A 72,089-nucleotide genomic window follows, 5' to 3' on the forward strand; every position below is an offset into this window, starting at 1 on the left:
GCAAATACCAGGGGCGGATTTAAGGTCAAGCCTAAGTACCTGACTGTTCCCACGCGCAAGGACAGGGCCGCCGGTCCCAGGACCTGAAGCTGGACGGGCTGGTCAAAAGCCCCCTGCACCTTTTAGCCCCTTTTGGGAGGAGGGGTTTGGGACCGGGATTCTCAGGTCCGGGATGGGTCCCCTGGGCTGGGAGCAGGGGCGGGGCCTGCAGCGCCCGCCGCCTGCGCGGGGCGGGGCCGTCGAGAGCGGTCCGGGAGGAGGCCTACCGCACGGTCGCCCCGCGGGAACCCGGCGGCGGCCCCGCCTGCGCGCTTTACCCGTCGCCCTCCCGGGCCCGTCGCGCGCGCGTCCCTTTCGCTTTTAGCCCCAGCTGCGCTGACTGCTAGCGATTACTCAGAATCGTCCCTCCGGTTGGCAGAGTGACAAAAATCGGCAGTGGCTGTCCGAGGACACCTGTTTACAAACAGGACCCCCGCCCCCAGCCGAAAGCACCCCAGGCCGAGAGCCCGGAAATCTCGGTTCTCCTCCCACTCGGCCTCTCGCTCTCAGTGGGACTGGTTTCGGGCCTCAGTTTGCCTGTTTATGTACTTGATGTCAAGAATGTGTGTGCAATCGAACGAAAGGTGTGCGAGGTGGAAACAGCCTGACATTTCTTTTAAGTCTTCTGTTTTCAGCTATCATTATTTTGAAAATTATATTCTTCTCCATCGTAATCTATTTTAATAAATATATTTTTAATTAAAAAAAAAGTATGATTGGTCACCCAGGAAAAGTAGTTTGTTACTTATCCTGTGGTTCGAGTCCACTTGTTTGAAATACCAGCAGCTCTGGAAGGCCCTTTCAATTCCTTACGATCTGTTAATCTGATTCGTGTGGTTATTTTTTTTTTTATTCTTCTCCTTTAAGACCTTTACAGTCTCACTGGTGACCGGCGGGATGGGAGAAGACTGGATTTTGCAGCCAGATATATTCGGTTAGAAGTTCTTGGTTTGCCACTTTTTTCGCCTATGGGACCTCGGTCAAGCCCCTTACACTTGGTAAGCCTCAGTCTCTCGTCTATAAAATGGGGAGGATACTCCCAGGATCGCGGGGAGAATTCAGGACGATATTTGTCAAGGGCCTGCCACGCGCGGGGTGACCCACGGAAGAGGGTGCAGGTGGGTGGGGACTTTCTCGTGCTGGGTTTCTCGGCTCGGCTCATCCTGGGGGGCCCGGAGTACCGCCCCCGCGCGACGGCTGAGCGTGGCGGACTCTCGGCCTCTCCCGGCGCGGCTGAGGCGGTCGTACCGGTTCCGAACCCTTCCCCCACCGGCCGGCTTCTGGCGGCAACCTGCAGGCAGAAGGCCAGGCTTTATTTACACAAAAGCAGCGGGTGGAAGCTGGCCTTGTAAGGACGAAAGAAACGTTGGCGGGCCGGGAACGTCGCCGGGGGAGGCAGTAAAAGCGGTTCTGATAGGAATCTGTGAATAAATAAATAACGTGAATCAAAGAATGCATTGAAATGCCCTCCTAGGATCACAGAAACCCGACCCTAAGGCAGCCTTCGGAATCCTCCCACACGTCCCACCCTATCTGATAACTTGTCAGAGGCCCAAATTGATTCTGGAGTTATTATCAAACCAGGACGCCTGCCACCCAGATCCTACGGTCCTAGGGTGGCCTCTGGGGCGCACCTTCCGGGCTGGGAGTGAGACCTGGGTCTGAAACAAAGGGAAAGGGAACCCCGTTTTATGAGCACCTACTCATGTGCTAGGCATTGTTCCTATGCGGTTTCACGACTCCTCACACCACGCTTTGAGCAGGATTCCGTACTCTGGTAGGCAGGGGAAGTTGCCTGCTCCAGAACACAAAAGCCGATAGATGGGACTGAATTCCAATACAGTTCTGTCCCTGGTTCCTTCCACCCAACCTTGCTGCCCCGGGCAGGGGGCAAGGATAAAGCGCAAAAGGCGCGTTTGCAACTACATTGGTGCGATGACCTAGCTGTTTCTGGGCGCCGCCCCTTCCCTCCTTTTTCTTTACCTACCTACAGGATGTCCAAAGCCTCTTGTAGTTCTACCTATCAGCTGATCGCTGCTGCCGCGCCCGCTCGCCTAATTTAGCAGCCGGAAGTCGCAAGTCCGGCGACAGCTGACCTAGAGCCCTTAGTCTTATCATTGTCAAAGCCAGTGTTGGCCCAGAGGACACACAGGTGCGCCCAGGGCACGTATTTCTCCAGCCTCCGCCCTAGTCACGGGGCTGCATCCGGTCCAGGAGCCAAGGAAACTGGTCCAGCTGCTCCTTTCCCGGCAGGGCCCCGCCCACGCCCACCCCAGCGGAGGCCCAGAACAGGTTTCTTCACTTTCCCTGGCCCAGCTCCCGCCTCGGGCGACAAAGGGAAGCCGGTTGCTCAATGTGCCTGAGGATCGTTCTGGTTCGCAGGCAACTCGTGGACGAGCCATCAGTCGGGTGGCCCCAACTCAAGCCACCAGGCACTGTACACCAGCTTGTGCACCGAGGTCTACCCAGCAAACCCTTAGGGTTCCTCAGGTGACACCTGGGCCCCTTGCTCTGTGCAGGGCCAGCCAGCATCAGGTCCCAAGGGGAAGGTGAGCAGAATGGGATGAGTTACCCGGCCGCCTGGGTCCACCCAGCAATGGGGGGTGTGGGAGTCCAGTGTCAGGCTTGACCTGGGGGCGGCACACTGTCACTGGCCACTGGCCCTCCATCCTCATGTGCCCAGGGTTCTTGGGGACTTTCTCAGAAGCCTGGCTCCTCTGTTTTAGACCTCTTGGCCAAGAGGAAAGCTTGGGCAAAAAACCCTTCAGATAGAATTTACTCACACATATTTACTGAGTGCCAGGCACTGTGCTAGGCCCTGGGGAGATCACCATGACCCAGACACAGAACCTGCTCTCAGCAGTTCTAGCTTAGTGAGTCAGCCAGGTAACAAATAGATCATTTTAATACGGGGCAAAGAACTATTTCCTGGCGCTTGTCTGGGAGAAGACCCTGAGTTGGTTAGAGGTGGGGTCAGGAAGCTTTAGGAAAAACTTTCTCAGGCTTCAAACACTGCTCTTTTCCTTCTTCCTTTCATCTCTCAGCACTCATTTCTGGAGTACCTGCACCATGCTGAGAGCTCAAGGAGCAGTTGATGATATTAGGGTGTCGTGTTTAAAACATCAGGTCTCTGGCTTCAGCCACTTACTTTGTGCCACTGGATGATTTGCATAATTTCTGGAGTGCATAACTCCACTTTCTTTATCTGTAAAATAGGGATAAAGATAATACCAGCTTCATAGAACAAGGTCTGGCCCATGGTAGCTATTAATGAGTGGAATCTATTGTATTACTTTGTCGTTTGTGGTTCACATACTTCTTCTAGTCTGCATGAAAACCACCAACCCTCCACCCCCACTGTGGTTTGTGCTCAGGTAACTTCATACCCATTTTACAGATGAGGAAGCTGACTTGGACAAATTAACAGGATGGCTCATGTCTGGTAAGTTTTCAAAGCCAGCATCCTGGGGAGGAGAAGCCTCCTGAAATAGGGGAGATATTCTGACCTTCATCTGCCCTCCCTGAAACCCCAGATGACTGGTTAAGACTGAACTGTCTGGGGAACTTCCTTTGACCTAGATCCTGTGGGCTCTACCAGAACACCAGCCAAAAAATGCAAGCAGCCACACCCTCAGCCTTCTTGCCCCAACCTGCACTTCATGCTGGGGATTGTGCTTTCAGGGACTGTTCTCTCCAAGGGGGGATTATAACTGGACAGCTACTGTGTGCCAGACCCTACACCAGGCATGCTCATGAGGGCTATTTCATCTTCTGTGAGCCATCGTCTGTGGTCAGGGAAAGGAGGAGGAAAGAATCAGCTTATCCCAATAATAATTATGTGTCCACAATAAACCTTGACACATGTGCATTCAACCCCGAGTGCTCTTTCTAAAGTGCAAATATGACTATGTTATTACAACTCTCTTGTTTAAAATCTCTCAGTGGTCTCCCACTGCCTTTTTAGAGTCCACACTGAGGAAAGGCAGACTCAGCTAGTCACATTATCACATCTGCTGTTTCCACTGATCTCCTGGCCTTTGCATATGCAATTCCTTCTTCCTGGAATGCCCTTCCCAGCTCCTTACTTCCTTTCCTACTTTTATATGGTTAAATACTATTTATCCTTCAGCTCTCAGCTAGATGTCAGCTCCTCCAGGAAGCCCTCCTTGTCCACTCAAACAGGGCTAAACCTGACTACACTCTCTTCTAAGTATCTATTTAACAGTCTCTCCCACTAGATGGTGAGCTCCTTGGTCAGGGATGGTGTTCTCAGCACCAAGAATTGTATGACTCATAACAGGCATTCAATAAAAATTTAATGGATGGATGAGAAAATTTTGAGCATGAAGATCATCTCCATTTAACAGAGGAGAAAACCAAGTCTCAAAGAAGGCGAAAATACCTATCTTAGGTCAGATAGCTGGTTAGTGGGTGAATTGAGCTAGAGATAAATTCTTCCAAGTCCCATCTTGTTTCACTATTTTACTTATATTGAAGATAATACAACCTCCTTCTAAGTTGTCTTATTGAAGTTGTTCTTAGCACTGCCTCTCCACATTTTACAGAAACAGATAATGGGTCCCGATAGTGGAATATTTATGAATACCAATCATCAAGCCTATAGTTAGTCACCGGGACTGATTTTAGGTGCCTGAGACAGCTTATATCTCATGACACCTTAGAGAGGACATTATGATGTCTGCTTAACACATGAGGAAGCTTGTTCAGAGAGGTTAAGTGATTTGCTCAAAGTTCCACAGCCTTCAAACCCAAGTTAATCTCCAGCTCCTAAGCCCAGGTTTTTTCCATCTCCCCAGACAGCTTCCTGACCATGGCTCTGGATCCAGCTCTCATGTAGCTTTAGGCACCAACTGGACCCAGGTTCTCTCTGAAAAGGGATATAGACGAAACTCCATAACTTCCAGGGATCTTTTGGACTTGACCCAAATGTCATCCTAACGCTGCCTTTTTTCTCTGGCCACTCCTCTCTTTTCCCTTGGGTTGCAGCATCTGCACTGGCTCCACCTCTGGGGAAAAGTCAGGGCATGGGAAGCTGTCCTCGTTCCTTGTTCCCAGTAAATGGCCCCCTTGGGAACCAGGCAGGTAGGAGCAGATCCTCCTGTTCTCAGGTGTCTCAACAAACAAACTATTTAGCAATTACACATGCCTTTGGATGGAGCACCCACAGCCTTTCCTGACTCCGAGGAGCTGCTCCTCGACTCCACCCCAAGAGCTTCACTAAGGTGCTTGCATTGATTTATTGATTGACTATCTGCCTGTCTCCTACCTCTATTATGCTGCTCTTTCAGCTAACAGTGTTCCCCTTGGAGCCCTGGCACTTCTTCAACTGAGATGAGGAAGCTCCCCCAACTATCTCATACTAGACAAGAAGGCAGGGGCTATATCTGTTTTGTTTCTCACTCTATACCCATCACCTGGTGGCTCAGATGGGAAAGAGTCTGCCTGCAATGCAGGAAACCCTAGTTCGATAGCTGGGTTGTGAAGATCCGCTGGAGAAGGGAATGGCAACCCACTTCAGTATTCTTGCCTGGAAAATCCCATGGACACAGGAGCCTGGCCGGCTACAGTCCTTGGGGTTGCAAAGAGTCAGACATGACTGAGCAACTAACACACACAAACTCATCACCTAGCACTATCCCTGACATATGGTTGGCCTTTAATGAAATGATTGTTGAACAGCTGAATACTAAAGCGCCATTCATCTCTTAAAAGTTAATCCTCCACTTAGAGATAGGAATCATGGCATGTTAGATCAAAGGGGAACCCAGAGGAAATAAAATTTACTCTAAATCCTTCATTCTACAGAAACGGAGACCCAGAAAAAGGAGATACAAAGTCTAGGGAAGATCTACAGGATAGCTCAGGCCTCCTGACTTTTGTCTCAGCGCCCTCTCCATATTAGGACCCTACCCCCAAACCATAAACATGCTGTGCTGTGCTTAGTTGCTCAGTCATGTCCAACTCTTTGCAACCCTATGGACTACAGTCTGCCAGGTTCCTCTGTCCATGGGGATTCTCCAGGCTAGAATACTGGAGTGGGCTGCTATGCCCGCCTCCAGGAACATATTCTTTTCTAATTCTCACAGCAGGCACCTGGAGCTGGGAGCGGGGAAGGGAGGGCATTGCCATTGCCAAATGGCAGAAAAGAAAAGTGGGGCTCAGAGAGGTGAGTGGAGTGTACCCAATGTCACACAGCTGGAATCCCGGGCTTTTCCTGTCACAGCCTGTGTTCAGAGCTCCTTCTACCCCATTCTCTCTCCCCACGGCTCTCTGCTTTTATGAGCCTGAAAGAGATTTGAAAAGACAGGCTCTAGGATTTCAAGGACTTTTGTCTTTATTATTCATCTTGCTTCTGGAAGATCTGGTTAATCTGTGTGCCCAGTGCAAAATATGAAGACCATTAAGGTATTAATCAATATCGTTCAGGTATTCAAAATTGTCATCTACTCTAAAAGGGGGCTGGTGGCCCAAATGCTTATCTTAAATGTTCAAATATGACACTGAGGATATCTAATTTCTATGAGGGGCACTGCTGAGTGGGGCCAGGGGGCTTTGGAAGACTACTAGAACCCATCACAAATCTCAAAGGTCCCTTTAGGACCCTGGCCACACCAGCTCTCTCTGACCACAGGATCATCCAGGCCTCAGGTCCTGGTCATGGCTAATGCTGCCTCAGCAACCACATAACTATGGTGATGGTAGGGGACAGTCTTAAAAGGAGGCCAGTGCCTTAGGGGAAAAAAAGACAAAGAGAGAATAGGGTCAAATGAGCAAGGGTGGCCATTGTTGTACCTCCAGACATCACACTTAAGTGACCTGGGGTGAAGATTTATATCTCTAGGACAAAATAGTCCATTTACTCAAGAATGAAAAGATAAAGCACTTCTTTCTCTAAAAGAGCAGGGGCAGAGTCAGCATGCCAGCATCCTGGTTCATGAATTAGAGATCATTTATAACTTTATTGAAGAATAAAATGTGCCACTGATAACCTTAAAATGTCACTGTAACTGTTGTTTGGACAGCACTGGGCAGGAGCCCCTGCTTTGCTCCACACCAACTGAATGATCTTGGGGAGATGGCCCCAACTTCCTGAATCTGTCTCCTGGGCCACACAGGGCACCAATGGAGGCCCCTGGCAGGGTTTGTGGGAGTCCAATGATATCACAGATGTAAAGTGCCCAGTACCATGCCTAGCCCATAAATGTTAAGTGTTAGTTGCTCAGTCATGTCCACCTCTTTGCAACCCCATTGACTGTGGCCCTCCAGGCTCCTCTGTCCATGGAATTCTCCAGGCAAGAATACTGGAGTGGGTAGCCATTTCCTTCTCCAGGGGATCTTCCCAACCTAGGTCTCCTGCATTGCAGGAAGATTCTTTACCGTCTGAGCCTCCAGGGATGCCCACCTGGCCCATAATGAGTGCCAAACAAATAATAGCTCCTTTAAAAAAAAAAAAGAATGGGAAATGAATTGTGCTCTGGAAATAGAATAGTCATGGAACAACTCAGCTTCCCACCCACCCCAACTGCACCCCCCGACCGCAGCAAAGTAAAGTTCCGCTGGGGCCCCCAGAGCCACTTCCCACTGGCTTGTTCAAGGACTAGCCTCACCATGTGTCTGGCCTCCCACACGGTGGGCTTGTGTGCTCCCTTTCCTGTTTTCCTTGAGGCAGGTTTTGCCAGCAAAAAATGCAGTTAGCACTCAAAATGCAATCATTACAACTCACCTAGCAGGCACGTCAACATGCCTGTTGACATGTGCTCACAAATACTAAAAATGCATGCAATGCGATGCAGCCAGATAAAATGCGTGGCACCCTTCCACATACATTCAGTGAAATAGTAGAGCAGAATGGAAAGAGCAGACGCTTTGGAGCTGGGTGAATGTGGGTTCCGACTTGTTTCTGTCTTTTAATAGTGGTATGATCTTGAGCACGTCTCTAGGCGTCTCAGTCCCCCTCATCTGAAACACTATATTCACAATTCTTAGCTTTTGGTCTTGTTTTGAGGATTGTATAAGACAATGTATGTAAAAGAATGGTCTGATATGCAACAGATGCTTAAAGGTATTTGTTGCAGAAATGCCAAGAATCTGAAAAGGGAGGAGAGAGGGAGAGTCCAGTGCTGGACTCACCTTCTTTATGGTGTTTTACCTTTTTTCTGTTTCTCAGCTCCTTAGGAGCTTTTTGCCTCTTGACAGTAAGATCTTGACCTTAATTGATTTTACTGTTATGGACCTGTTTCCATTTTACCTCATCAAATGAGCCAGGAGACGATCTGAGTGTGAATGCTATTTCCCTTCCACATCTCCCCACCTCCCACCCACGATCCCAAATGCCCAGCAGAGCTAGAGACAGCAGGTCCTCAGTGAAGGCTGAGAAACGAGCATTGGGTTTATCTTTATCCTCAAACTTCTTGCCATGGTCCTAATCCCCTCCTTCTTCCCTCTGCCTCTTTGAGCCTAGTTGGGTGAGAGGGACTATAGTCAGCAAGAAGGGTGAAGATAAAGAAGGGCACAGGATTTACAGTCCAGATCTGGAATACATATTTTGGAATGGGAAACAAACAAACAAACAAAAAACGTGCTCCAAAAAGAGTAACTCTCCCCCTATCCCCCTCCTCATTTATCTGAAACATTGTCAGGAGGAGAAGGAAGACAATAAAGAGAAGAAATCCAGCTCTGAGACATATTCAAATTTGAGAATCATATTTTGCATAACATAGAGAACTTTCCTCAACTTTGTGCTGTTTCACCTTCACACCATCTTGGTGAGGCAGACACTGTTAGCCCATTCCACAGATGGTAAAACCAAGGATAAGAGAAGTATAGCCACTTGCCTGAGGTCACACAACAGGGGAATACCAGATATGGTGCTCAAAATGGAGTCTTCCTCATCCAGATCCCTGCTTCTTCCTGTTATGGGGGTCATTTCTCCATAGGACAAGGAAGAGGAATTCTGAGTCATTGACCCATCTTGAATGCTTCTCTATTCTGCCTCTTCTCTGACAATCCAACAACCCAGGTGGTGTACACACAGGGCTATACACTTATTCATCAGGCTACATTCTTACCACTTGTGCACTTTTCTGCATATATGTTATACTTCTTAAACAAAAACACAACATGATAAATATAATTTTTAAATCTACTACAAAGTCACTTTCCATTACAGGCTTTCTCTAATTTTTATTTTTAATAGACAGATACGTCTATCTCTCCACTACTCTCTGGATGGCTTATAGCACCGTGTCCAATCTGACCCCTTGCCTGCCTCTTCAGCTCACACCCCCTACTTTGTGGATTCCTTTTCTTCTACCTAGAACTCCTCCCTCTTTGGGCATGGCTGCTTCCTACTACCTCATCCTTCAGGTCTCCTGTGAGATACTACCCCTCCTCCTCCAAGAAGACTTCTCTGACCACCATGCCTCCAGAGCTCTCCAGATCTCCAGACTTTCTGCTAAGCCCCCACAGCTTCAGGGTCCACCTCCTCCAAGCCCTACCATGCTGAGTTGGAAACACCTGTTACTCTCTACCTGTTACCCATCGCCCACACACCCCCTCTCACCACTACCACCACCCTCTCCACCAGTTGGTAGTCACCTTATCATTTCTACTTCCTTGCACCCAGCTCAGCAGGGGTTCAGCAGTGTTACTGGATCAAAGAATGAATGAATCAAACCCCTACCCATCTTCCAGAAGGGTTTGTTTTACTCTTTACTTGAAACTCTGGTTGCTCAGCTGTGTGTATTCTGTCCCTTTGCTTAATCTGAAATTCTCAAAGAAATTGTATTAGATCAAACTGTGTCCCCCCTGCCCCCAAAAGATATGTCCAACCCCCAGTGTTTGGGAATATGACCCGATTAGAAATAGAGGTTTTGTGGGTAAAACTAAATTAAGGCTTTCATTGTGGATTTAGGGTCAGCCCTAAATCCAGTGACTAGTGACTTAGAAAAGAGAGGGCGACGTGAGACACAGAAATACCTAGAGGGGATGGGTGGGAGGCAGGCAGGGATGGAAGCAGAGATTAGAGAGATGCTGCCCCAAGCCAAGTGTTATCAGGAGTCACAGGAAGCTGGCAGCAGCAAAGAAGGGATCTTCCCTTAGAACCTTCAGAGGGAGTGCAGCCCTGCTAACACCTTAATTTTTTGACCTCTAGAATTATGCAATAAGAAATTTTTGTTGTTCAAAGCCACCGAGCTTGTGGCATTTGTTACAGCAGCCCTGGGAAACTAATTGGAGCAGAACCATGCCTTTCACTGCCTGCCTACCTGCCCCAGAATCTTCTACCCTGCCATGCAAACAGAGAAGACTCTTGAGAGTCCCTTGAACTGCAAGGAGATCAAGCCAGTCCATCCTAAAGGAAATCAACCCTAGATATTCATTGGAAGGACTGATGCTGAAACTGAAGCTCCAATACTTTGGCACCTGATGTGAAAAGAGAACTCACTGGAAAAGACCATGATGCTGGGAAAGACTGAGGGCAAGAGGAGAAGGGGGCAACAGAGGATGAGATGGATGGATGGCATCACCAACTCAATGGACATGAGTTTGAGCAAATTCCAGGAGATAGTGAAGGACAGGGAAGCCTGGAATGCTGCAGTCCATGGGATTGCAAAGAGTCGGACAGAACTAATCACAACATGCAAACAGTAGGACCTCTATGAAAGCCTTATGCAGTACCGCTTCCAAAAGGCCTTGTCTCTGTGTTTAGGTGGCTAGTCTATCCCAAAGGTTGACCAAAGCCAAAGTAAGTTTATATCACAGTCATGTAATCAGTGCACATGGGAGGCACTAGCGCTGATGAGGGTTCACCATGGCTACCATTCTTCCTCAGTGTTACCTTTTGCCATCTTTCATTCAGCAGAGAGTACTGAGCACCTGTCATAAAGGTCCATTTTACAGAGAAGGGTACTGAAGGTCAGGGAGGGAGGGTAAGTGCTCAAGATCTCACAGTGAATAAGGGGTGGCATTGGGACTGGAAACCCAGAACCCCAGTACAACTGTGCCCTCCACTAAGCTACTATACAGGAACAGAAATCAGGACAGGAGGGTGAAGGCAGGGAGAGACCAGGTGGCTAAGAGTGATTCTGTGCTAGCAGACTTTGTGTTTTTGTTTTCATAGTCTGGGAACAAGCAGATATTACATCTCTAACTTTCAGTTTGTGGTAGTATGCTAAGTCACTTCAGTCGTGTCTGACTCTGTGCGACCCCATAGACGGCAGCCCACCAAGCTCCCCCATCCCTGGGACTCTCCAGGTAAGAACACTGGAGTGGGTTGCCATTTCCTTCTCCAATGCATGAAAGTGAAAAGTGAAAGTGAAGTCGCTCAGTCGGGTCCGACTCTTAGCGACCCCATGGACTGCAGCCCACCAGGCTCCTCCATCCATGGGATTTTCCAGGCAAGAGTACTGGACTGGGGTGCCATTGCCTTCTCCGTTGTGGTAGTATACTAAACACAAAACATTAGCAAAAAAAATGAGTGATCTTTATCTATGATCGATACATTATCTATATGAGCAAAATTAATCATATTACAAAGCTGCCATGAGAATTCCAGACAACAGTGCAACTCTGCATGAAGCAGTGTAAAACCAGGTATGTCACTGCCACAGATGAGACAGGTCTGGTCTTGAAGGTGCATATATGAAGAGGGTGGGTCCCTAAAAGGCCACCTAATTTTCCTCTTCACTGCTCATCACCTTGGCTTGGATACAATAAATACTGGTCAGTGAGCCATCAGGGCTGGAATCACCTGGAACATCTATGCAGGCTCTTCCCTATCATTTCATACAGAGGCCACACACAGTCATCAATTCAGCAAATATTAATTGAGCACCTACTGTGTGTTGGGCTCTGGGGACATAGCAGAAAACAAAGTCTGTTCTTATAGAGCTTACCTTCCATTGTGGGGAGAGAGGCAATCAAAAGTAAAGGAATAAATCTAGAATCTGTCTATGAAAAATGAGGAGATAAATGAAATGGAGGCTTGAGAGTGATTGGGGTGTTATTTTATGTAAGGTCATCACAGAGCACCTTTCTGATAAGGTGACATGTGGGCAGAGGTGTGAGGAAGTGAGAATGAACTCTATAACTGCTTGGAGGGAGAGAGAACAGCACTTATAAAAGACCCAAAGCTGGAACGTCCTTGGAAAGTTCCCATAATAGTCAGAAGGCTTTTGAGGCTGGAGCAGAGTTAAAAAGTGCTAGGAAGCCGAATCAGACAGTTTGCCAGAAGACAGTTCACACACAGAGCCTTTTGGACTATGGTGAGGGTCACAGACTGCTCTCAGTGTGATGAGAAGCTACTGGAAGGAGTGGCACAGAGGAGTAGCAAGGTCTGGGTCAGGTTATGAAAGGATACCCTGTGTGGAGAATACAACCACAGAGTGTTGGATGGAGAGGAGGATGGAGGCCAGGGAGAGCTGCTGCTACAATCCAGGGACCAGGTGACCCTGGATAGAGGGGATGAGTCATAGTAGATGCAGGCTGACCGAAAAAGAAAAAGAAAAAAGGGAGGAAGGGAAATAAAGGAAAAGGGTGGGAAGGAGAAGATAAAGATGGAGTATGAGAAAAGGAGCTTCCTGCTGGCTCAGACAGTAAAGAATCCTCCTGCAATGCAGGAGATCTGGGTTTGATCCCTTGGTCAGGAAGATCCCCTTGGAGAAGGAAATGGCAACCCACTCCAGTATTCTTGTTTGGAGAATTCCATGGACAGAGAAGCCTTTGGGCTACAGTCCACAAGGTCTCAAAGAGTCAGATACGACTGAGCGACAAACACTCACAGGAGAGAAAAGAATGTGTTTTACATATCAAACAAGAACACAGCCATCCTGAATGTCAGCCTCTGGGATGGGAAAAAGGGAAACAGATACTTCCAATGCGCTATCCGAAGTACCAGGTCTCCATAGGTCCCACCTTATCACGTGACAATCATTTGAGGTGGGAATAATGAGCCTTTATTTCATAGTTGAGGAATCTGAGGCCCAGAAAAGTTAAGTAATTTCTCCGGGGCCACACAGTCAGTATGAAAGTGCTAGAATCAAAGCTGAGGAATTGTCTGACTCCAAAGCCTGCTCTTTCCAAATCTCATTCTGACTGCGTGCAGAGAAGTGTACAGATGTAGTACCTGCCCTAAAAAATCTTCCTGACTGGTGCTCTGTGACAACCTAGAGGGGTGGAAGGGGGAGGGACATTTAAGAAGAAGGGGACATATGTATATCTATGGCTGATTCATGTTGATGTATGGCAGAAACCATTATAATATTGTAATTATCCTCTAATTAAAAATTAAATTACAAAAAAATCTCCCTGACTTACAGCAATCCCATGAGGTCAGAACTGTTTTAACCCCTGTTTTTAGAAATGATAAAACTGATGCCCAGAGAGGTTAGGTGACTTGCCTAAATCACAACAAATGGTAAGAGAGAGAGCCATAATTCAAACCCTGGTCAAGCTCCAATATCTTAACCACTACTCTGAGTCATCATATAATATAGTTGCTTGGAATATTAGTGAAATATATTTTTAAGCCTCATTTACAGCTGGATGATAGGTAATGAACCAAATCATCTAAGTACACCAGTATCTCAAGACTTCCTGAAGAACACACACCATGCATGCACTTGCAGACTACACTTATTGACACACAATATGGACACACCTATAAACTGCATGCATATACAACATTCCAAAGTCATTTACTTCCTAAATTAGCCTCTGTTATCTGGCTGTCTGGGGAAGCTAAGTTGTTTACCCAATTATGATAAATTGCCAAAGCCACTTTGTCCATTTCCAAGAAGTACTGGATGTAGTCTTCAAATTACTTCTTAAAAAGTCAACTGGAAAAGTCTGCTAACATTTCCTTGAGAAGGTTGGGACGAGATGGGAGTTAGAAGGTTGAAATGTTGGTATCCTCCCCTAGCAATGGAGGCCTCTGTGAAACACCGATTTTCAACGCTTTGCTTCCTCTCTGGAAATACAGACTCTGCCCCGCTGGTATGTAATTCAATTCCAAGCATCAGAAGCAAAAGTCTCCTGTTGAGAGGTGCTATGGTGTAGGGAAATGTGTGGAAGCTAAATTTGTCCTCCGACAGTTCTAAACCCATTCCCAGCTATGTGAACCCAAGCAGGTGACTGGGTTCCCTTAGAAACAAAATAAGGATAATACCTACCTCTAAGCTATCATGAGGATTATAAAAGATCCCTTAAATAAAGTGTCAAGCACACAGTTGAGGCTGATGGAGTGTCAAAGTTCAGTGTCTTGACCTTTTCCCTACAAGGTAGAAAGTCACTAACTTTCAACCAATAGAACCTATAATTACTATTTTTGGCCACCACCGGAAGGATTTTTTTTTCTTTTTTTTTAAAGCAGTCAGATGTTTTCACAAAGGCAGGCAGGCCCAGGCATCATTACCAGGTTGCTAGGTGTTGTTAAACCACCTACGTAGCCGCAGAGTGGGCAGCAATTAATGTAATTAGCGTACTGATGAGTGTCCTCAGCAGCAATAAACAGCTCAGGCCTGTAGAACTTGACAGACCTGCTGCTCCCACAAGGCTTCTGACACTATACATCCACCTGGGGAGCCGTGTAGTGTAGTTTTGTGGGAAAAGACCATCTTTGACTCTGTTGGAAACAGATGTAAATCCTGTCTTTGAAAATTCCTAGCTGTGTGACTGAGGGCAAGCCATGTCACATCTCTGAGCCTTAGTTTCCGTATCTATAAAGTGGGATTATTGTAGTTATCCTTATCATCATCACCATCATCATCAACACAGCAGAAAACCCCCAGCCAAGCTGATGTTGAACTTCCAAAAGGGTGCAGAGTTCAAAGAAGAGACAAACACTGTGGGCATCTGGCACTGGAACAGCCCATTTCTTTTTCTTTGGGTAAATGCAGAACATGGAGCAATGATTAGAGTGGCTTTACAGAAACCACTGGAGTTTGGGATAAAAAGGATATCGATACCCAGAAACAAGGGTGAGAGAAAGAGAGAGAGGAAGTACTCTTGGATTTAATTATTTAATATTATGTTATAAATAATTACCACACATGTTATCATCAGCAATACTAGTACTTACATAAAACAAAAGCCACAGCAATCTGGTAGTTGGTAATAAAAGCAGGAAACCAGCTTATAACTTTGAATCTAGCAATTCTGTCCAAATTGACACCCTCACAAAAGAAGTCAAATGATCAAAGGTTACAAAGTGTATGAATGTATATGTTCTTGATAATCATTAAGAATTCACTAATTCATCCAACAGTTGCTGAGTGCCTACTAGTGCCAGGAATACAGACCTTACGTGTGGGGAGATATATACACACAGACAATTAGGATTCACTGAAATGAAGGTTCTGAAAAGGCCTGTAAAGGAGAGGGAATCAAGAGCGGAATAATTGATAGGGAAAGTGCTAAGCAAAGAGAAGGGAACCCCTGAGGCTGACAAGGGGGAGAACCCCATGGATTCTTGGAAACTTGCATATAAGATGGTGTTAAATGAAAGGAAACTAAGAGAAAAGAAAAATAATCACAGAATTCAGAGAATGTCAGAACTAAAAGGACTTCAGAGAACATCCCTTTCAGCAGTTCACAACCTCTTCCATGGAGTCCTTATGACAGTGAGGCTCACATAGCCTAACAATGTAGGCAGAGAAAACTTAAGTTCTGGGTCACAGTAGTAAAACTGTCCAGCTGCTAGTTGTCAATCAGGAGTTGAGAAAACTTTTCAATATACTAAAGAATATGGCTCCATCTAATAGCATGGAGGTTGGGAGTGAACACTTCAGTTGAAAACCAGTGATCTGGCCCAAGCCTTCATGCTATTGGTGAGAATCTGAGGCCCCAAGCAACCTCTCTACCCTATCACACCAGCACATACTTCTTGCTAAGTTGGTATTCATTGAGTGAGTGTTGGTAAATAATAGGAAATGAGATGACCTAACCAAGGTTACCCAACTTGTATGTGGTTGGTAACATATACTAATTAAAACTTAGGCATTGGGAGTGAATTTAGACCATGGTACATAGAAATGCATGCTCATTATATTTCCTTTCTTTAATCTGCTCAAGTGTAACCTAAGAAATAAAATAATTGGGTAATTCCCTGGAGGTCCAGTGGTTAATTCTCCATGCTTCCACTGCAGGGGGCAGAGGTTCAATCCCTGGTCAGGGAATTAGGACTGCCATGCCACTGGCCAAAAAAAAAAACAATAAACAATGGCCTGGTCAGCTTGACAGTATAGAAGGGGTCACAGTAGCCTGAAAAGATATGGAGTTCTAGATTCCTCAGGCTGTGGTTAGTACCAGTACTTGAAAGCCACCACTGAGGGCTCCTAATACAGTAGACAGTAAATATGACCAACTGGAAACAGGATTTTTTAACAAGATTGGCCAAGTGCAGAACCAATAGGCGGAGTTCCTCAACACTTGGTCACCGGTGATGGCTCTTTCCTGCCTTTCCTCTGCCTGGAATGCCCCTCCCACACTACCCTGCTCCTTCAGGAGTCAGCACTTATATGCTTTATATCGTAGCTGCTCTTCAGAGAGCCCCTTTTAGATAACCCTCTTTAAGAAGTTTCCGACTGTTGATCTTCTTCCAAATCACAAATGTATAGAAATCTTCCAGGTCCTCAGGCTCCATCATCTCCCCACTCCCCTATCAGATAACGTTTGCATAGTCTACTAACTACAGAGTTAGTTAGAACCACACAGTTCCAGGTTATTCTGCTCTTTTCATTCATAATACTTATAGCTTATTGTGATTTTATATGCATGTGTTTATTATCTATAGGCAACAACTCTAATACTAGTAATTACAGTTAATATTTATTGGGCACTTTCTAGGTCAGGTACTATTCTAAGTATTTTATATGTCCATTTATTTAATATTCATAACAACTCTCTGAATTGGGTTCTATTATGGCATCCGGTCCCACCACTTCATGGGAAATAGATGGGGAAACAGTGGAAACAGTGTCAGACTTTATTTTTTGGGGCTCCAAAATCACTACAGATGGTGACTGCAGCCATGAAATTAAAAGACGCTTACTCCTTGGAAGGAAGGTTATGACCAACCTAGATAGCATATTCAAAAGCAGAGACATTACTTTGCCAACAAAGGTTCGTCTAGTCAAGGCTATGGTTTTTCCTGTGGTCATGTATGGATGTGAGAGTTGGACTCTGAAGAAAGATGGGCGCCGAAGAATTGATGCTTTTGAACTGTGTTGTTGGAGAAGACTCTTGAGAGTCCCTTGGACTGCAAGGAGATCCAACCAGTCCATTCTGAAGGAGATCAGCCCTGGGATTTCTTTGGAAGGAATGATGCTAAAGCTGAAACTCCAGTACTTTGGCCACCTCATGGGAAGAGTTGATTCATTGGAAAAGACTCTGATGCTGGGAGGGATTGGGAGCAGGAGGAGAAGGGGACGACAGAGGATGAGATGGCTGGATGGCATCACTGACTTGATGGACATGAGTCTGAGCGAACTCTGGGAGTTGATGATGGACAGGGAGGCCTGGCGTGCTGCGATTCATGGGGTCGCAAAGAGTCGGACACAACTGAGTGACTGATCTGATCTGATCTGATAAGCTTTATTTTACAGGTAAGGAAACAGAGATTCAGAGATGAATTTGGCCAAGTTCATACAGTGGGTAAAAGACAGAGCCAGGTAACAGATCCAGGCAACCTGGCTCCAGAAGTTAAGTAACCTTAATCTCCAAGCAACACAGAAGCACCATAAAGGCAGATTCCATGTCTTTCTTGCCCACCATTTCATCCTCAGGACCTTGTAGTGCCTAGTATGGGGTAGGGACCTGATGGATGTTTGTTGGAAGGAAGGAAGGGAGAGAGGAGGAGGGAGGAGGAGGATGTGCTGCTAGCCCCATTGTGGACTTCTCGTAGGTAAAGTGGGGCTGGGACCCACGGAGGACTCCCTGCTTCACTTCAGAGCAACAGGGACGGTAGGGATAGAGCTGAATGAGACACAGTCTTTGTCCTTATGGAGAACGTGCCTCCATCCTCATCTCAAGGTGGCCCAGTGGTTCTGATGCCCTCAGATGAGCCCAGGGACCATTCGGTGAGTTCTGAGGTTCAACTGTAATGCAACTATTCTGCTCGAGGACCCATGTGTGGGTCCTCAGAGCTCATCAATGAATTAAGCCAGAGCCCTCTCTCAAGGAGCTCACAGGCTAGTGAGGAAGAGCAAGTGTGAAACCAAGGAGAGGAAAAGAAGTTAGACAGTTCAGACTAAGAAAGGAAAGCGGGCACAGAGAGGAAGACTCATGGCCTGGATGAATTCTACCTCTGGGAGTCTCTGACTGTTCTGCTTATGGAGTCTGGGACCAGGAATTGGGTGTTCAGTTGAGAACTGCACCTCCCCACCATCTGCACATGTGGGTTGCCCTACTACAATACATGATACTGTGACCCATTTTGCTGGAAGACAAGGTAAGGCTGATCACTAGAGGAAGAAGAGCAGTATAACATGCAAGTTGCTTTTATCCACACTGATTTTTCCCAGGATATTAATGTTTTGTTCTACCGAGGAGCAGTGACTGAGCAGAAACGACATTAACAGAGTGGAATGTGGTTGCCTCAGAGGCACACAGATCTGGGAGACAGAATGCCCTTTCACCCTCCATCCTCCTGCTGGGCTGTTTGCCTGCATACTCCTTGAGAGAGCTTGTTGCATGGTGCATCCTCATCTTTGAGGATTTGCCCTTGTTGACCCCATAGCTTCAGCAGCCCAGTCTTCCTTATGTCTTCCGTCAAGTTCTCTTTGTCAGCTTTAAGGTTTAAATGCAGGATTAAAATCCTACATTTGCTGTAGTATGTGTGGGTATGTGTATATTTATTGAGTCAAAATTTAATAGATCTCCTTAGCTCTATTACTTTTATTAGGATATTCAGAGTTTTATCTTAGCAGTATGGTTGTGCAGTTGTCAGTGGTCTACCTTAACCCTATTTGGATTTTTAAACAACTTTTAAATGTACAATTTTTAAAAAATGTACAACTCTTCAGAACACAGTGTTTCAGGAATGTACACGTCACATTATAGCAGAAACACCTGTATCTAAACACCCAAAGACTTTCCCACTCATTATGATGTCATTCCTCCCAGAAGTTCTTTGAAGTAGCATAAATGGCAACCACCACACTCATTTTCAGACGAGGAAACTGAAGCTCAGAGATATTAAATGACTTATCCAAAAGGAGATAAAATGGGACTGGAATCCAAGTCTTCAACTCCATTTACTCAGTTTTCATAGCACCCATGCATTTAGTACATTACCTAGAACATGTAGGCAGTTGATCACTAGGTTATTTCATTTCATGGATTAAAATGATGCTCCATCTTATGAATAAGAAACTGATGCTCAGTAATTAAGAAAATTGCCCAAGGTCACACTATCGGGAAGAGAATGAGTTGAGATTTTAACCCATGTCTTCCTGATTGCACAGCCCCTGTTGATAATGAGGTTTAGTCGCTAAGTTATGTCCAACTCTGTGACCCCATGGACTGTGGCCCTCCAAGTTTCTCTGTCCATGGGATTCTCCAGGCAAGAACACTGGAGTAGGTTGTCGTTTCCTTTTCCAGTGGATCTTCCCAACTCAGGGATCAAGCTCACGTCTCCTGCATTGCAGGCAGATTCTTTATCACTGAACCACCAGGGAAGTGTTGTCCAGAGACCATACCTTTCTACAATATCAATGGAAAAACACCTACCTTGTGTAGAATAAGAGACAAGTTGTCTATTGTAATGATTATGTATTTTTTTTTTTTTAGGATTTTATTGTTTATTTTAATATAATTGCTTATTTAATTTCTAGTCTTCCACTGTAGACTATAAATTCACTGAGGAGATTCTTAGTGTCTTTCACATGGTAAGCACTTTATATACTTTTTAACTGATTTTTCTGTGCCATTGTATGTATTAATTAATTATCGTATAGTCTTCGGAGCACTGTCATTCTAAAGACATAAAATGAAAACGAAAACAACTTTTGCCTTGCCTTCCTGTTATGTATTTATTTTTACAGTTGTCTAAATGTTTATGGCAAGTAAATACTTTTTATCAATTTATACTGGTAATATATCATCTATAAAAATACGTTTAAGTTTTAAAAAAGTGAATCTATTTAAAGAAAACTAGTAAGTACAGTGATTTGAAAGAAGTAAGTAGACAGAGAAAAATAGAAAAAGTGATGGGTAAATGACTGAAACTTGAGAAATACAATTTTTAATCTTAACAAATAGAGTCCTCAGTAAAACATTTGCTTTATGCAATTGATTCCCATAAGCTATATCAGCAGATATTTCTAAATTACCTAGAAAAGAAAGGAAATTAAAATAGGCATGATTCCCTGGGAGTGTTTTAGGAAATTTAACATGCTTCTCTTCATTTCAGAGTCTGTGCCAATGGCGTTTCATTGCATGACTCAGAGGTAGTTGGTCAAAGCAGTACTTGGGTTCTCTTAAGACAAAGGAAACAATAAAACAAGGAGGCTTGATATACTTTTTAAAGACAGAGTAGCGTTAGTTTCAGGGTCTAGTGACTATTCCCAAATGCTCCATGTGCTTGATTGTTCATGTTATGCAGAGAAACAAAATGAGAGGCCCTGGGCCCACTCAAGACGTTTAGGTTTCCATCCTATCTTGACCACTCAGGTAAGTGACAGCTGGGGGGTCTCCCTGTCCCCATGGGCTACCTGAAAGAATTTTGATTCCATAACCGTTTCCCAGCAACGTGAGACACATCCAATCAAGAATGACTGTAACTGGCAAAAGCAGCTGTTCATATGAGTTAAGAGGCACCTGCCTACCATAGGCACTAGAGCCTTCCAGGTCCAGGAGTCTGTGATTCTATGATTTAAGTTCTTTGGATTGCAAATGGCCACACAAGTTGCAGTGATGTATACACAGGGCCATTAAACACTCTCCGAATTATGCTCAGAATGTTACACCACGGGCAGCACAAGCCAACTGGTGTAAAGGTCTACCTGCCCTACTAGGCAATGAGTTCTCTGGTTAATTAAACGTCCATCTTAATATCACTGTGCTCATTATAATTGTAGATATGGAGTTTGTATTTTTAAGAAATGTATAAAGTGACTTCATAATATATTAAACACAACTTAAACTATCCCTGGTAAATATTCTTTTCCTCACTTTATTTTTTAACTAAGAAAGCAATGAATGTTGATGGTAGATTACTATACAGTGAATATTCACTTTCTCTTTCCAAACCTCTATGACTTTCCAGCCCCACCACTACTGGACTCGGCCATGTACTTGCTTCAGCTAATAGAATGTGGGCCCAAATGACATTAGGCCAGTTCCAAGCCTGGGCCTTCACAAGCTTCCCATGTGTCCATTTGCCCGCACCTCTATCAAGAGAAGGACAGACCCCTGGCAGATTCTGCTTCTCCAGGATGGGTTCTAAGATGAGGCATATGGAACAGACCTGAACTTGACCCTCAGCACTGCTTCTCCAGGTTGCACCTGAGCACACACGACACGGCACTAATGTCAGCGGTTCCAGGAAAAGTCATCATCACTACTTAGAAACCTGCAGGGGAGGCAGACGCAGTGGGAGGAAAGCAAGCCAGGCAGGACCTTCAAAGGCTATGCTGACTAGCTGACTGCAGACGCGTAAGCAGAAAACAAAATACTTTGCACTCATGTGTTACTGTGGTTTCTTTCACCACAAAAGTTGATTAATCCACATATGGTGATCAGTAAAAATGTACAGAAATCATTTACTTTTAAAAGTAAATAAAATCTCTCTCATCCCACCCCCAAGTAAGATAGCTAACAAAAACCATTCATTCTATTAATAATGTTCTACTCCTTTTTCTGGGTTTTGCAAGGATTAAATGAGCAAATGCATGTAAAAAGCACTTAGCACAGGATAGGCATATGATGTAGGCATTCCTTAAACATTCTCTGCTTTTATTAATATTCTCATGTAAACAAATACGCTCAGATATAGGGTTTTTAATTTATGCACAAATGAGACCAAGTTATACTGTATAACTTGCTTTCTGTAACACTATATTATGGGCTTTTCTCCAGGTCAACTCATTTTTTTAAGGGCAACTACCCATTTTTTACAATGGCTATACAATATTCCACAGTTTGAATAATTTTTTACTTATTTCTATTTTAAAGATACAGAAGCTAAGATTCAGATAGCTAAGAAGGTGTCTGTCAAAACACTGGCTGCTCTTCCTCATCAGCCTGTGACACGCTATGACCACTCAGAGAGGAAGTGACTGTGGGCAAGGCTTTAAGAACTACCCTGGTGGCACCTCTCCCTTCCCTGTGACACAAACCAGCAATATCTCATCCAGGAGCCACTTCTTCACCTAGGGTCTCTAAATAAACAGCTAAGCCCTAAATGAGGATGGATAGGTAACACGCACATCAATTAAACTCATGCTGTTTCAAGCTTCTGAGATTTGGGGAGGGGGATTGTTTGTTGCCACAATATAATTTAGACAATGTTAATACAGTGTTTCAAGACTTTCATGAGGTACCATTTCACGCCAGTCAGAATGGCTGCAATCCAAAAGTCTACAAGCAATAAATGCTGGAGAGGGTGTGGAGAAAAGGGAACCCTCTTACACTGTTGGTGGGAATGAAAACTAGTACAGCCACTATGGAGAACAATGTGGAGATTCCTTAGAAAACTGGGACTAGAACTGCCTTATGATCCAGCAATCCCACTGTGGGCATACACACCAAGGAAACCAGAATTGAAAGAGACACGTGTACCCCAATGTTCATCGCAGCACTCTTTATAATAGCCAGGACATGGAAGCAACCTAGATATCCATCAGCAGATGAATGGATAAGAAAGCTGTGGTACATATACACAATGGAGTATTACTCAGCCATTAAAAAGAATATATTTGAATCAGTTCTAATGAGGTGGATGAAACTGGAGCCTATTATACAGAGTGAAGTAAGCCAGAAAGAAAAACACCAATACAGTATACTAACGCATATATATGGAATTTAGAAAGATGGTAACAATAACCCTGTATATGAGACAGCAAAAGAGACACTGATGTATAGAACAGTCTGTTGGACTCTGTGGGAGAGGGAGAGGGTGGGATGATTTGGGAGAATGGCATTGAAATATGTATAATATCATATATGAAACGAGTTGCCAGTCCAGGTTCGATGCACAATACTGGATGCTTGGGGCTGGTGCACTGGGACGACCCAGAGGGATGGTATGGGGAGGGAGGAGGGAGGAGGGTTCAGGATGGGGAACACATGTATACCTGTGGCAGATTCATTTTGATATATGGCAAAACCAATACAATATTGTAAAGTTAAATAAAATAAAATTTAAAAAAAGAAGAAAAAAAAAAGACTTTCAAATGTTTGGATGTTCACTGTCACTGGTTTGACCAAGCAGCAACATGCTAGCCAATCAAGATGTGGGTTGATGGGATAATAAGAAACTATTTCCTCCCTAACTTCATTCTTTAAAATTATCCATAGCCCTCTCCCCTGCTGCCAAATCACTATGCAAAGGACATGAGAGCATCACAGAAATGAGAGGTCTAATGACATAGTCCAGTAGGTGGAGAAGCATTTTTTGCATGTGGCAAGCCTCTTATGTCAGTCAGGATCATGAGACTGTGGATTCAATTTCTCCAAGTTGCAAACAACATACATAAGAACATGCAACATGGCACTAATGTCAGTAGTTTCACGAAAAGCCATCCTCAGTACTTAGATAATAGCCAGGGAGGCAGACGAAATGGAGATGAAGTAGAATGAATGGGACCGGAGGAAAGCCAATTCTAGCACCACTGCGCATCAGTTCTGGACCTCACCTTGCTCAGACAACCACTCTGAGGATCCGATGATGTACAGCAGGTGCAATCACAACTGAGGAGAAAATACACTCTTGAGTTTCAAAATTCCTAATGTAACATATGTTTACTGTATACAGTTTTAAAACAAACAGTTAAACATAAGGGGAAAAATAGAAATTACTCAAATATCACAAATGTTGACATCTTGATGGTAAATCAGCCATATTTTCTTCTAGGTAAATGCATACACTGTCCACACAATTGCACTTATTTCACTTCCTAGCAAGGTAATGCTCAAACTCCTTAAAGCTGGGCTTCAACAGTATGTGAAGAAAGAACTTCCAGATGTACAAGCTGGACTTAGAAAAGTCAGAGGAACCAGAGATCAAATTGCCAATATCTGCTGGATCATAGAAAAAGCAAGGGAATTCCAGAAAAACATCTATTTCTGTTTCACTGACTATGCTAAAGCCTTTGACTGTGTGGATCACAACTGGTAGAAAATTCTTAAAGAGATGGGAATACCAGATCACCTTACCCTCCTCCTGAGAAACCTGTATGCAGGTTAAGAAGCAACAGTTAGAAATGGACATGGAACAACGGACTGGTTCAAAATTGGAAAAGGAGTATGTCAAGGCTGTATACTGTCACCCTGCTTATTTAACTTATATGAAGAGTACCTCATGCAAGATGCTGAGCTGGATGAAGCACAAGCTGGAATTAAGATTTCTGGGAGAAATATCAATAACCTCAGATATGCAGATGACACCACCCTAATGACAGAAAGCAAAGACAACGAAAGAGCCTCTTAATGAGAGTGAAAGAGGAGAGTGGAAAAAGCTGGCTTAAAACTCAGCATTCAAAAAACGAAGATCATGGCATTGAGTCCCATCACTTCATGGGAAATAGATGGGGAAACAATGGAAACAGTGACAGACTTTATTTTCTTGGGCCCCAAAATCATTGCGGATGGTGATTGCAGCCATGAAATTAAAAGATGCTTGCTCCTTGGAAGAAAAGCTATGACAAATCTAGACAGCACATTAAAAAGCAGGGATATCACTTTGCCAGCAAAAGGTTCATATAGTCAAAGCTGTGGTTTTTCCAGTAGTCACGTATGGAAGTAGAATTGGACCATAAAGAAGGCACAGTGCTGAAGAATTGATGCTTTTGAACTGTGGTGCTAGAGAAGACTCTTTAGAGTCCCTTGGACAGCAAGGAGATCAAATCAGTCAGTCCTAAAGGAAATCAACCCTGAATATTCATTGGAAGGACTGATGCTGAAGCTGAAGCTCCAATCCTTTGGCCACCTGATGTGAACAGCCGATTCATTGGAAAAGACCCTGATGCTGGAAAAGATTGAGGGCAGGAAGAGAAGGGGGGCAAAAGACGATGAGATGGTTGGATGCCATCATTGAATCAATGGACATGGGTTTGAGCAAACTCTAGGAGATAGTGAAGGACAAGGAAGCCTGGTGTGCTGCAGTCCATGGAGTCACAACGAGTCCGAAAGGATTTAATGACTGAACAACAACAAAATGCATACATATAAAGTACCAGGTCTTCCACATGCATTTATCAAGTATGTGCATACATAAATTAAGAGTTCCTCCTCTCATGCTCATCTTCTCCATGCTTCCTTTTCAGCTTACCTTATGGTCCCTCCAAACACACCCCCATCTTCAAGCCTGTATCTAGGCCTTTGTACGTGCATTTGCTCTTCCTAGAATACTCTTCCTGTCTCCACTGTCTCCTCTTCTTCTGGCTAATCCTACTCATCCTCGTGGTCTCAACATATTCACTACCTTGCTGCTGCTGCTGCTAAGACGCTTCAGCCATGTCAGACTATGCGACCCCATAGATGGCAGCCCACCAGGTTCCCCCGTCCCTGGGATTCTCCAGGCCAGAACACTGGAGTGGGTTGCCATTTCCTTCTCCATTCACTACCTTAATAGAGGACAATTCTCTGACTGCCACCGCTGCAGATGTCCCTTCTATGTGCATCCTAGAAGATCCTGTCCTTCTTTCTCACAGCACTGTCATGCTCAACTAGTCTTGCCTCTTTATTTCTATTTTCCTTGCTATACCCCAATTTATGGGCAGGTACCGTGGCTTTTGTTCACCAATATTTCCCAGTGGCTAGCTCATAGTGGACTCTCAAAAACTGTTGAATAATGAATAACATTTAATAATTCGTGCTACCTGTACTTTTTCTGAAATCCCCAAAGCACCTGGAATTGCTCAATAAATACCCACTGAAAGATTAAATATATAAGAGACAAAGCAACATGTCTCATTAAATTTATAAATCAGTTGGGAAGAAAACATGAGCAAAAAGAAAGCATCAGTGTGTAATTAACTGCGATGTCTTTTACTTCTGCTTCCTCCACTGATTCTCTTTAAACAAGAAAGGGTGAAATAAAATCCCTAACTTCAGTTCCACGTTTCTTCTCTCTTGGAAGGCATCTTACAGCACAAGTTGGAATAAGAAGACACTAGCAGCTTTAACATATATACTCCAAAAATCTCAGAGTTTCAACACTAAAGTTGATTTCTCATTCAGGTAAAGTCCAGTGCAAAAAAAAAAAAAACTTAGCCAGTGGGCAATTAATCTTCCACGTGGTCATTCAAGATCCAGGCTCCTTTGCCTATGGTCTGCCCTTCTCCTCGAACCTGACATTGAACCAGAAGATGGGGAGAGATGGTTTTATGAGCCAGGTCTGTAAGTGGCACACATCACATTCACCTCTTTTGCACTGGTTTAAGCTCAGCCACGTGGCCACACCTAATTACACAGGAGGCTGGGAAATGTGGCTGGGCTGTATGCTCAGGAGGAAAGGAAAAGGAGTTTTAGAAAAACTTTGTAGTTCTTCTTCCACAAATAGTAAGGGACTATCTAGTCTTTTAAGATTTAACTTTATTTTTTAAATTTATTTGGCTGGGCTATGTCTTAGTTACAGTATGTGGGATCTAGTGTCCTGACCAGGGATTGAATCCAGGTCCGCAGCATTAGGAGTTCAGAGTCTTAGCTGCTGGACCACCAGGGAATTCCCAGGAGTATTCAGTCGTAAGTGATCCCAAGTACAGGTAATTTTGACTTATAGACATTAAAAACACTTGTTTTGATAGAAGAATGTCCATATAACTAATACTTGACATGAGAAAATATCATCTCAGGTTTTCACATTTTGAAAGGAAAAAAAACAGGGTGGCCAGTTCCAGAACTGAGAAACAAAGCCACTAATACTGGCGACCACTCCCAAATTCTAAAAGAGAATATTTTAAAAGGTTTTTATAAATTTTGAAAATAAATAAGTGTAACTTGAATACTATAGGCTACTAAAAGATCATTAGGAATTATCATACACTAAACCAGTATTGCCAACATCTGCTGGATCATTGAAAAAGCAAGAGAGTTCCAGAAAAACTTCTATTTCTGCTTTATTGACTATGCCAAAGCCTTTGACTGTGTGGATCACAATAAACTGTGGAAAATTCTTCAACAGATGGGAATACCAGACCACCTGACCTGCCTCTTGAGAAACCAGTATGCAGGTCAGGAAGAAACAGTTAGAACTGGACATGGAACAACAGATTGGTTTCAAATAGGAAAAGGAGTATGTCAAGGCTGTATATTGTCACCCTGCTTATTTAACTTCTATGCAGAGTACATCATGAGAAACGCTGGGCTGGAAGAAGCACAAGCTGGAATCAAGATTGCCGGGAGAAATATCAATAACCTCAGATATGCAAATGACACCACCCTTATGGCAGAAAGTGAAGAGGAACTAAAAAGCCTCTTGATGAGAGTGAAAGAGGAGAGTGAAAAAGCTGGCTTTTAGCTCAACATTCAGAATACGAAGATCATGGCATCCGGTCCCATCACTTCATGGAAATCGATAGGGAAACAGTGGAAACAGTGGCTGACTTTATTTTGGGGGGCTCCAAAATCACTGCAGATGATAACTGCAGCCATGAAATTAAAAGACGCTTACTCCTTGGAAGGAAAGTTAAGACCAACCTAGACAGCATATTAAAAAGCAGAGACATTACTTTGTTAACAAATGTCCATCTAGTCAAGGCTATGGTTTTTCCAGTGGTCATGTATGGATGTGAGAGTTGGACTATAAAGAAAGCTGAGCACTGAAGAATTGATACTTTTGAACTGTGGTGTTGGAGAAGACTCTTGAGAGTCCCTTGGACTGCAAGATCTAACCAGTCCATCCTAAAGGAGACCAGTCCTGGGTGTTCATTGGAAGGACTGATGTTGAAGCTGAAACTCCAATACTTTAGCCACCTGATGCGAAGAGCTAGCTCATTTGAAAAGACTCTGATGCTGGGAAAGATTAAGGGCAGGAGGAGAAAGGGACAACAGAGGATGAGATGGTTGGATGGCATCACCGAATCAATGGACATGAGTCTGGATAGGCTCTGAGAGTTGGTGATGGACAGGGAGGTCTGGTGTGCTACGGTTCATGGGGTCGCCAAGAGTCGGACACGACTGAGCGAATGAACTGAACTGAAACCAGTACTGAGTCTGGTACATAGTAAGCAGTAAGTATGTATTGAGTAGATGATTTTTCCATTCTACTTTAAAAGCAACTGTCACATTGATAAACAGCTATAACTTCAGAAAGTTCTTCCTTAATTGCAGCATAGTTTTCCTCTGTAACTTCTAGTCATTATTCTCGCTCTGATCTCAAAACCTACAGGAGAAGTTAACTCCCCCATGTGATGGCTGCACAACTATTTGGAGACTTCTCTACATGGTCTCAAGGTCTTTTATTCCTCCCCCTGGGTATATATTCCCAGTTCCTTTAATTCTTCTCCACTGGACATATATTTGAGCTGCTTACCATTTGGCTGACCTTCTCTGAGATCTCACGGATTGATCACAATTTTATGTCCACAAATGTTTCCAATGAGGTCCTATCAGCAGTATTCAGTAGGCTTATCAGCCCCAGCTCTGAGGATCCCTAGAATGATTTAAGCAAAGATGATGCTTTCAAAGGGATTCCTGCATTGAGGAAAGGGCAGGACTTGGAAGGTGGCTTTAAGGGCCCTTGTTACTTTATGATCCCTTAAGTTTGTAGATATTCTCAAAGACAGAAATATAGATCAATGGAACAAAATAGAAAGCCAAGAGATAAATCCATGCACCTATGGACACCTTATCTTTGACAAAAGAGGCAAAAATTTACAATGGAGAAAAGACAATATCTTTAACAGGTGGTGCTGGGAAAACTGGTCAACCACCTGTAAAAGAATGAAACTAGAACACTTTCTAACACCACATACAAAAATAAACTCAAAATGGATCAAAGATCTAAACATAAGACCAGAAACTATAAAACTCCTAGAGGAAAACATAGGCAAACACTCTCTGACATAAATCACAGCAAGATCCTCTATGACCCACCTGCCAGAGTAATGGAAATAAAAGCAAAAATAAGCAAATGGGACCTAATTAAACTTAAAAGCTTTTGCACAACGAAGGAAACTATAAGCAAGATGAAAAGACAGCCTTCATAATGGGATAAAATAATAGCAAACGAAACTAATGAAGAATTAATCTCCAAAATATACAAGCAGCTCATGCCACTCAATACCAGAAAAATAAACAACCAAATCAAATAATGGGCCAAAGAACTAAACAGACATTTCTTCAAAGAAGACATTCAGATGGCTAACAAACACATGAAAAAGATGCTCAACATCACTCATTGTCAGAGAAATGCAAATCAAAATGACAATGAGGTACCATCTCACACCAGTCAGAATGGCTGCTCTCAAAAAGTCTACAAGCAATAAATGCTGGAGAGGGTGTGGAGAAAAGGGAACCCTCTTACACTGTTGGTGGGAATGCAAACTAGTACAGCCACTATGGAGAACAGTGTGGAGATTCCTTAAAAAACTGGAAATAGAACTGCCTTACGACCCAGCAATCCCACTGCTGGGCATATACACTGAGGAAACCAGAATTGAAAGAGACATGTGTACCCCAATGTTCATCGCAGCACTGTTTACAATAGCTAGGGCATGGAAGTAACTTAGATGTCCATTGGCAGATGAATGGATAAGAAAGCTGTGGTACATATACACAATGGAATATTACTCAGCTATTAAAAAGAACACATTTGAATCAGTTCTAATGAGGTGGATGAAACTGCAGCCTATTATACAGAGTGAAGTAAGTCAGAAAGAAAAACACCAATACAGTATATTAATGCATATATATGGAATTTAGAAAGATGGTAATGACGCCCCTATACACAAGACAGCAAAAGAGACACAGATAAAAAGAACAGACTTTTAGACTCTGTGGAAGAAGGCAAGGGTGGGATGATTTGAGAGAATAGCATTGAAACATGTATATTACCTTATGTGAAATAGAAGATCAGTCCAAGTTCAATGCATGAAACAAGGCACTCAAAGCTGGTGCACTGGGACAACCCAGAGGGATGGGGTGGGGAGGGAGGTGGGAAGTGGGTTCAGGATGGGGAACACATGTACATCTGTGGCTGATTCATGTCAGTGTATGGCAAAAACCACAATATTGTAAAGTAATTAGTCTCCAATTAAAATAAATTAATTAAAAAAAAGTTTGTAGGTGTTCTGAGTGCTGAAAACACATCACAGTCAGGGGGATGGTGTGTACAACAGCGTGCTCATCCCAGCCACTTTTCTCTCTTCTCAGAATGGACTTGTCTACAGGATGCACACAGTCAATGTCCATTTAGAAAAGATCTGCAATGCAGGAGACCTGGTTTCGATCCCTGGTTTCGGAAGATTCCCTGGAGAAAGGAAAGGCTACCCAGTCCAGTATTCTGGCCTGGAGAATTCATGGACTGTATAGTCCATGGGGTTGCAAAAAGTCAGACACAACTGAGCCACTTTTAATTTCACCTTTGCTTTGCAACTTCCTGCCTTTGCCAGAGAGCAGTGGGTAAGTTTAATTAAGGGTGAAACATGAGGAAATCCATTACGTCTGCCATGCCCTCCAATCCAGCCCATATCAGCTATCAAGTGGACATTGCAATCCCCATTCATCTGATTCCTGTATCTAACTTTCAGCTGGTTCTGAACTTGGGAGAGAAAGAAAGAGGTGTGATTTATCACACTCCTGAACTTCTATAAAAAACATAGAGACTTATGAAAAAGCATAAGAGAGGGACCTAATTTAGATGGGCATGGGTGTTGGGGTATAGTATGAAAGAAAGCCTCTTTAAGTGTCATTTAAGCTAACCTCTAAAGAAATAGAAATTGACTCAGGAACAGGGAAGAGGTGGAGGGTGCATATAAAGGTTCTTAGACAAGAAACAGTCTGTCTTGTTTGAGGAACTGAAGAAGTCCAGTGTAGGAGTTATTAGGACTGAAACTTTTAGCTCACTGCCTTCCAGGCAAATAGGATTGCATTTCCTGGTCCGCTTGTGACTAGACTTGTTTTAGCCAATGAATTGTAAGAAGTGTCATGTGACATCCCCTGGAAAATGTACCTAACTGCCTGGCTAAAGCCCTTTAGGGAGCCTGATAGGCTACAGTCCAAGGGGTCACAAAGAGTCAGACATGACTGAGCGACTAACACACACAAAGTCCTTCAAAGCTCCCTTTCCCTCTATCTACCATGAGATCTATAATGTTCCTGAAAGTACCTCCTCCATCAGACTGGATCCCAGAGGAAGGCAAAATGATCAGAGTTCCTGACAACCCTTGACAGATGTGGAACAGAAAAAAGAAATATGACTTTTCTGTCACTAAGATCTGGAGTTGTTTTTTACTGGAGCATTACTAGGCTATCTTGACTGATACAATCATAGCCAGTGTAGCTGCAGAATAGTGAGGGGATAGGTACAAGTTATTTCAGGCTGGTGAGGTAGGACAGCTCAGATCATGTAGGATCTTATAGGCAAAGTAAAGAATCTGGATTTTATCCCAAGTCCAATAGCATGTGCTTAGGGAGGGTTCAGTGGGGGAATTTGACATGTTCCAAATTTTATGTATTAAAACAAGTTACTGTTGCTATTTGACTAGTAAAATACCCCCTTAATCCCAGTATGTGTGTATTAGTGTTAGCCACTCAGTCATGTCCAACTCTTTGCGACCCCATGGACTATAGCCTGCCAGGCTCCTCTGTCTATGGGATTCTCCGGGCAAGAATACTGGAGTGGGTTGCCATTCCCTTCTCCAGAGGATCTTCCCAACCCAGGGATCAAACCCGAGTCTTCTGCGTTGCAAGCAGAGTCTTTACTGACTAAGACACCAAATACCAGTATAGAAAAGACTGTTTTTAAGAAAACCATCAATAAGCGTTTACTGAGCACCTTCTCTCCTTCCATGTGCCAGACCCTGCATTAAGCATTGGAAACACAAAAAAGTGAGTTAGACACAGTTCCTGTATTTGGAGTCAGGGTTGTAAGCAGAATACGTGAGGTACATTCGCAGCTTCAGGTGTGTACCGAGTGAGGCGAGCCAAAGAAGATAATAACTATTTGAGGGTGGAAGCAAGTTTCAGAGGGAGCAATTATTTAAGCAGGGTCTTGAAGGATGAGTAGGAGTTGGCCAGATAGCATTTTGATTAAGGATATTTTATAATAAATGAAATTTAATACATGGAAAAATAATAATAAATAAATGGAATAAATATAATAAATGGAAAACCAGGAAAATGCTTAGGGTAGCTGAGACTATGGAATGGGAGGAATGTGTAGTGTAGGGTGTGGTAGACTGTATTACTATTTGCAAATACTTGCTGCCCCTCCCCACAGACAACAGGCTTGGCCACGTGAACTGCTTGCAGCAGAAGCTTTAAAGCACCATGTTCTTCTCTCTCTGCCGTGACAATCAGCAATGTTTCCAAAAAGGTCCCAGAGCAAAGATGATGTATGTGAAGCAGAGACATGGCCAGCCCATTATGGGCATGCAGCAGGAGTGAGGAATAATTCTGTGGTTGTCATTGGGTCAGATTTTTGCATCGCTACTATAGCATAGCCTGGCCTATACAAACGCGTGCATTTCCAGCTCTTAAATTCCAAGCACATAGTAGGATTGCACTTTCCTGAACCTTTTAAGTAAGACTAGGTCACATGACTAGTTTTTAACCAACACTATATGAACACAAGTAACATATGTCATTTCTTGGAGGCAACTTTTAAAGCCAATACAAATTCAACTTGCTTTCTTTCTCCTGTTAAGGTGACTGGGTGATTGTAGAAGCACACGTTTCAAGATGAAACCTTCAGACTCTCTTTGAGTGAGTATATTGAGAAAAGCCCCTCTGACCTTGAACAAGTAGTATGAGCAAGAAATAAAAGTGTTTTGTTAAGCCACTGAGATATTAGGGTTATTATGGTGGCAAATCTAGCCTATCCTGACAGACATAAAGACTGGCACCTAGACGTAGGGTAATGTAATAACAACAATAATTGAACTGTTTAGAGGGCAGTAATTAAGAACTCTGTTATCAGAAGGTAAAAGGATGGGGATCTATTTGGTGAACTGTGATAATCTAGAAGGCATATCATGAACCTAATGAACTAAAGGAAGAGGTTGTAAAACAAAATGTTAGTAGCATGTGTTGGTGGCTGTTGGATGCACTTAGAAACATTACAAAAACGAGGTGAGCGCAGAGAAGATTTGGCCAGTTTGTAGGCAGGAATGAGTGCAGGTAAACTATAAATTCAGAGATATGAAGGGTTAGAGGAAGGTATTGTTTCTCCATCCCAACTAGTAAAATATAAAATGAAGGAAGGTTTTCAGCAAGAAAAGGCCAATGAAAAACAGCCTCGAAGTATGGCTAAAGTTAAAGGTATGGCCTCAAACCTATTGTTAAAACTTCTGGATAAATTAAGATGTTACTCAGCATATCTTTCAATTAGAGAAAGGGGCTCTGGAAAAAGAAGGAAAAGTAAGACTCTCCCACCTAAGCCCAACAAGCCCAAAGCACTCAAAACCAAGTCAGCAGAGAGGGAGACAGAAAGACAGAGAAACAGAGAGAGAATATGAGAATGAGATGAATGAGATAGATATTAGCAGCCACAACAGCAAGAAAGCAAAGAAACATGGGAACCATGGATGCTTGTCTAGAAAAGAACTGGCTGCAGCTACTGGCACGTAGAAAGCCTGGAATCAAATAGATAAGAAATGTACATTATGGGGAGAGCTACACTGCCAGAAGAATATCAGCCTGGATTAAAGGAGATTGTATTCCCCCACGTCTATCCCTATTTTTAAAAGCTGATTTTAAAACCTATTCCCTATGCCTGCTTTATATGTAGAGAAGGAAGAGTCTCTCAGAGTACAAGGCCAGGGGTCACAGAAAGCAATGGCCAGGGCGGCTACACTTAGGGAGCAGAATCCAGGTCTGATCAGGGTGTTGGTTGAGGTGTGGGATGGGCAACATGTCTGCCCTGTGGATTAAAGTCCACAGTGGTGTCCCCTTCCTTCACTTTGGTTTATCCATTGCAGTTATCCTGTCTGTCCCACTGTTACACCCTGAGGGTGTGCTGGGCAGACATCTTGCCTTTGGATGAATAGGCACACCTGGAGCCAATATAGAGTCTACTACGTATCACCCACTACCTGGAAAGTGAGCTCGATATACTGTGACTAGGTGGGTCTTCAGGGTCAACGCCCTTGAGAGTGTGAGGGAATTCTGCCTGAGGGAGGACAGTAAGCCAAACATTTGGTGAACAGAAAGGGAGACTGTTCGAATCATTAGTGTTGTTCCCCAAATATTCCTGGCTCTCTTCCTTCAAGACACTTGGCAGGATTACAGAGCTTTAAAGTCAGGCAAGGCCACGTGACTGGCTCTGGCCAAGGATGCGTGAGCAGGAGTGCAGTGTGTCATTTCCAGGTGGATGCTCTGAGAGCCAGTGAATGATCTGCTGCCTCCCCTCCACCCAGCCGAGACAGCAACAAGACGTATGCATCAAGATGAAGCCTTCTTCAGCCCAAGCCCATGGTGAATGAAACTCCCCTGCAGACTCACAATGGGGACATGGCATGAGAAGAAACAAACTTGCTGGGGTAAGCCACTGAGATGGTAGGGTTGTTTGTTGAGGCAACAGAGCCCAGGCTTTCCTGATCCTAGGAGTGAGGGATGGGGCTAGAGAGCAGGAGCCAGGCTGTGAAAGGTCCCCGTCCCACACAAAGGCATCTGAACCCTCTCCTGGTTGTGAGGGGAAGCCAGTGAAGGCTTCCAAGCAAGGGCGTTAACATGAAAAGATCTGTTATTTTTTGGATGAAATATGCTATTTCTCAACATAAGAAGAAAATCAGCCTACTAAACCACATAAGGCAGAGAGGAACACACAGAACCCTTAGGCAAAAGATATATATTTATATAATGTCCTAAGTTTTGAAATTTCTAAATACAGGAGCTCTGAAAGGAGGCTTTGAAAGGAGCTACAGAGAACTGGGCAAGACAGTTTCTTCCATCGCACTATCTAAACACCGTTTCCTCTGCAGACAATCAATACTTTACAAGAAAGTCTCCCATAGCAGAGAAGATATAAAAAGGGAATGTAACACACACCTGAAGTCAATTTCCAGCTGCCTGTGTGACCTGAGCAGGATACTTAAAGTCTCTGGGCCTACTTCCTCATATATTAAATCTGGATAATAATATATGTAGCTCAAGATAGTTGTGGGGGAGAAACAGCATATATAAATTGCTCTGGTGAAGGCCTGGCTGATAGTAGGTGTTTATTATATGATATCCATTTTTATTACTGTTATCATTAAAATTATATATATAAAAAAAAAAAACCAGCATCTCCCTGATTACAAAAGAAAATGATTCAGGGCAACAATATAGAGGAAAATGTTCCTTCCTAGAGAAAAGTAACTGCATCTTGTCATCACTGTATTCCCCACCCCCACCGCACTGCCTGGCTCACAGGAGCCACTGTTTTCCCTGCTGCATGAGGGAATGAGGGGCAAGTAAAGGAAGTAAAGGAAAGCTGTCAAGATGTCCCTAACACCAGCTGCTGCTGGGCTGCTGAATCTCAACTCTCAAAGCCACAAATACCTTAAAGCTCCGGGCTATGCAAGCTCAGAAGCTGAAAAGCCAGAATTAGGACCTAGGGACATAAACTGCTGCAGGTCCAACGTCAAACCACGGTCCTGGAGAAAACCCTGGAAGGAGCTGAGTTCTGACCCTTTCCTCCCTCACCCTCCTCACAGGTTAAATCCATCTGTTCCTGCCAAGTCACACATCCTGGCTTTCCATGGACGCTCCGGGAAGCTCCGACCAAGGGCAGGGAAGGGGGCTGTTGGTGACCACCTCCTAGCCCTGGAGGCGATGACTCTACACTAACCCAGGCCTATGAGGTGGGTCTCACCAGCCCCACTTGCAGATGAAGAAACTCAGGGAAGTTCTCTGATTCGCTCCCTTCACACCGCGGCAGTGTTGGCCAGGAGAGAACCCACGATCCCAGACTTCGGTATTCTTTCCACCGTACACTTTCGTCCCTAAGGGGCGCGGGGTTGGGGGAGGAGAAAATAACAACCACTAAAAAGGAACCACTTACATGGGTCTAGCGCTTCCTAGAGGCTACGCAGGATATGGGCCCACCACCCGGCCGGGAGCGGAGAAATTTTAAATCTTTATTCTACTCACTCGCTGCGTGACTTTTGGCAAGTGTCTGCTGCTCTCGGACTTGTTTTCCCGGAAGCAAATCGGGGCGGGAGGAGTGGCGTGTGCGTGTGTGTGTTTGTGTGTACATGTGATGTGCAGTGTGTCTATGCATGTTGTGCGGGGGCGGGGAGTAGACTATCACCAGGGTTCCCCGAGTTTCGGATTCCCTAAACGCTCGTTCACAACTAGACGCGAGTTGCCCCCTAAATCCACCTCCTGTAAGAAACCTTTCCGAGGCAAAGATGCGAACGCCCGCACCCTTTCTCCCACGGTCGGGAGGGTGAGGTGGGGGTGCCGAGGGGACTTAGCCGAACACCCAGTTTCAAGCAATGCAAATCACTGGGCTTCCAGACATAGCCAGACAGTCGCTATTGAACTTGACCAGGAGACAAACTTCAGGGCATTCTCAACGTGGGGGGCCGACTCGCACGAACTGCCCCCAAAACCACTTTCACTCGCCCCCACAGGGGACTTAACAGAGCCACCTTAAGGGCGGTGCTCCCGCCCCCCGGAAGTGCGGGGGGGGGCCAGGGGCCCGGGCGTTCAACCGGCCCGGCCCGCCCCGCGCGGTGGCGAAGTGCCCGCGGGTGACATGGAGCCCCCAAGTGGGGAAATACCACCCGCCCCGCGCCCTCAGCCCCAGACACCTGGTTCGGTTCCCCCGGCCCCCTGGGTCCTAGCATCCCTGGCATTCCGGTCCGAGCCCTAAACTTCAACCCACTTCCACAGAGGCTGGGAGCGCCCGAGTCCGCCCGGCTCGCGGCAGCCACCGTCACTAGACAGTCAAACCCCAAGACGTCAGCCCACAATGCACCGGGCGGGCCGGGAAAGACGCGCCGGGGAGGGAGGGGGAAGAGAGGGGCGCGAGTCGCGCGGAGGGGGGTCGGGGGGGGAAGGAGGAGAAAGAAGGGCCCAACTGTAGGAGGGCAGCGGAGCATTACCTCATCCCGTGAGCCTCCGCGGGCCCAGAGAAGAATCTTCTAGGGTGGGGTATCCATGGCGACGGGTGGGCCCGCCCCCCTGAGAGCTACGCGAGCCAATGGGAAGGCCTTGGGGTGACATCATGGGCTATTTTTAGGGGTTGACTGGTAGCAGATAAGTGTTGCGCTCCGGCTGGATAAGGGTTCAGAGTTGCACAGAGTGTGGCTGAAGCTACGAGGCGGGAGTGGAGGTGCGCGGACGCAGGCAGGCAGACAGGCACAGTCAGTCGGGAAGGACTGCAAATCCTATTCTCCAATTTCTCTCCAACTGCCCGGAGCTAGCGTTTGTGGCTCCCGGCCTGGTGTTTTGGGGAGCGCCGGGAGAGCCCCTTCTCCAGCCGCCCCCAGGCGGAGAGCCCCGCTGCGCGGGCGCTGCTGACAGCGCGGAGAGCGGCTACTGTCCGCCCGGGGAAGTCCGGAGAGCGGCTGCAGCGGCAAGAACTTTTCCCGGCCAGGAAGACAGGAGACAAGTGGCCGCCGGGTCCCGGAACGAACTTTTGCAAACCTTGCCTCCGCCCGAAGCTGCCGCGGCGGCGGAGAAGAAAAAGAGGCGGCGGAGAGAGGAGGACGTGCGCTCCGCTTCGCTGGCACCGGTTGCTGAACTTGGGCGAGCGCGAGCCGCGACTGCCGGGCGCCCCCTCCCCCTCGCAGCGGAGGAGGGGACAGTCTTCCGAGTCGGGGCGGCGGACACCCGCCGCCGGCCGGCCACCGCGAAGTCCGCTCTCCCTCCTATCACCGGGAAGCGAGTTCGTCTGCGGGCTCTGAGGAACCGCTGCGCTCGAGAGAGCTCCGTGAGTGACCGCGACTTTTCAAAGCCGGGCGGCGCGCGCGAGCGGACAAGTAAGAGCGCGGGCGGCGCCTTAACCCTGCGATCCCCCGGACTGAGCTGGTGAGGAGGACGCCGGGGGCGGGGGCTGCCAGCCGGCGGGGGCGCGCGCTCTTCCAGAAACTTTCCTTGCTTACCGCCCGGGGAGGCGCGGGTGTCCCCCGCTTGCCAGCGCGCTGTTGCGGCCCCGAAACTTCTGCGCGCAGCTTAAACTAAGCCCACGCGAAGTGACGGACTGTTCTATGACTGCAAAGATGGAAACGACCTTCTACGACGATGCCCTCAACGCCTCGTTCCTCCAGTCTGAGAGCGGCGCCTACGGCTACAGTAACCCCAAGATTCTGAAGCAGAGCATGACCCTGAATCTGGCCGACCCGGTGGGCAGCCTGAAGCCGCACCTCCGGGCCAAGAACTCCGACCTCCTCACCTCTCCCGACGTGGGGCTGCTCAAGCTGGCGTCGCCCGAGCTGGAGCGCCTAATCATACAGTCCAGCAACGGGCATATCACCACCACGCCGACCCCTACCCAGTTCCTGTGCCCCAAGAACGTGACGGACGAGCAGGAGGGATTCGCCGAGGGCTTCGTGCGCGCCCTGGCCGAACTGCACAGCCAGAACACGCTGCCCAGCGTCACGTCGGCGGCGCAGCCGGTCAGCGGGGCGGGCCTGGTGGCCCCGGCGGTGGCCTCGGTGGCGGGCGGCAGCGGCAGCGGTGGCTTCAGCGCCAGCCTGCACAGCGAGCCGCCGGTCTACGCCAACCTCAGCAACTTCAACCCCGGCTCGCTGAGCAGCGGCGGCGGGGCGCCCTCCTACGGCGCGGCTGGCCTGGCCTTTCCCGCGCAGCCCCAGCAGCAGCAGCAGCAACCGCCGCAGCCGCCGCACCACCTGCCCCAGCAGATCCCCGTGCAGCACCCGCGGCTGCAGGCCCTGAAGGAGGAGCCGCAGACGGTGCCCGAGATGCCCGGGGAAACGCCGCCCCTGTCCCCCATCGACATGGAGTCCCAGGAGCGGATCAAGGCAGAGAGGAAGCGCATGAGGAACCGCATCGCTGCCTCCAAGTGCCGGAAAAGGAAGCTGGAGAGGATCGCGCGGCTGGAGGAAAAAGTGAAAACCTTGAAAGCGCAGAACTCGGAGCTGGCGTCCACGGCCAATATGCTCAGGGAACAGGTGGCCCAGCTTAAACAGAAAGTCATGAACCACGTTAACAGCGGGTGCCAACTCATGCTAACGCAGCAGTTGCAAACGTTTTGAGGCGAGACTGTCGGGGGCTGAGGGGCAACGGAGAAAAAATATAAATAACACAGACAGATTTGAGAACTTGACAAGTTGCGAGAGGGAAACAGAGAAAAAAAAAAAAGTGTCCGAGGACTAAAGCCCAGGGTATCCAAGTTGGACTGGGTTGCGTCCTGACGGCGCCCCCAGTGTGCACGAGTAGGAAGGACTTGGCGCGCCCTCCCTTGGCGAGGAGCCAGGGAACGGCCGCTCGCGGGCTGCCCCGCTTTGCGGACGGGCTGTCCCCGCGCAAACAGAACGTTAGACTTTTCTTTAACATTGACCAAGAACTGCATGGACCTAACATTCGATCTCATTCAGTATTAAAGGGGTGGGGTGGGGGAGGGGGTTGCAAACTGCAATAGAGACTGTAGATCGCTTCTGTAGTACTCCTTAAGAACACAAAGGGGGTGGGGGAGGGGAGGCGGGAGGGAGGTTTGTGAGAGCGAGGCCCAGCCTGCAGATGAGCTCTTTCTGGCCTGCCTTCCATAACTGTGTATGTACATATATATATTTTTTAATTTGATGAAAGCTGATTACTGTCAATAAACAGCTTCATGCCTTTGTAAGTTATTTCATGTTTGTTTGTTTGGGTGTCCTGCCCAGCCTTGTTTGTAAATAAGAGATTTGGAGCACTCTGAGTTTACCATTTGTAATAAAGTATATAATTTTTTTATGTTTTGTTTCTGAAAATTCCAGAAAGGATATTTAAGAAAATACAATAAAATATTGAAAAAGTTACCCCTCCCCCAACCTCTTTTCTGCATTATCTATAGATTACTTGTGTAGGTGGAGTTGAAAGAGTTGAGTGTCAATTAAAATAACTGTGGGTGCTTCTTACTAGCAGGCCCTGAAAACTGTTGTCTGCTGGACAACAGTTCTTGAGAAAGAACTGCAGCTGATGCTGTCATCAAGTCATACTTTTCCCTCTCCAACAATCTACATAGAGTTGCTTACAAAGGATAGTGTAGCATTTCAGGAAGATGAGAGAAGGGAGGTTGTGGTGGAGAGGGACAGCCCACTGGGAAATCTAACATTTTAGTTTGGATTATATCAAGTGGCATGTGCTGTGACCATTTATAATGTTAGTAGAAATTTAAACAATAGATGCTTATTCTCAAAGCAGGAACGGTGGCAGATTTTTTACAAAAGCTGTATCCTTCCAATTTGGAATCTTTAACAATTCCTAGATAAAAGAGATGGTCTTTGCTTATGAATATTTATAACAGCATTCTTGTCACAATAAACGTATTCAAATACCAATAACAGATCTTGATTTCCTTTCCCTTTTCTACTTTTTTTCTTCCCAAGCTCTCTTCTGAAGCTTTTCTTTTCAGTTGCTGGGGTTAACATTACTGCCATCTGAAGTTATTTGGTAATTAAGAAGCAAAGAATTTAGGAAAAGTCAACACAGAAGTTGCAGTCTGGATGAAATGTTCTCCCTGCTTCATTCATTCTCTTTCTCTCTCTCTCCCCGCTCTACTTCTCTTTCCACTCACCCCTCCCTGAAATAAACACCTGTGCCTAGACAAATTACCAGTATAGCAGTTTACTGTTTCAAATTCTTCTATAGTCTCTTCATTCCTCTCTAAAATAACCTTGCTTAAATTATTATAGACTCTCAAAAATGGTAATCTAGATACTATAAAAAGATCCACAAGAGAAAAAACATGAACATAAATGCAGTGATTGCTTATGTATTAATAAACCTTCACTCTGGGGAAATGGCAAACTTAAATTCTGTCTGCAGATAAAACTTAGGAGATCAATAAGGCAGAACTCAACAAGGGAACAATTTTTGCTTGGTTGCTTTTAATCCCAAGAGCCAGTGTGATTATCAAGCAGCACAAGCAATTTGATATCCAGGAATATTTCACAAACCACTAATTGAGGCAGGCCGTTTGCTCATTAGCAGTGCTCTAGTACCCAACAGGTCTGAGAATGCTAATATCCTGCCTGTGGCTATAAATCCAAAGACACAAAGAGTTTTTCTTGGGAGGTTATCTAGGAGTGGAAGGGATTGGACTGAGTTGTTACCAACCAGATACTCCATTGTAATAATACTTCTTTAACAAAGGATTACTGGGAGCAGAGACGAGTTTGCCAAACAGTGAATTTGCCGATGTCAGCAACCCGGAAAGTGAGTTTATTTTGACCATATGTAGGAATAGTGAGCAGAGGGACAATAAAGCACTCTGGGGTGGGGCTCTGTGGAAGCTAAACAAGAGCCAACTAGAAAAAATAAGCAGGCTGGGGAATTAATTACCTGCAAAGGTAGACTAAGCCCAGACAACAGAGCAGCACAGAAAAGCCACACCACTCCCCAGTTTGCTTTAGACTCTGATGTTTAAAAGAAAAAAAAAAGCCTGAAACTCATACCTATCACTCCCTTTGTTTCAATTATGGCTTTGAATGTATATCCCTGAAACTCTAACAAAAGAGACAGAAAAAAATAATTGTGGTAGAGGAAATTCACCAGTGATCTCCTATAAACTTTGGAGACAGAAAATCAGATATTTGCAGACACTCAAAAGTCAATGTTAAAAAAAGTCAATGTTATTTTGACAATCAGTGAGTTATTGTTTGGGTAACACTAACAGTTGGAGAAGATGAAACCAGTGGTACATGAAACCATGAATCCTCTTTTACTTTGTTTTACATATGTATATTTCAGAAATTCTTAACTCTTTGTGTCCACTGGGGCAGAGGGCTCGTGAACTCAGTGAAAATGCCTACAAAATTGTGTTTGCATATGGGTGTGTACGTGTGTGCACACACACACACATACTCCCCTAGGGAGAGAGATCATTAGCTCTGTTTAGTTCTCAAAAAGTTCCATGACTCAAAAAAGGTTAATTTCTAAGCTGAATGTTTATACATTCACTATGAAAAACATATCTGTGTGTGAATTTGAATTTCATGCATTTTCACCTCTTCATGCTTCTTGTACACATTTCTCTGCCTGGAATACTTTTCCTTCTGGCTCAACTGCTGAATCCTACCCATTTGTCAAGGCTTAGCAAAAGTGGCACCTTCTCTGTGATGCCTTTCGTGCTAACTCCCTCTTCAGGTGGAATGAATATTCTCCATTGAGCATCCCTAACATTTTATCAAAACTTCTGATAGCACTTATCAAAGGATTATCATTGTGAACCTGTGTCGTGGTCAGAACCTACTCTATTCATCTGTGGACCCCAGACTCCTAGTACAGTTCCTGGTTGCATAGATGTTCATAAAATAAATGTGTGTTAACAGGATAGACAATTGAACGTAAATGCTTCAAAATAATTCTAGGTTAATTTCTTCTAGTGCAATATACTTCATCCATTTCCAAGTGTACTACTCCAAATGGATTGAAGACCCTCAGAAAAGTCAAGTCTGGACAATCACCAGGTACTAAGCCTAGTTCTCAATGAGTGCTCTTTGTTGTTGTTGTTGTTAAGTCGCTTCAGTCGTGTCCGACTCTGTGTGACCCCATAGATGGCCGCCCACCAGGCTCCCCCGTCCCTGGGATTCTCCAGGCAAGAACACTGGAGTGGGTTGCCATTTCCTTCTCCAATGCATGAAAGTGAAAAGTGAAAGTGAAGTCGCTCAGTCGTGTCTGATTCTTCGAGACCCCATGGACTGCAGCCTACCAGGCTCCTCCATCCATGGGATTTTCCAGGCAAGAGTACTGGAGTGGGGCGCTCTTAAGAGAATTAAACTGGTTAGCACCTTCATTCTTCCTGGCTTCCCTGGTAGTTCAGTGGTAAAGAATCTACCTGCCAGTGCAGGAGATGCAAATTTGTTCCCTGGGTTGGAAAGATCCTCTGGAAAAGGAAATAACAACCCACTCCAGTAATCTTGCCTGGGAAATTTGGACAGAGAAGCCTAGCAGGCTACAGTCCATGGGGTCGCAAAGAGTTAGACACAACTAAGCAACTAAACTACATTCATTCTTCCCCAGCCACACAGAATGTCCCTTCCATCCTCTGCTAATGCAAGTGGGCATTTCTTATATCAAATGGGCCTATTTGAAGCATTAGGCTTGGAGGTGGAGATGGGGAAGGATAAAATGTGATCATTAGGAAGGCACAAAAAATAGTTCTAGATGTAGCTTTATTAAAACCAACTATTTCATTGGTAATGACTGAAAGAAATTTCTGTTTGCAAATTTAATGTATTTCAGGGGTCCAGAAGTTAGTACTCAAGGTTTACTTGATGGAGACATGCTAATGTATCTAATCCCCATGTAATTTTATTATTAGAGAAGATGCACATCGATTGAACCAAGGAAAAAAATGTCTTTCAGTCTTGCTCACCCCTTGCTCCCACCACCTACTTCTGTATGTATCAAGTAGAATATTATAGAAGAAGGGAAGAGGGCTAGAAGCTGGGATAGCCACAGAAGATGAAACAATCCCTTCCTAACTCTGGAATTTGGCTCTAGTTTTTTGGTTTTGGACTTTTGACATCACAAAAAGGGCATTGCCCTGGGCCTACAACACAAACCCTGTTCTCTAGGAACTCCCAGTCTGGTGGGGAGGAGTACAGAGATGAAGCGGAAAGAGGTGCCAAATGCAGGAGGAGGTGTCTTTATCAGGAAAGACTTCACATGTGAAGTTACATCTTGGTGGAACTCAGCAGGCAGAAAACGATGGATGAGGAACCTGTATGCAAAGGCACAAGGCATCAGAAAACATGTGACGGGGGACTTGTAAGCTGCTTAGAGAGGCTGGAAATAAAGATGTGAAAAGAAAAATGAAGGAGAAGCAGAAAACTTTAAGGTTTCATTTGTCAAGTACTATCTGTTCCATGCCAAGGTTTGGTTGTTATCCTAGTCTTTATGGAAAAATACTCGAATTGAGACTGATTAAAGAAAGCTGAGCGCCAAAGGATTAATACTTTTGAAATGGGGTTAGAGAAGACTCTTGAGAGTCCCTTGGACCACAAGGAGATCCAACCAGTCCATCCTAAAGGAAATCAGTCCTGAATATTCATTGGAAGGACGGATGTTGAAGCTGAAATTCCAATACTTTGGCCACCTGATGCGAAGAACTGACTCATTTGAAAAGACCCTGATGCTGGGAAAGATTGAAGGCAGGAGGAGAAGGGGATGACAGAGGATGAGATGGTTGGATGGCATCACCGACTCAATGGACATGAGTTTGGGTAAACTCTGAGAGTTGGTGATGGACAGGGAGGCCGGCGTGCTGCAGTCCATGGGGTCGCAGAAAGTCAGACGTGACTGGGCAACTGAACTGAACCGAGATGATTTAAGAGTTCAACATGTCAAGAGTAGAAAAGAGAGGGTAAGGAATTCGAGAGGAAGGGTCAGCATGAGGGGAAGCCTGGGGAAAACTCTAGGGTGCCCCAAGCGTGACGGGAAGGCCTATCTCCTTGGATTCGGGTGAGCAGAGGAGAGGAGTGAGCAGTGAGATTGGTGCTGACCAGTTTATACTTTTGTCCTCTCCAATGCTCTTTCTCCCCTTCAGTTTCACTTTATTTTCACCACTACCCTGCATGCATCATTGTTAGTAACTGTTTCACAGGAACAGAAGCTGAGGCTCCCAGTGAGTTTTAAGAGTTTCTGATGAGGCTCCTCATCCAGTGACTGACAGGGCCATGATTAGGTCCCCAGCCATCAAGAACCATATCGTTCTCCTCTGTTGTTCCACAAACCAGATGGCCTGGTGATCCCAGGACACCTTGATTCTACAGTAAGGACCCTCAGGAACTGAATTAGTCATCAGAAGGTTCTTTGATGTGCACAGCATCTGAGCAAAGGTAATCAGATAGTCTCCTGGGATATTTCATCCATGCTAGTAACGTCTAATGAACTCTCCTTGCCCTGATGCAAACCCATCCACTCTGGAGGGACCAGAACCCTGACAATTTCTTGCTATACAAACTTCCTTCATGTACATCCACTAAAAGACATTGCCTGATGGTTGCTTCATCATTCCTTCAAAAAACTGGGTTACCAGATCACTGAGTTACTGCCTTCTTGGGCTATAAATATTCACTAGCTACTTGGACAGAACCTGGGTGTTTCCCAGGCCTCCTTGGGACTTTCTGTACATTAGCTTCTGCTGATAGCAGATCTCTTCCAGGGTGTATTTGATTCATCCTGTATTCATGCTTGTAGGAAGGAATATCCTGACCTTATGGCAAATCTTGAAAAAAGATAAGCAGGCACCTGGACCATTATATAATCAATCACGCTACCAGTTAGGATGCTTACACAGGCCAGTAACAGAAGGCACAATTTAAACAAGGTCCCAGGCGAATATAGCAGCTCAGCAACATCATCATGGGCTTTCATCTTTTCCTTTCACCATCCTCAGGGTGTGAGAGATGCTCCTTGTGTGGACTCAAGACAGCACCAACAGGGACTTCCCAGGTAGTCCAGTGATTAAGAATCTGCCTTCTAGTGCAAGGGATGGGGGCTTGATCCCTGGTTGGGAACTAAGCTCCCACATGCCTTGGGACAAGCTCCGTGTACTACAGCTACTAAGCCTACATTCCACAAGGAAAGATCCTGTGTGCTGAAGCTAAGACCTGATGCAGCCAGATAAATAATGATTTTTTACCAAATAAGTAAAAATCAAGGCTCTGATAGTAAGAAATAACTGAGTTGGAGGATGGCTTTTGGACTGGTAGATAGTCATTATTGCTCTCCACCAGATATTTCCAGTTTTCCTCTTGGGTACAAGGTAGGGTAGTACTTCCCTATCTTCTACCTTTTGGATGTTGAGTAAGAGGCCTTGTGACTTTGTCAGCCAATGAAATACCAGCAGTGGTGACATCCTTGACTTCTTTAAGAGGAAGTGTGAGGTTTGCCACATTTCCTTTTCCCAGCCTTGGCAACTGTGGAAGCACAGAGATGGAACATCTATTAACCTGGTCCTTAAATGACGTTGATGCAGATTAGAGTCCCTCCCCATGCCCAGCATCTACAGTAGACATTTAACAGGCGCAAGGATTAAATCTTTGTTGTATTAAGACACAGAGATTTGAGGACATCTTGTTATTGTAGCATTACCTAGACTTTCCTAACTGCTCCAGTAGGAAACAACAGTGTCTGCCACACGTATAGTTAAATCAAAAAACCTGTAAAATATTCAATATACATAACAGTTAGTAAATTTCTACTATGTAGCAGACACTGTACAAGGACTTACAAGGTACATGTTAGGGTTTTATTGTAATACATGAGAAAATGGAGGTTTCTATCTTATTCAGGTTCAAAAAATAAGTAACTTGGGGAAGCTCGAAGTGAATCCAGGTTCTTCTTAATTCCAGAGAGCTTGCTTTGCTCACCTATGACCTTACCCTTGAGTAGTACTGCCACATGAATTTCTATCTCAGTGGAACCTCACAGCCTCCCTGCCATAGGCATTGCTATCACTGCATACTTCGAATGAGGAAACTGAGATTCAGAGAAGAAAACTAACTTGCAAGACTACAAAACTGGGAACACACCAGAGACTCTGCCCTTTCCATAGTTCCTTGCTACCCTTCTGACCACATGAAGAGTCGAGACGTTACAAGCTAGAAGAGAGGAGTGGAGCTTTAGGACTTAGTGGCGACACAGGGATTTTGGAGTCAGGTACCCAGGGGTTCAGCCTGGAAGCTCAAAGCTGGGAGGTGCAGATCAATTTCTTTAATGTTGCTAAGTCCTTCTTTTGTAAAAATGAGGCCAGCCATGGCTACTTCAGAAGGTTGCCGAAAATGTTCAGATATATGCTGGAAGGTTCAGATGCCCCGTATAGAACAGGCAAGCAGTAGTTAGTCATTTTTCCACTGTAGATTTGTTAACTTAAGAAGAAATGATCAGGAATCCCACCTCCCTGCCCAAACCAGTGCAGATGCATACACACACACACACACACACACATACACACCCCACACCACCATGACTGAAATGAAAACATTTTCCATTAAGATTCAACGAGGTCTCCTAGGACCTGCTTCTTGGTCATATAAGGGCTGGCAGGTCCTCTCTGCGGGCTGGAGAAAAGTTTTGTTTCCCCAGCTGCACTCACAGGGGAATACTCTGCAGGCACGGCGTTGGGAACCTGTTTGGCTTGGCTCAGAGGCCTGTCAGCACATTCAGGAAGTGAAGTCAGAAGAGGCAGGATTTCAAACAGCCAGCTGCACATGAATGCCCGAGCGGTGAAATGCCTTATCCAAGCAGGGTGCCTCTCAGCCTGGGTTGCCCTGAGAGCTGTCAAATGAGCCTCTGAGGATGGCTCTGGACCAGGAAAGGAAGAAGCAATTGGTGGCACGCAGAGAAGGGCCATGACTTCACAGCAAAGCAGCCAGAAGGGCTGTGTGGCATCATCTCAGCCATCTCTTCTCTCTCAGGTTGCTGAGAGAAGAGTTAGCTTCATCCCCAGTCTCCACGTGATAGTGCCCAGCTGCTCCCACTCTCTGCCCATAGGAATAAGTGAGATGGAGGTAGCAGTTCCTCATGTGCTCCCAGGATGGTGTTTCATTGATCTGACTGGGCCTCATATCCATCCCTGGACCAATCAGATACAGGACATACTGTTATAGTACTAGGTTGGCTGAGATATGTAGGTCAATTGCCCACCTCTAAAACCTAAGTATTGATGGGAGTTCCATTAAACCACATGGCCAGAGAAGAGAATAAGGGAGAAGATCTTCAAAGGACAATCAGAACCTACAAAAAAGTAGGTTCTGGAGGTCAAACAGATTATTATTATCTGTTGTTATTATTATCAAACCCATACCAGGATGAAGGGGCATCTACTTCACTTCCAAAATCAGGTTGGCACTCACGATCCACAGTTTTACCTCTTTTAATGAATTGATGAGTCCAGATATAAATCAAGAACATGCTTCCTTGGATGGAAAATGCTCAGGAGGGATGTATTCAATGATATAAACACATAAAAATATTCTGTCAAAAAATTATTAATCTTAGTTGTGGTTATGATATTCACTGTAAAAACTTGACATAAGCCAATTAAAAGAGAGAATTGAATATCCTCCAAGCAAGATTTTGAAACATCAAGAAGCCCTCCAGGTATATCTCTGGTCTGTGTTTTTCTCTACTTACCCTACCCACTGAACTGTATCAGTATCAGTTTCTACACCAGGATTTGCACAATTCAATCATTAAGGTAGTAGAAGTAGAAAAAAGTCTGAGATCAATTATCATCATGACCGAACCCTGAAAAAGGAGAATCCAATATAAAATGAAATATACTTTTTCCTCCCTACAACAAATCAAAGATCTTTACTCCCAAGAACCAGAATGTGAGAAGGATCTTTGAAAATCCTTAGAACTGACTATAAACATAAGTGAATGATAAATCCAGTGTTGCAAGTAGGAAATGCCAAGAAAGGTTGATGAGTATCTACTGTGTGGCTTAAAACGTTGCTGGGCGGTAATATAGTAACCAGTTCTTGACATAAATAGTCTTAAAATCTTTCCACCTGAGGATAGCATTATGAGACTTAATGATTGTCACTCTCTCAGGTCACGTGCTCTATTCATTCACCCCGTGCTTATTGAATTCATTCATCTCCTCTGTCCAGGTACCTGCTAAGCACTGCAGGTGAGAATTTATGTAAAACCTGGATCCTGCTGTCAAAGTCAGGTGGCTTCAATACATAATTGTCACGACAGAGACAAATACAGGGTACTTCAGGAATAAGAACCCAACCTAAGGGAATTCAGCAATGGCTTCACTGAGGAGCCTATTTAGAATTGTATCTTAAAAGAGATGAGTAGGCGTTTGATAGGAAAATGGGGAGATAGTGCCCCAGGGAGATGGGACATTGGGGACTAAGGTAAGTGTCAACTATTCACAGACAAAATGGAGGGAGTTCCTACCCACATATTGTCAGGTAAGAAAAAGAGAGAGACCAAATAAATTATTAAAGATATTATCACAATTACTTTATCCAGCCCAGACCTTTACAGAGTGCTGCAGAAAATGTGTACAGCAGTGCCTGCAGAGACTGGGAAGCCACAACCCAAGCCTTCACTGAGGGATGAGAAGGGGCTGGCCTCAGTCCAGGAAATTAGGGAGGCCTCCTGGAGGAAGCCTGAAGGAATTAGTTAGGCACATGGGGTGAGTGGGGACAGCACTGCTGTCTTAGGCTAGAGCATATGTTAGAAGTAACAAGAAGGGGCTCCCCTGGAAGCTCAGTGGTAAAGAATCCACCTGCCAATACAGGAGACACAGGTTTGATCCCTGATCTGGAAAGATTCCACATGCCTTGGAGCAACTAAGCCTGTGAGCCACAACTACTGAGCCTGGGCTCTGGAGCCTGGGCATCGTGACTACTGAAGCCCATGTGCCCTAGAGCCCGTGCTCAGCAACAGAGAAGCCACCACAAGAAGAATCCTGCGCGCTGCAACTAGAGCAAAACCCCGGCAGCAACAGAGACTCCCACAGCCAAAAATAAATAAATGTATTTATTTTTTCAATTAAAAAAAAGAAGTAACAAGAAGACCAATTTGTTTAGAATATACTGTTCCCTCAGTGGGAGGGGATGAGTGGAGGAGGTAGTCATGGGGCAGGTTGATCCAGAAGGGGTGCAGTGAGCGTGGCATGTCCAATTATAGCGCCCAAACTCCAAGTCTTAATCTGAAAGGCTAGATGACAGTGAGAAAAGAGGACCCAGGGATTTTTTTTTTTTTTACCATTCAGTTTTATTAATTAACATATACTAATTTACATAGTCTAAATAAAGCCTTTTACAATCCATTCTGTGATCCTTGATCAAAATACAGATTACAAGCATCCAGAAAGATTGTCATTCCTCTGATGTAATGATTTGAGAACTGTGATTTCTGTGGTTTACAAAACAGAGGCTAATCATTTAGTAAACATGGACATAAATTAATTATATGATTTTTCCAGGAAGCATTTCTTATAATTTTTCTTGGGTGTTGGTGAATATGTCTTGATTTCAATCAAGTCAACTAATATTCATGACTTCTCTCTGTTGATATTATAAAGATACGTCAGGAGTTTAGTGAACTGTCATTGTTTTATCCTTAGAAAGCAAGTGATGTAACTATTGAAAATTTAGAACAAACCTCTGCCCAGTCTTTGTCTGAAAGTCACACTCTTCATTCTCAGGGCAGAAGCTCCAATTTCTGGCTATGAGAGACTGACCATAACATTAACTGTTTACGAAGCTCTTGTGATGTGCCCAGGCCCATGCTAAATGCCTTCTGTATTACCTTGTTTCAACCTCACAATCGCCCTATCAGGTAACTATGGCAAGCTTGCTCCCAGGTGAGGAAACTGAGACTGGGTGGTTACAGAAAAGGGCCAAGGCCCTGGGACTGTAAGAGGCAGTCCCAGATTTGGCTCCAAAGCTGAGCCCCTGATCCCTCCATCAAACCACCTCTGAAGAAAACCAAAAGCATTAGAAATATTGTAAAATTCCAACAGCTCAGCAATATCACCCTCCCTGCCTGGTACTTTGACAGAAAGTTGGTTTGCAATGATATTCCTTTTCCTTAATGTGGAAGGTGAAGGGGAAACTCCAGGGACCCTTTTATTTTCTTTCCCATTCGTATCTGGGCTTTATGCCCCTGCTGTTTTGAATTCCATTTCAAATGAAAAAATAACTAAAAACCACACTCAGCCAAGCTATTTGGATTTAAAACAGACCGGCAGAAATCTGGAAGGAGTCAGGATTCTCCCTAATATATCAAATATAGCAGCCAGCACCAATCTGAGAGGCTCTGCTCCATTCTGTGAAGAGAACAGGCCGCATTTTGAAAATGGATGAGTTGAGTTCACTGTTGTGACTTGTCTGAAGGTCTGGAGGCCAGGTCTGGTTTTGATCTGACAGGCCTGGGTCTCCAAACATGGGTTATTCCTTTGCAAAGACTCTGAGAGTCGGCACGTTTGCCAGGTACAGACCTGGAACAGTGTCCCTTTGAAGGCTTCCCGGGTGGATCCCAAATGGGATTTGGTGCCCATTGTGGAATCACAGTAATGAGCTGAAAAACAATGTTTTTCATTATACCAGCAAATCAGTTAGCCCCTCTGTTTGCTCAGGTGTGTGGCTGTGTGCCCCATGCCCTGATCTCTATATAGTAAGAAAATAAATATTTTTAAAGGGAGAGAGGGTTGAAGATGAAAGAATGTCACAACTGGTGGGGTGGGAAAAGTGAGAGAGAGAGGAGACTCTAGTCTCTTTAAAGTAAGATAATGTATTTGACATCACCACAGACAGTGACTGCAGCCATGAAATTACAAGATGCTTGCTCCTTGGAAGAAAAGCTATGATGAAGCTAGACAGCATATTAAAAAGCAGAGATATCACTTTGCAACAAAAGTTCATCTAGTCAAAGCTATGGTTTGACTAGACTACTAGGTCCAGTACTAGGTCACGGATGTGACAGTTGGACCCTAAGGAAGACTGAGTGCTGAAGAATTGATACTTTCAAACTGTGGTGCTGCAGAAGATGCTCTAGAGTTCCTTGGACTGCAAGGAGATCAAATCAGTCAATTCTAAAGGAAATCAACCCTGAATATTCATTGTCAGGACTGATACTGAAGCTGAAACTCCAATCCTTTGGCCACCTAATGTGAAGAGCCAGCTTATTAGAAAAGACCCCAATGCTTGGAAAGATTGAGGGCAGGAGGAGAAGGGGGAGACAGAGGATGAGATGGTTGGATGGCATCACCGACTCAAGGGACGTGAGTTTGAGCAAACTTTGGGAGACAGTGAAGGACAGGGAAGCCTGGCATGCTGCCTCCATGGAGTCGCAAAGAGTCAGACACGACTGAGCAACTGAGTAACAACAGTGTATTTGATATCTGCTCTCTTTACTAATTGGTCACTGTCAAGTCCGTGTAGGAAAAAAGAATTCACTGAATTAGTTACTGAATATATCACAACTCAAGGCAATGGCACCCCACTCCAGTACTCTTGCCTGGAAAACCCCATGGACGGAGGAGCCTGGTAGGCTGCAGTCCATGGGGTCGTGAAGAGTCGGACACGACTGAGCGATTTCACTTTCACTTTTCACTTTCATGCATTGGAGAAGGAAATGGCAACCCACTCCAGTATTCTTGCCTGGAGAGTCCCAGGGACGGGGGAGCCTGGTGGGCTGGGGTCTATGGGGTCGCACAGAGTCGGACACGACTGAAGCGACTTAGCTGTAGCAGCCTCTCCGGGAGACGCCGTCAGACTCCCAATAGTGCCAGTAGATGGCGCCAAAGGGCACGCGCAGTGCTCTGCTTCTTGGGGTGTAAACGATTAGAAAAAGCCCAGGCAACAAATTTGGCTGAGACAAAAGTACCGGCATCGTTTGCCTTCAGGGGAACCAAGCATAAACACAGTTTTACAGAATAGGGAAGCATGTGCACTGAAAATGTTCTTACCCCACCACCCGGACTCCAGGAAGTAAGCAGCAGATATTGCTTATAGGGCAGCTCTTATTTCAAAATCAATAAGAAGGCTCAGCAGGTAGCGAGCCCTTGAGGATGAGCACCGAATTTCTAAGAAGCCCAAGCTGCGATGGAGCTGCGGAGGGCTTGGCTCAGGGAATTCATTGGATTAGACAGCAGAGGTTGTAGAAATAAACCCATCTGTCTTATTAGAGAGACCAGATTGGTATACTTGGGGGAAAAGTTCTAGAGTTGGACAAAAATGAGTTAAAAATCCTACTTGTGTGACCTTAGGCAAGGCTCTTTCCTTTACTGAACAACAGTTTACTCATCTTTGGAATAGATGTAATAGTTGTAAAGCGTGGTTGGGGAAGGGGGTGTGGAGAGTTGATTTATGGAAACCACTTAACACAACATTCACTATTCAGCAATCTCTGAAAAATTCTTCCAGCCATGGCACTAACCCATTCATGTGGGAATCCAGACCATTCTAGGTGCACAAGACAACTTTCACATTTGTGTCATCACGGTGTTGATACACCCTGATTCCCTGTGGGCTTATCACATTATTTTTGCCTCTTATTTATTTATACAGGTCATTAGATTGTGCACTGCTTTAAAGCAAGGGCTGTTGTAAAAAATTTACCTTGAATTCCCAGAACCTATCAGGGCCTCTGCAACATAACATCTGTTGAATACACGAGTTTTTCTTATGAGCAAGTTGTTCCAACCCACCAAGTTGAGTGATTCAGTTACAGCGATATAGTCACATCTCACATTTTTTTTCTTTATTATGCTCAGGGAAGAAAACAGAAAATACTACAAACTCAGTGATGAAAATTAATTTTGAGGGTTTTTTTGTTTGTTTGTTTTAGCCAAAGACCAAATAGAAGCCAGATGCTAAGCAGCCATTTTCAGTATTGGCCAACTCAACCAGCCAAGACTCAAATTCCAAGACAGAATTACAATATGAGGTGTAATTCTATGATTTAATGTCATAGCTTAAGACTTGGACATGCAGACTGTAGTTTGTCTAGGCCAAAGACAGATGCAGAGAGATGGGAGGAACAACCTGGATGGAACCAAACGACAGGAACCCAACAGGATGAGAAATACCATGGTGGCCAATACCAAGGCAGATATGGAGACCACAGAATTTGGCTGATGTGAGTCAGGTAGACTTGGTCACTAAGTAGCCCCTTTGATTAGGGTAAGTGACTTAAATGCTGAAAGATTCAATTTTTTTATTTATAAAATAAGGTACATTAGTCAGAATAGGTTAGCCTACAGTGTAATAACAAATTCTGAAGTCTCACTGACTTCGCAAAACAAAAGTAAATCTCTCATTCACCCAAAGTCTCACAAAAGGCAGGTTAATGGAAGCTCTTCTACATCTAGTGACTCAGGGATCCCATTTTTTTTCTATCTTGTGACACTACCACCCCATTTCATTGTGTGGCTTCCAATGACGCTGTGATAGGGAAGAGAGAGCTGGAGAGGGCACACTGGCTCTTAAGTGACACATGTCATTTCTGCTCAGAGCCCATTGGCCAAAATTTGACACATCCAATCCAACTGCCAGGCAAACAGAAAGGTAGAGGAGCATAGAGATACTTGGAGAGTACCATCTGTGTCTGCCTCATGAGATAATCATTAAGATAATTAAATCAATCAGGATTAGGTGCTATTGAGTAAAACAGAACAGCCAAATAACAGTGACTTTAAAAATGCTAGACATCTATTTCCTCTATTGCACAAAAAGAGAATAGAGATGGGGCGGCAGCTCTCGGTCTTCAGAAGCATGGGTTCCTCTGTGCTCCCCTGCTGTTTGCGCATGGCTTCCATCCTGAAGTTACTTCATGGTGATAAGGTGCCCTCCAGCTATCAAGTCCCCATTCCTACCAAGACAGAGGAAACTATCAGGGCAATAAAAGGTACCCTACCAGCTTTAAAGAACTTTCTCAGAAGCTCACATAGCAATTTCCATGTGCATTTCATTGTCCGCTTCTAATTGCGAGGAAGTCTGGGAAATACAGTCTTTAATGTTTGTGAATGGGTGAATGAGCACTGGGTAGGCACCTATCAGTCTATGCCAAAATAATAATACTCAACGCATGGGATAATAGTGAACACTTTACAAAAGAGCTTTCCCATGACCTGGCCATTAAATATATGTGTCCAATAAATGTTAGCTATTCACAATACGTATACGCTAATTCGCTTCCATCCTGTCTCTTTGTGACCCTATGGACTGTACCCCCTGCCAAGACTCATCTGTCCGTGGGATTCTCCAGGCAAGAATACTGGAGTGGGTTGTCATGCCCTCCTCCAGGGGATCTTCCTGACCCAGGAATTGAATCTGCATCTCTTCAGTCTCCTGCATTGGCTGGTGGGTTCTTTACCAACACCACCTAGGAAGCCCCAATCAGCTATATATTCCAGTACAAAAGAAAGAGTTCTTTTTAAAAGGACTGAATCAACCTATTGATACATGATCACCATGTGAGAATAAACGGTCTTAGTCAGAGATTTAAGAACTACTTCCTTTGATATTAACTGTGAGATGTAAGATTAAAAAAAAAAAAAAACTTTCTGAAGTCTCCATTCCACAGCACCCCTGCTATTTTAAGAGCTAGCTTTGATCATTAGCTGGCATGAAAGTGAAAAACCCTTCTAAAATACTGCGCCCTCCCGTCTGCTTTCCAAGCAGGCAGTCTTGTTTATATATCATTTCTCCCGGATGAATCATTTGTAGCAAGAGTACAGCTTCCACTTGTCCATGAGAAATTGTTCAAAACAATCCTTCCCACTCTGCACAAAACCTCAAGAGTAACAATAGATTTTCAAAATAAGACTGCTATTTGTCAGCCTCTCAAAGTCAGGGAACCAATGAAAGTACTATGTGCCATCAAGAATCATTCTGAAAGAAAAAACAAAACCCTCCTGGTGATTGCTTATTCTTTTTGAACTCCCACCCTCTACCTTCTGCAAAGCTAGCTTTTATATTATACTTCCTGCAGAAGCCTTCCAGTTCCTTTTGTTTCAGGTTTCAAGGTGTTTCAGGTTTCAAGTCTGCATGAAGCTTCCTGAAATCCATGCAGACTTATCATGGGCGGGTAGGGGGAAGGAGAAGGCTGGTTTAGGAAGCCAGAGTTTAATTGCCCTTTGCATCTTAGGGATATGAATCCACAAATCAAGGTTAGGTGGAAATGTAGAGTCATTTCTCAATACTGTGTTTATCTGATATGCTGAATTTATGTACTGCTGTACAAAGACCTTACAAAGAAATACGTTTTCTGAAAATCCCTGTCAAGCTCTCAGGAACAGAGAAGGGGTAGGTGAGGAGACAAGGGCTAGAGAAGACAGCAGAAGTGGAGAATGGTGTCTGGACCATGGCTTGTGCATAGATACTGTCCCAGAGGCTTTATGTTAATTCTCACAAACCTCTTCAAAGTGAGTGTTTTTATCTCCATCTTACGGGTAGAGAAAGTGAAGCTCAGAGAGATTAAGTAACTTGCCCAAGATCACACAGCAGAGAAATGGCAAGTGGGGCCCCAAATCCAGCTTGACACTGCCTAGTACCTGTGCTCTGTAGGTGTGCCTTGCTGCCTGCAAGAGCTCAGTTTATTTCTTTTTTTAAAAAATATAAATTTATTTATTTTAATTGGAGGCTAATTACTTTACAATATTGTATTGGTTTTGCCATACATCAACATGAATCCGCCATGGGTGTACACGTGTTCCCCATCCTGAACCCCCCTCCCACCTCCCTCCCCGTACCATCCCTCTGGGTCATCCCAGTGCACCAGCCCCAAGCATCCAGTATCATGCATTGAACCTGGACTGGCGATTCGTTTCTTATATGATTTTATACATGTTTCAATGCCATTCTCCCAAATCATCCCACCCTCTCCCTCTCCCACAGAGTCCAAAAGACTGTTCTATACATCTGTGTCTCTTTTGCTATCTCACATACAGGGTTATCGTTATCATCTTTCTAAATTCCATATATATGCATAAGTATACTGTATTGGTGTTTTTCTTTCTGGCTTACTTCACTCTGTATAATAGGCTCCAGTTTCATCCACCTCATTAGAACTGATTCAAATGTATTCTTTTTGTTAGAGGGACGATCAGCAAGATGTGGTGAGTAAGTAAAGTGGGGATCTAGTCCCAGCATGGTCCCATGGGACAAAGCCTGCCATCCTCCTGGACTTTAGCATTCTCAGCTCTAGACTGAGAGAGTAGAGCTAGATGGTTCTTAAACCGCTTCTGCTCTGTGTGAGTCTGGGTTTTCATATCTACTTCATCAAAGGCATCCAACAAAAGAGTCAAAATAACAGGAAGGGTGAGCCACAGGCAGGATCCCTCCCTGTGGGTCAGGAGTCCAGGAAAGGCCAGAGATAGCTGCTGCAGAATAAACAAACGGAGCCTGGTGTTCCTTGCAGCCTCTCATTTTCTCATCAACTTCCCCAGTCCCTTCCCCCACCATCCAGGTACTCTACTCCTGGCTTTACCACCTCTAACGTGCCACCCACCCACCCCCAACTTATGGCACCCCAGCCAGGTTTGCCTGAATGCCTGCAATACTGAGTTTAAAGGTCTAGTTATTTTTAGTGTTGCCAAATGAATGACTCCTTTTTGCAAATTTTAAGCAAATCCTTCTCCAAACTGAGTCGACATAGCCCTGAATCGGGATGTGCAGCTTAATGTTCAGAGTACAGACTGACTCCCATTGCCTGCCTTTTCACTCAGCCAGATGCCTTGTGCAGTGTACAACTCACACAACTGTCTGTGGCAGCCCTGAGACAAGGCCAACTGTTGATTCACTTCAGTGAAAGATATTCCATCCATCCAATTATGCTTGGCAGGTAGGAGCCTCAGACATATCCCGGATGCTCAAATTCATTTCCCATGTTCTATCCACCATTCTATCCATTTAACTCCAGCTAATCTGTCCATCATCACCACCACCTTAGTCGAAAAAACACAACCTTTCTTCTAAACTACAATGCTAAGTTCTAACAGGCCTCCCCCTTATCTATAAAGTACTGCCTTTATTCTCATTGTCACAGGCAGAACGTATATAAACTCAACTAGTCTAACACTGAGGGCTTGCAAACTGGAGGATCTTTTTAAAGTATAAACTTGACCGTTTCCTTTCCTGCTTGACATTTTCAGTGGCTTCTCCCGACTCTTAGGAGAAAGACTGAATTCTATGGCTAGGGCTGCAGCATGATCAGTCACCTCCCTATGGATCTAGCTTCAGTTCGCTTCACTTTCCTTTCACACCTCTCTCCAGCGCCTCTGGAAAGTAGCTCAGGTGCAGGCTATTGCGGCTACCTAGAGCACTGATCCTTCCCCTCATCCCTATGAATTCCCGTTCACACTGTAAGCATGTCAAAGTTCAAATGTCAGCAAGACCTTCCCTGGCCCCCCTCTTGATCAGCTCCCTTTATGATAAGTTCTTTAGCAACAAAAGCATTCTTCTCTTCTCTACACTCATCAATTACAATTTCACATGTATCTGTGAGATCATCTGACACCATCTCTTGTCTTTTCAGCCAGCTGTAAGCTGCATAACAAGCACACTGCCTGGGCTCATCATTGTATTTCTGACTCCTTAGCATCATGTCTGGCACACAGTTTATAGCTGATAAATATGTGTTGAATGAGTGCAGGTTTGTCTGGCTTGGAGAAACTAACATTTAGCAACGGCTGGTTTTGATAATTCCTCAAGAAATTTGCAAGTTTAACTTCCCCAAACTGATGGTGTAAACGGAAGAGGAAGAAGAGCAAATCACAGAAAATTAGTAATTGACAAACAACTCCCTCAGAGCTAGGCAACTCTGAACACACCGTCTGTGACTCATTGTGGTTAACTGGTTTCTAGCAAATATTTGCTGAATTGATGGATAAAATCCAATCATTCAAGACCCAGACTAGATGCTACATCTGCTAAGGAGTCATGTCTAATGTGTACCAGTCTCCAGAAGTAATCTCTCTGTTCCCTATATGTTCAGAGCATTTCATCATTCCCCTCTGATGATAGTTTTTATCTTGCATTAGAGTTATCTGAGTATCTGTCTCATCTCTTAGAACACATTGTAACTGTCTAACTTATTTCCACTCTGACCCTCCATCTCCCAAAACAGTGTCTATCTATCAGTTCAGTTCAGTTCAGTCGCTCAGTCATGTCCGACTCTTTGTGACCCCATGAATCGCAGCACGCCAGGCCTCCCTGTCCATCACCAACTCCCGGAGTTCATTCAAACTCACATCCATCGAGTCGGTGATGCCATCCAGCCATCTCATCCTCTGTTGTCCCCTTCTCCTCCTGCCCCCAATCCCTCCCAGCATCAGAGTCTTTTCCAATGAGTCAACTCTTTGCATGAGCTGGCCAAAGTACTGGAGTTTCAGCTTTAGCATCATTCCTTCCAAAGAAATCCCAGGGCTGATCTCCTTCAGAATGGACTGGTTGGATCTCCTTGCAGTCCAAGGGACTCTCAAGAGTCTTCTCCAACACCATAGTTCAAAAGCATCAATTCTTCGACACTCAGCTTTCTTCACAGTCCAACTCCCACATCCATACATGACCACTGGAAAAACCATAGCCTTGACTAGATGGACCTTTGTTGGCAAAGTAATGTCTCTGCTTTTGAATATGCTATCTAGGTTGGTCATAATTTTTCTTCCAAAGAGTAAGCGTCTTTTAATTTCATGGCTGCAGTCACCATCTGCAGTGATTTTGGAGCCCAGAAAAATAAAGTCTGACACTGTTTCCACTGTTTCCCCATCTATTTCCCATGAAGTGATGGGACCAGATGCCATGATCTTCGTTTTCTGAATGTTGAGCTTTAAGCCAACTTTTTCACTCTCCACTTTCACTTTCATCAAGAGGCTTTTTAGTTCCTCTTCACTTTCTGCCATAAGGGTGGTGTCATCTGCATATCTGAGGTTATTGATATTTCTCCCAGAAATCTTCATTCCAGCTTGAGCTTCTTCCAGCCCAGCGTTTCTCATGATGTACTCTGCATAGAAGTTAAATAAGCAGGGTGACAATATATAGCCTTGACATACTCCTTTTCCTATTTGGAACCAGTGTGTTGTTCCATGTCCAGTTCTAACTGTTGCTTCCTGACCTGCATATAGGTTTCTCAAGAGGCAGGTTTCTCAAGAGGCAGGTCAGGTGGTCTGGTATTCCCATCTCTTTCAGAATTTTCCACGGTTTGTTGTGATCCACACAGTCAAAGGCTTTTGTCTATCTATAGTAGTGCCCAAATCAAGTTTGGTAAATGAAGGAGTGAATGCACAAATGGATTATAAATAATGCTTGAATTAGTGCTCTGTCTCAGTGATATAGACTGCTAGTTCAAGTGTGTTTTGACTTTCCTGATCGTGTATTCTTTTAAAAAAAAAAAAAGACTGGGAGAAAGGATTGCTTAGGATACTTCCAATTACTTTGTCTATCATTTATTAAGATTCCCTTGTGAGAATCAGGTTTTCATTTCTCTTCCCCCAATCAAGCATCTTCTATTAAGGTGATCTTGATAGTTTTCTAATTTAAATCAGAGAACTTCCAGTTTCAGATAGGTGCTCCAAACACTCCTGAGGTTCAAAATCCAGCATGGGCGAGCTCAGCACCCACCATATAACCATCTAGGTAAATGTCCTTATGGTATGGGAATTCCATTTAATAACTGTCAGCGCTTCCCTTGAGTCTCTTATTTGTACCAGTTGGAACAAATGCATTGATACATAGAAAATTTATCCTCTTTGCATATCTCCCAATCAAAAGGCAGTTTAGCTGATTTGTCAGGGTGGTGAGAGTCTCTTTCCTAATCACAAGTTATCATTAGGATTCAAATATGTGTACAGCAATATATTGATACCTTAGAGTTATCAAGTTTCAAAGCAGAGAGAACCTAAGGGGTTATTTAATCTAAACATCTATTTTACAGGTGATGAAATTTAAGTCCAAGGAGAGGAAGTGACTGGTCAAGTGGCTTCTGGAGTTGAGATCCAAACTCAGGTTTTTGGAGTCAAAATATGTTTTATATCCCAATGATGTGCCAAGCTTTCTAAATACTTTGTCACTGGTTATCTCTAACCACATCCCAAGAAAGGTGTATCACTCACATTTTACAGATGAGGAAATTAGGCTCAGAAAGCCGAAATGACTTACCTCAAGGTTTTCTGGCTAATAAGAAGTCCTCTAAATAACAAAGTTGGAATTGAAACTCAGGTCTCTTTAAATCTGAAGATGGAGTGTGTTCCACCACATTACAGTGGTAAAGGTCATCAGAGCTTTGTGAAGAGCACCTTGCTACTGCGTGATGGACCTGAGACCAAAAGAACACAATTTTCCAGACTAGAAAATTCAAGACTAGAGATGCCATATGCTCCTGTGTCCCCACCCTACCCCCACTACACAGCACCACCAGCTCCCTGGATACCTGGACCAATATAGTCATAATCTTTATTATGTGTGAAGATCACCTGGGAATCTTTTTTAAATGCGAGCTATGATTGAATAGGTCTTGAGTGGGCCCTTTCTGCAGATTCTGAGATGCTTGGGGGATGCAAATGCCCCTTGTTCTGGAGCCATATCTGTGTCACAAGGCTCCTAAGGATATGACTCCATCCTCAGAGGCTGCATCTCCAGACTGCCAAGCAGCAAAATTCAAAAGGTCAAGGGAGGGCAGCTGTGGTCAAGTAGTCAGAAGGGGCACAACGTTTGCGTACTTGTCACTTGTTGAACATCTTACTGTATGCTGGGCATAATGCTAAGAATTTCACAAGTCTAATCGCACTTAATCCCCACTGTCATCCTCTGAGCAGCTATCGATATCTGTATTTTACAGATGAGGAAGCAGACTCAGAGTTTAAGCAACTTCTCCAGATTCACACGGTTCTGTCTGATTTAACAGCTCATGCTCTTAACCACAGTGCAAACGTCCTCCACAGTGCGTGTTTTCCTTTACACCCGGAGCAAATCTGAATGTCTCTTTCAAGGAGGAAGGAGTGTGGACATCACAAACCCAACCCCAAGGTGCCAAAGAGTCTCTTAGACCAGAAGTTAGTCAACTTGCTAGAGAAATGTGCAAAGGATTCATTCACAGACAGGCAGAAATAAGCATAAGTAGCTTGAGTGAAAAATTAAAAATAACTTGCATGCTCAACAAAGAGGAATGGTTAAATAAAACAGTATATTAGGCAATGAGCCTGCTAATCAGGCAATGGGTATACAGATTGCAGATAATACATTTGTTACTATAGCATGACCTGAATTTTGTTAGAAAAAAGATGTGTGTGTGTGTTTATACATAGGAAAAGATTGAAATGACATATTCCAAGAAACTAGTATAAGTAACTTTTGGATAGTGTTAATATTCATTAAAAATTTTTTTTATTTTTATACTTAATCTGTACTTCTCATTTTTCTATAAAATGGTATAGCATATGTATTTTTTTAAGAAAAAGTCAATATACAAGACAGGAAAAAGCTGAAAAAGGATAACAAAGGTAGTTATACACTAAAATATATTATTTTTATATAGTAAAACATTTATTTTATATGTTAAAATACATTATAAAGTTATAAATATTAAAACAATTTGGAATTGGAAAATAGTAGAACAATAAATCAGTGGAAGACAACAGAAAACAAAGTAAAAGATTTGCATACAAAATAATTTATTTTTTCTCTTGTAGTGAGAACACTTTCCTAAAACTAATACAGAACTATGTTATGCCCCCAAATATGATATATGCAGTCAATAGATCATTGACAGGGTAGGAAAAATATCTCTAACACAGAGAAACATATCTCTAACACATATGACAAGTAAATAAGACTAATTTTCTTCAAATAATTTTCTTCAGATAAATTATTTATCTATTATAGCACTGATAGATGAAATGTTCTTATAACTGAAGTGAAAAATTGTCAAAAAACATGAACAACTACTCAAAAAAGAGAGAAAAAAGTGTGAGAACGAATGCCAGTTACAGCAGCATTTATAAAAGGCACTGTTCATGCCATTGTTCACCCCGTTGATTAAAGTTCTTACATAATAATCAAGGTAGAAATTCAAATCAAACCAGAACAAGAACAATCCCATTAGTCACATCTGAACACTAAGGGCTTCATCAGAAGCTTAGTGACAGAGGGATGGGAAATGAATACCCAGCTCCTACTGTGCACGATTCATAGTCTGTTGTATATAATTAGGCTTATACTGACTGCATAATAAAACATAGCAGTCAGGGAAGGGAGATGGCATGAGGAATGAAAAGAGACTGATAAGGGACTACAATCCCAGCTCTTCCTCTAGCTGTGAGTATCCTGGAACAACCTCATTAAACCTTCCTTTCATCATCTCTATGAAATGGATACAATAAATCCTATGTCACATATGTAAAGCACTTAGCACCCTCAGTGAGCACTGAATACAGTGCTGAATAACAGTAGTAACTGTTATTACATCACCAGGATTATTATTAGCACCCATGTCCCAGGTGGCTCAGTGGTAAAGAATTCACCTGCCAAGTAAGAGACACCTGCCAAGCAGGAGACACAGGTTCCATCCCTGGGCTGGGAAGATCCCCTGGAGAAGGAAATGGCAACCCACCCCAGTATTCTTGCCCAGAGAATCCCATGGACAGAGGAGGCTAGTAGGCTACAGTCCATGGGGTTGCAAAGAGTCAGACGTGACTTAGTGATTAAACTGCAGCAGGGCAGAAATAGGGCCCATGCTTTTCACCTCCCCTATGGTACTGAGCACAGAGCGAGTCCCTGTGGTGGCTGAGTTGGGGGCTGGTTTGGGGCTTCCCTGGTGGATCAGAGGTTAAAGCATATGCCTCCAATGCAGGAGACCCGGGTTCAATCCCTGGGTCGGGAAGATCCCCTGGAGAAGGAAATGGTAACCCACTCCAGTATTCTTGCCTGGAGAATCCCATGGACGGAGAAGCCTGGTAGGCTACAGTCCACAAGGTTGCAAAGAATTGGACATGACTGAGCGACTTCACTCACTCACTTCACTTGGGGATGACAGAGGATGAGATGGTTGGATGGCATCACCACCTCCATGAACATGAGTTTGAGCAAACTCTGGGAGTTGGTGATGGACAGGGAAGCCTGGCATGCTGTAGTCCATGGAGTTGTAAAGAGTCGGACATGACTGAGCAACTGAACTGATTCATGGAGTGCTTTCTGTGTTCTGAGAATAATGCTAAGTATTTTACCTGCATTGTTTCAATTAATCCTCACACCGGATTTATGAGACATGAGGAGATACTCTTATCCCCTTTCTACAGATGGGGAGACTGAAGAGTACGAAAGGTAACTACAGAAGTTAAGGAATTTATGGTTTATAAATAATGGTCTAGAGCCTGGAACCCAAGTCTGTCTAACTAGGATCTTGGCTACCATGTTGCCTCTCTTGGAATGATTTTGCTGATGTGTCTCAAGAAGTGAGGGCTTCCCAGGTGGCTCAGTGGTAAAGAATCCTCCTGCCAATGCAGGAGAAGCGGGTTTGATCCTGGCAGCAGGAAGATCCTTGGAGTTGGTAATGGCTACCCACTCCAATATTCTTACCTGGGAAATCCCATGGACAGAGGAGGCTGGCGGGCTACAGCCATAGGGTCGCAAAGAGTTGGACATGACTTAGTGACTAAACAACAGCCCAAGAAGTGAAGTGACCTACCCAGGATCACACAGCTGCTGCTGCTGCTGCTAAGTCACTTTAGTCGTGTCCAAGTCTGTGTGCCCACAGACGGCAGCCCACCAGGCTCCTCTGTCCCTGGGATTCTCCAGGCAAGAATACTGGAGTGGGTTGCCATTTCCTTCTCTAGATCACACAGCTAGTAGGTACCAATACTGAGACTAGAATTGATGATTTTCCAAGTGTAAAGGCATGTGCTCCTGTGATACCACGCTGCCTTCCCCAATCCTGTAAAGACTAGCTTCTATCTAAGTACCTCTTCTCTGATCCCAGAGCCTACTGCTGTCCCTGCCCGTTGGTTGGTGGCCTGGAATCATGCCTGACTTTTCTCAGCTCCTTTCCCTGAGGACTGGGTTCTGGAGTCTGTCCTTGCTGGTTGGTACCTCCTGCATGTGGACAGATCTTCCCCAAAGGCGGCAAATTCCTACCTGGTTCCAGAGAATGCAAACTGGAGTTCCCTCTCCAGACACATCCACCTTTGAGAATGAATGTAAATGGGTTAGAAGCAAACTAACCCACTCCCGTGGCTTCCCTGTTTGGTCTCCTAGGTTGCCTTGCTCCTGAGCTGGCTTGAGTGGGGCCGAGAGGTCAATCCCCCCATCTTGCCTTCTCCCAGTTTCATCTCCCCGTTCACTCAGTCATGCTGCTACTGCTGCTGCTGCTGCTAAGTCGCTTCAGTCATGTCCGACTCTGTGCGACCCCATAGACGGCAGCCCACCAGGCTCCCCCGTCCCTGGGATTCTCCAGGCAAGAACATTGGAGTGGGTACTCAGTCGTGCTAGGTATCCATAATGCCTTGTACTCCAGCCTGACCCATGACAACTGTGAGCTGTTGTTTTTCATTATGTCACTCAACTCCAATTATAAAAGCAACAGTCTCATTGTGCCATTTCCCACTCTTATGACAAACCATTCCTCTCCACAGCAAATGCTGCAGAAGCATCAAGGGAGGAGTTACACTTAAAGTTTTATAACCTACGTAAGTACTAATTAAAACTCCTCCAAGGTGTTCAAAGGATGCTACCACCGGATCAATTTGCAACAGATTCAACAGAGGAAAAGCAGATTAAGAAATAGAATATTTAAACCCTGCAAATCATTTCCTTGGAAAAGCTCTCTGTATCTTGTCAGAGAAGCGAGTCATCTTCCTGCGTGAAGTGTTCCTACTCACTTCCGGTGAGTAATGAGAGGGGCATTCAGGTCTGGACACAGCCGCTGTGCACGTGGGGGAGGCCGCAGCACTCCAGCTTCCTTTTCGGAAAGCAGAGGTGCTGCCGCCAGGGCCCCATTGCTCCTGGCTTTTCTCCAGGCTTCAAAACAGCCAGAGCTTCCGAGGGGCATCTGCTGGTGGCATCTGCCAGCTCTCCATCCAGTGCATCGTGGTGTCTGTGACTGAAAGCAAGTTCCCACCAGAAGCCATTGCCCTGGGTCTCTGTGCAGGGTCTGCTGGCTGAAATTCATGCCAGCCCCAGGAAAGCTCTGTGATGCTGGCAGGCAGCAATCGCGAGCAAAGGAGAGCTGCAAGGACCCAACCTTAGCTTGGGCCGCAGTGGCACTTAAGGGAAAAAATACAAACCGACACAAATGGATTCATGTGATGAATGGGTCAGTCTATTCAGTAAGCTGGAAAACACATCCCACAGATCTGGTGGAGAATGCAAATGCATGCCACCCACACAGAGAAGGCTGTATGTTATCTAGGTCAAGCACGGTATTTCCAAGGAGATAAGGAAGGAAGAGAACCCATTGCTCGGAACAGTAGATGAAGCAGGACAACGGGAGACATGATGTATTAGAAACTCCCATTCTACTTCTAATTTAGGTTAATCATAAAACCTTCAAATGACCCCACAGAAACAGCCTGGGAGGGCAGTTTTGTCCCCTCCATTTTACACAGCCTGAGGCTCGAAGATCCACCAGTAGTCAGTGGTCTGGCAGCACAGGAACCCACATCTCTCAGACTCCCGGGCTCTGAGTTACTTCAAAACTCATTTTGTCTGATAGATTTTTATTGAAAACCACCTGTATGCAGTACCCAAGCTTGGAGCAGACATCCTCATGAGATGTTGAGTGAAAGAAAAAAAGAAAGGGAGAGAAGAAGATGTCCCACCATTTTTGCTTTCCAAGTGTGTGACCTTGAAAGTGAAAGTCACTCAGTCATGTCTGACTCTTTGCAACCCCACAGACTATACAGTCCAAGGAATTCTCCAGGCTGGAATATTGGAGTGACCCACTCCATGCCTTTCCCTTCTCCAGGGGATCTTCCCAATCCAGGGATCGAACCCAGGTCTCCTGCATTGCAGGCGGATTCTTTACCAGCTGAGCCACCAGGGAAGCCCAAGAATACTGGAGTGTGTAGCCTATCCCTTCTTCAGCAGATCTTCCTGATCCAGGAATCAAATAGGGGTCTCCTGCATTGCAGGTGAATTCTTTACCAACTGAGCTATCAGGAAAGATCTTGAGCAAGTTGCAAATAACCTGCCACCACTCTCGGGTATCCTGTGAAGCACAGGGAACCACGGGGAGGGTGGAACCAGATCTTGACCTGACTCCATCAGCAACCAGAAGGGGGAGGGACATCCAGGGGGTCACCAGCCCCCTCTGGCCTCCAGTTATTCATTTGTAAAACAGTGGACTTATCCATAAGGACTCTTGCACCTCTGACATGGTTTTATGATTGAGAGGTTGAAATTAGATTATTGTAAAAATCTAATTTTTGTTGTAAGATCCCTATCATCTCAGATTTTTTTCATAGGTGTGGTGATAGACTAAAGATCTTACCTTTATATAAGAGATTGCCCCCTTAGCACGTAACACTTCACAGCTGGGCAGGATTGCCACCTCTCCCTCCTTTTCTGCTTTGTAATTTCATGAAGTCCTGGGTTGTGTCTCCTCCAACTGGGTTAACACACAAAACAACTCTCACCTGGACCACTCTGATTGCTTCCATTTTTGAATCAAGGCCCATCTCTGATCTTTAAGGAATTACAGCAATATACGCAGGGAATTCTATGGGAATAAAGTCTTTGTCTGTTTGTTATCCAGCTCCTAGCCTGTGTGTAGCAAATGCTACTACTGCTGCTGCTGCTACTACTACTAATAGTAGTAGTAATACTACTATTACTGGCCCAGTGCACGGCAAAGCTGCTACTAATACTACTGCTGCTATACTCCTGTAACTGCTGCTGCTGCTGCCACTACTGGTACTACCCGTTCAGCACATGGCAAGGACTACTGCTATTAACTTCTACTGCTGTTACTACTGCTACTGTTGACCCGGTGTATGGCAAATACTGCTACTACTAGTAGTAATAATAATAACAATAACAACAGCATCAGCAACAGCAGATTTAGAGTTCAAAGCACATTTTAGGGCTTCCCAGGTAGCGCTCGTGGTAAAGAACCCACCTCCTAATGCAGGAGACATAAGAAACACAAGTTCAATCCCTGGGTGGGAAGATCCCCTGGAGGAGGCCATGGTAATCCACTCCAGTATTCTGCCTGGAGAATTCCATGGACAGAAAAGCCTGGAGGGTTATAGTCCATAAGATCACAAAGAGTCAGACACGACGGAAGCAACTTAGCATACACGCGTGACCACTAGCATACAAGCACATACTAAACGCCAGCCTTTATGCTACTTGCTTTATACGCATCATCTCACATATTTTCCTTCAACAACTCTTGGAGGGAGGTACCATTATCATCCCTGCTTTACAGATGAAGGAATAGAGGTGTAAAAAGGTTAAAATACCTGCTCAGAGTTACACAGCATCAGGTGGCAGAGTTGAGATTCAAACCCAGAGAGCCTGACTCCCAAGCTTGTCCACCTAGCCTCCAAAGACACTGAGCTGCATTTTGAATAAACAAGTGAATGTGGGCAAGGACGGGGGAAGGGTAGGACACGGCTTAGAAGGCACTCAGTCCTGGGGTTTGAACGTCAGCCCTGTTACTTACTGCTGCTGCTGCTAAGTCACTTCAGTCGTGTCCAACTCTGTGCAACCCCATAGACGGCCTCCCACCAGGCTCCTCTGTCCCTGGGATTCTCCAGGCAAGAACACTGGAGTGGGTTGCCATTTCCTTCTCCAATGCATGAAAGTGGAAAGTGAAAGTGAAGTCGCTCAGTCGTGTCCAACTCTTAGCGACCCCATGGACTGCAGCCCACCAGGCTCCTCCATCCATGGGATTTTCCAGGCAAGAGTGCTGGAGTGGGTGCCATCGCCTTCTCCGCTATTACTTACTATAGGACCAAAGTCCAAGTCTCTGTTGCAGCAAACCTTGGAAGCACTTCTCCTTTACCACAGTTTTTGTTTGAAGTCTCTTTCCAAATCTGCCTCTTCTCAGCTAAAGTCAAGTCTACAAACACGTATGAAATGCCCACCAATGTTGAGTATGTCTCTGGGCCCTGGGGAGAGATGCACAAGTGAATGGAACAGAGTTCTTGCCCTCCAAGAACACAAGCATGCTCAGGTATGACCACGGAAAGAGCCATTCACCAGGCACATGGGACCCGCTGTGCAGGACATGGGTGCAGAGGAAGGGCTGAGTAACTCGCAAGACTCCATCCTTGGATCACAGCTGCCTTCTGGAATTACATCTTGGGTCCTTTGGGCTTACATGACATTGTTGGGTGATTTATTATAGAATTTAGAGCAAGAGAATTTTGAGGCCATTCTAATCCAATCTTTCACTTCACAGATGAGAAAACTGAGGCCCAGAGAGGTGAAAGTCATAAGTAGGAAGGGACAGGATCTGGGTCCGACCCAGACCTCTCAACTTGCCTGTTTTGCTAAGTTTCAGCAGTTATGAGATGCCCCAATCTTCCTCTCGTTTATCCTTCCTCCTCCAGTCATACTCTCCAACCTCATTCAACTGGGTGTGATCATGCAGGACAGGGACTGAAATATATATAACATTTCTCAGTGGGATACTTGAAATTAAATAAACATTATTTTTTGGACTTATTTCCAGAAATCTCTCCAGCAAGGATCTTTATTTATCTAGCTGAAGTGCCAAAGACTCAGTTAACATTAAAATCTGCCTCAGATGAATCTTATTTGTAAAATGTAGTAGATGGAATAAGTCCTGATCCAGGATTTGGGAAGCCCAGATTCTAAGGTCAACTCTGCCAGGAGGTGGCCCAAGACCATAGGCACATTACTCAGCTCCTGGAATCGCCAGCAGTTTAGGAGAAACCTAAACCAACTGGAAGCTCCATGAGGTTGGGGACTTTGTCCATTTTATTGTCTCTCCAGGGCCCAGAGCCATCCCTGGCATATGGTAGGGACTCAACACATACTTCTTTAACATGTGGACTATCTTCAAAGCCTCTAGCTTTCGGTAAATAGGAATCCATAAAATCACTTCCAAAATCTAAAGTTCATCTTTTTGTTTTTTGCTCTCCCACCCCAACCCAGTCTCTTAGCAACAACGGGAAAGAGTTGCTGGTTCTGAAGCAGTTCTCAAGTTGTGTGACCTGGCAGCTGGGAGTGATTCTGTGGACTCATATTATCATATTGGCATCACTCCCCCTCTGCTGTCACTCCCCAGGCTTCCTGCTCAAAACCACCCATTCAGTGCAGGGTGCAAATCCCAAATTTGAAACCGTAAGCATTTCCTTGCATCTTCCATGTGTCAGTTGATTGCACACCAGATTAAACATTTTTTAAAGCAACTAATCATCACAACCATTTACCTAGCACCTACTATGTGTCAAGCAAATTCACTTACTCCTTCCTGCTTAATCTTCTCAACAAGCCTGGAAGCACCCCCTCTTACAATGAGAGAATGGAGGCTCAGAAATGTCATGAACTTCTCAAGATCATACAGTGAGCAAAGGCTGTCACCAATATGGGACCTCAGTTTTCTGTCTGATTCCAACCTTCTAGGTTTTAAAATCTGGGTTAGAAGAATCTGGAAAGTGTTCTAAAAGGCCCACGAGAACAACCCAGTGGAAAAAGAACATAATGGCATTTACAGACCATCCAGTTCTTTCTCCACCCACTTTAGTTCCACTCCTAAAGCTGAAATAACTTGTTTTCTGTCACTCCAGTATCCAGAGCTGACACTAACAGTTGGGAGTTAGGCTCAAGAGAGTTCAACTTGGAATGAACCTTTTAGCCCATTCAGTCTAGCCCCAACATTTTGAACTGTAACCCAAAGAGCTTAAGAAGATCACCCATTTAATCAGGCAGAGTCAGCCTTGTTTCTACCAAATCCTAAGCTTTTTACCTGAAAGGGGGCAATAACACGTGTATATTAAACTGTGACTATGAAGACCAAGTGAGATAATGTCTTCAAAGTGCTCAGCCTGGTGGCTCAGCAGGAAAGAATCCACCTTTCAATCAGGAGACACGGGTTTGACCCCTGGGTCAGGAAGATCCTCTGAAAGAGGAAATGGCAACCCAGGAATATTGCCAACTCCAGTATTCTTGCCTGGGAAGTCCCATGGACAGTGGAACCTGGTGGGCTTCAGTCGATGGAGTCACAAAAGAGTCAGCCACATCTTAGTGACTAAAAACAAACTGCTTAGCGAGGTTGGGGCCTGGCCCTTGGTAAGTCTGGCAAATGGTAGATGCTACTGACCGTGATCCTCTCTGAACCTCAGACTCTTTGTCTGTAACTGGGTCTGGTGAGGGCCCCTAACTCACGTATTAGCTAAGGAAATCCAGAGCTCTTGGATGTGGCAGAACTTTGCTGTGTTTGCTTCACAAATGCTAGCTTCAATCTCCCAGTGCTGTCAGGTAAACGTTTCCTCGTGTTTCTAGATGACATCCCAGGTGGACAACATCAAAGTCAGATCGGCAGCATCTGCCCCAGCCTCTGATGATTATGGATGATTATGAAACTGGAGAAAGGAAAGACAGGAAAAATCTTAACATTTGTATCCCCATATAAATTTTACCTTCTCACTCTTCTCTTCTTGGCATTGCTTAGATTTCAGCAAAACCCCAGTGGTTGCAATGAAGGCTCTGAACTGGAAAGGCACAGAGGGATTGGCGCTGTCTGGCTAGCACCAGATAGTTTGATAAAAGCTTGATAAAACTTTGATAAAAGCTCCAGATGGCTTGATAAAAGAAGTCAGGTGCTGCCACGTAAAGGGCTCATGATGCGGGAGGGAGCTGTGTGCAAGTGAGTCATGAGCCTAGAGAACTATGAGTTTTGCCCACCACATGAGCTTGGAAAGCAGTGAAGGACAGCAGGCGCCCGGCCACCATAGTATCTATCATCTCCTCCTCTTTCTATACCTTCTGTCTAAGCACTCTTTCAGGATCACCCCTGCCTACCCTTGTGTCTTTTACCTGGCTTCTTCCAGGTTCCCAATATTCAACCTACTTTTTAAAGACTACACCATCAGGAGGAGTGAATGGGAAATGAAG

General features: G+C 44.7%; 1 protein-coding gene, 1 long non-coding RNA gene and 1 other non-coding gene across 6 annotated transcripts; 1 reads left to right on the forward strand and 2 right to left on the reverse strand.

Moving 5' to 3' along the window:
* Window positions 1-713: 713 nt before the first annotated feature.
* LOC100294994 (uncharacterized) lies at window positions 714-37,423 on the reverse strand. 4 transcript variants are annotated; one of them, XR_805695.4, is made up of 3 exons: window positions 36,514-37,423; window positions 3,188-3,244; window positions 714-1,460 (listed from the first exon to the last, which is right to left on the reverse strand). It is a non-coding gene; the product is annotated as an uncharacterized lncRNA (long non-coding RNA). The 4 variants fall into 4 exon arrangements; XR_001497633.3 differs by lacking the exon at window positions 3,188-3,244 and having other exon boundaries at window positions 36,514-36,569; XR_003034056.2 differs by lacking the exon at window positions 3,188-3,244 and having other exon boundaries at window positions 36,425-36,569.
* On the reverse strand, window positions 36,174-36,226 carry MIR12043 (microRNA mir-12043). Its single transcript, NR_162409.1, has one exon. It is a non-coding gene; the product is annotated as a microRNA mir-12043 (primary transcript).
* An 890-nt stretch (window positions 37,424-38,313) lies between the features above and the next one.
* Window positions 38,314-40,361, forward strand: JUN (Jun proto-oncogene, AP-1 transcription factor subunit). Its single transcript, NM_001077827.1, is given in 2 exon segments — window positions 38,314-38,983; window positions 39,080-40,361. Coding segments are annotated over 2 exon segments (912 nt in total). The 5' UTR covers window positions 38,314-38,579; the 3' UTR covers window positions 39,588-40,361.
* The last annotated feature ends 31,728 nt before the right edge of the window (window positions 40,362-72,089 follow it).

Source organism: Bos taurus, chromosome 3 (genome assembly GCF_002263795.3).
Source record: "Bos taurus isolate L1 Dominette 01449 registration number 42190680 breed Hereford chromosome 3, ARS-UCD2.0, whole genome shotgun sequence".
NCBI lineage: Eukaryota > Metazoa > Chordata > Mammalia > Artiodactyla > Bovidae > Bos > Bos taurus.